Here is a 71,263-nt window from a genome sequence, read left to right as displayed (position 1 = left end):
TATGGAAAGTAAAAGAATAAAAGCAATAAAAACAAAAGAGAGAAGATCCTTCGTCAATTTTGTTTCCCTCCCAGCGCACTTCCTCCTTCTTCCGAAATCTCTTCCGAAGGCTCCCCAAATCTCTTCCTCTAGGCGCGACGACGAGAGTGATGTGAAGTAAGTGTACAAGAACACATTTATTTATTTATTTATTCTATTTTTGCAACTAAAATTTTTAAGAGGGAAAAATGTGAACCATCTTAATGTACAAAAAGAAGCATGCTTTAGTGTTAAAACCCCTGTAAGAAGGGGTTAAATATCAGCCATGAGGAGTGAAAAAGAGAGGAGCTTTTGCTCTAAAAAAGTTGCCCACTTTCTAGGATTAATTAGGATTTTCACATTTTTTTTTCTCTTTTTCTGATGAAGGCAGTGGACTTTATTCTCTGTTCTTGCTTTTGAGGAAAAAATTAGTTTTAAGTTCAGCTTTGGTCCTCTTCATAATCTGTGTCAAATATGTGTTTTATGCCCAGCACTGTTTCAATTGTAATTGGTTACTGTAACATTTGTACAACCCTGGCTCTCTTGAAGCAATATCCCTGTAAGCAATATGGATTTCAAAGTTATCCTTTTTAAGTGTATTTTATGTGAACTGCTAGCAGTACTTGCATATAGGATCAGAACTGGTGTCACGTATTGATGCTACATAGACTTAGGACCATAAGAGATTTGATTGCTTGAGGTTGTTTCCCTCGTGATGGAAGCCTGATGCTTCTCCTTGTGTATTTTTTTTATTTAACCTTTTGCTATACGTATTTTTTTTTTCTCCTAGGAAGTGGCTTATTTTTTGGCAACGGGTTTAAATCCTGTTTGTTTCAAATGGGATTTGGAATGTATAGATTCCCAGCAATTGTAAATTGGATGGTGTTAGTTTAGTATTTTGTGATTGACATAGCCTAGACGGAGATGTACATGCTCAGTGGCCTGACTGACTGCTTTGTCCTGTATCGTATTATTCTGGCTAGAAAGAAATCTTGTAACAAATAAATCATTTCTTCATTGTTAGGTGTTCAGATTTGATCCTTACTTCCATTTAGTGATTATATTTGATTAATTTTCAGTTTACTTATTCTTGTGCAGGACATTCAAGCACTGATCAATAAAATTAATATATAGTGGCTCCTCTTCCAACAAAGTGTTCTGATGGAAAAAGGGAAAGAACATGCATCTCCTATCACACCTCCTACTGCAAATGCATCAACAAATCCATCAAATCAAATGATACCAAGACCATTTTATACATATAATCCAACAACTCTTGTTTATATGTAATTTTATTGAAAGTCATATCTAGAGATCAAGTTACTCATGAGTTGTTGGATTATACGATGTCATACTAGACAAATACTACAATTTGATGTTTAATTAAATTGATAGTTAAGTTCACTTAGGAATAGAATATTGATCTCACTTTAACCTGTATAATTTTTTTACTATTAACTTAATTTTCTACTATTTGTATTGAGTCAATTATATATTCTTCCTCTTTTATAAGATACATGGTGGAGAGTGAATGTTTGGCCAGTATATTTATAATCAATAGTTTTTTCTCTTCACCTCTTTCTTGCTTGTTTGCCTAGTATATACTGGTTATAATCACTTCCAAAAATTATTGGAAAGAGCATGCTGAGCACAAGTATGGAGTTAAAGGTATTGGTAGGACATGTTTTATTTTTCTTAGTGGAACTTTAATGGAGAATTAATTAAGTCCCTCACATATGTTTCTCTGTTTTTTCTGTAGAAATAATGATGTATGTTTGTACAAAATGGGATTGGATAGCACTTTGGACACTTGCAGGCTTGAAGATTTATGAAATTACTTTCGAATGATGGTTTTGCCTTTTGTTGGTGTATTTGTTTACACTCAAGTCAGAGATGTACAATACATTGGAAACTGAACTAGTATATTTCATTCTATGGTTGTACGTTGAGTTGTAAGTGTTAATTAATACTTGTGAAGTAAGGAGTATGTTATTTATATGCAATGGAATGAGGTGCTGCTTGGATAGCCCAAAACTATATTTTGTTAAAGTTAAATCAGATACTTGAATGAGGTTTTGATTACATGAAAAATTCTTCCACTACATGAAATGAGTGGAGGAACTTTTCATGTAATTTCAAGATGGTCTCTTTTTGCCATGCCATTTGCCATGATCAGTCTCTTTTTGCAGTTGAATCTTCCATTTATAAATACCAAGAGTACTGATGCACATGCATCTTCCAAGCTTACTAAAAAGCTTAGCAAGTATATTAATTTTCTCACAAATATCACACTTCCCAAGTTGATACAAAACTTAGCAAACCTGAACATGAAGGCCACAAAAGTCCCACCATGCACAAAGACAGTCACTTACAAGAAAGTTCGCAACTAGTTAAAGGCCACAAAAGTACAATATACAAAACTTCCTCCCGTAATGGGGTTTCACTGTGACCGTATGAAATACAATGAAATTAATATAGAAATAACAAAAAATCTTTACAACCTCCTAACACTCCACACTCTACATTATTTTTAATTTTTATTATTTTTTTCTTTTATTAAATATTTATTATATGAATAATGAATAAAAATTTTGAAATAATTTAAAAAGAATAAACTCAAAAAAAAATTTAAAAAAAATATTAAAAATTTAAAAAATTTAAAAAAGTATGGAGTGTGGAGTGTAATGGAGGTTGTATAGCAATACTCTAGAAATAATTCAATACACACGAAGTAGTGTGCGTTTTGCTAGGATATCTGCTTCTTGCCATTGAATAGCTAGTTGGTTGTTGTGGACCTCGAACTCCTTCTTCAGAAGTTGTTCCTCTCTTTTTCGAAGCTCCTCCTCCATCCTAACAATTCAGTTTCTATCTTGTTCTTCCTCCTCTTTAGAAGTTGTTCCTCTCCTTTTCGATGTCCTCACCACTATCTGTCCATCTGAAATAATTACAGTATGGTAATCCCTAATGACCACAAACAAACAACTAGTACTTAGTATCAAAATTCTATACAAGCCAATGAAACAACAATTAAGTATACGACTCTCAAAATCTCTAAATGATTAAAAATAATTCCAAAGGCAACACCATGAATTTACGATTTGGGCTCTTTTTGGTTGAGTGAAATATTTATGAAGTGCTGAAGTCTTGGCAGAGCTAATTTTGCCACCTAATTTCAGTAGCCACCTTTTTAAATAAAAAACCATAGATCCAACTTTCTTATTTCACTTCACCAAGACCAAAATAACAAGTTGCAGGGAAGCCATCATCTTATCTCACGATTCTAATACTTACCTTGTCCATCCTTTCCGAGCCTTCAATTCAACTTAAAAGGTTTACAAGCACCTCAAGCCTCCCAGTATTTTAGGCTCTAAAATGACTCGATATATTATTTAGCTTCTCAAAATAGCCTAGGCATCAACTCCACCTTTTAACTCTTCCTTTCCAAAAGAATTGAATTTGTATGGGAAAATGACATCCTTCTATTAATTGCATTCAGATGACAAAACATGTCTTACATTGGTGGAAAAATATTTAGTATTAAAATATATCAAAATAAGGCATCTCCCTAAAAATAGGTATAAAAGAGTAAAAAATAGCAGGAACTCAGTCTCAAGACTAAGTTTACTTACAGTTCCATCGATTTGTATCAAAATTGGAGCTAAAGTTAGAAATTACATCATATAGTATCAAAATTGGTTAGCTCCATTTGCATGCAATTCCACAAGTTTCAATCTATGATGTTAATAAGCTTGTAACTTGTACTTGGGTTCCTATCATGCTACTCTGTCTTGCCGTTTCACCTAAAAACCTACGTATAAAAATTATGTGCATGCAGGAATCAGTGTTTTTATTTGTTTTTATATAGTGGGCAGTGAGGGTCACTCGGACCATGGTGTTCTTGTTTCTAATCGAAAAAACAATCTAGTGTTAGGTCTAAAGGGTTGTGTCCTGGTTTCTAATCCAAAAAGCCTCATCCTCCTACCCAAATTAAAAAGTCATCCAACAAATACAAATTAAAAACCTAATATTTTCAACAAATACCCAAATATGCATATCCATAAGACAACCAGCGATTATCAAGCGATACCCTTCAAAAATACGAACAATTGGTTTCAATCAAAATACAACTTTCAGCACATAATAAATAAAAACAATCAAAATTGGTTTAAAAAATCACAAAGAGAGAGAGAGATATATCTCGATGGTGACTGAACTGGCTTGCAGAGTGAGGACAAAGAAAATCACAGCGACAACAAAATCCTAGGAGGAGGCTGAGTCTGTGGCTTGCAGAAGCTTAAGGGGCAACTTGGACGAAGGAGAAGAACTTTTGGGGGAATAGGGAAGGAGGAGAAGGGTGAAACGCACCCTTTCAATAAGGCCTTCTTCCCCCTCTTCAATTTCGTCTCCCGCCAGAGCAATCCGCACCGTTTCATTAACTCAGCCCCATTCCATAAATCCATGTCTATCTTCGGTGCGCATGGGTGCGCAAATTAGCCTTCAAGTAGAATTTTCCTTCTTCTACTGCCTTCTACTACCTCCTCCTTCTTCTTCTTCTTCTTCTGCGTATTACGAAGCCCGTCGCCCCCCTCCGCCGCTCTCTCCCAAGCCCATCTCCCTCTCTGCTACCGCCACCCTCCACGAGCACCGGTGTGAGCCCAGTACAGCACGCCCACTTGACCATCTCTGCTCTGCCTCTCGAGTCCCTGAGTCCCCGCAGCCGTCTCTCACGCTCAGTCCCTCTCTCACGCCCTCAACAGCCCCTCGCCGTCGACACTGTTGGTACGTTCTGTTCTCCTCCGCTTCCAGTCGTTCCCGAGGCTACAGAATCACAGATATTGTTTTCCCCTCTCTCGGCGAGCTAATCGGTATGTGAACATATATATGCTTTTTAATTTTCAAAATCTTACATTTACTTCATGAATCATTACAATATTTCAATTCATTTCTAATTGATTCATTTCATTTAGGGTTTTTTACAGATTTCGAAATCTGATTAGGGTTTATATTTTATAGTTTTTTCTGTATAGCTCCCCATCAAGCTGAATTTGTATTTTATAATTGTGGAAGGTATAATTTTATATTTTAGGATTTAGGGTTTATATATGTTGTATAGCTCCCCATCGAGGATGAATATGTATAGTTCCCCATCCAGCTGAAAATAGTTTGATTTCTTTCCTTTTTGTTTTTGTGGGTAATTTTGTTTGTTTGTTCATATATATATACATATATATATATATATATATATGTTAGTAGATTTGAACCTGATAAATTTTTTTGGTTTGCATGGATGTCAATCAGTGATTCTACTGTTTTGTTTTCTTGTGTGTTCTGTGTTTTTTTGAATCATTACAATGTTTTCTTGCATTGTGTGTATTCTCTATTTGAATTTCTTTATGTGTGTATTCTAAGTTTATTCTTTTTGTGTGTATTCTTTATGATCTTTCTTGCATTGTCTGTATTCTCTATTTGAATTTTCTGCTATTGCATTGATGATTTTTCTTTCTTTATTAATCTTTATTTTGTGTGTATTGATATAAGGAACCCATAAGTTTTTTCTCTTGTGCTATGCAACGAGAGGCAGGGTACTTTGCCCTTTTGGCTTGTTGTTGCAATTCATGTACTTGAGATTCCTTTACATCAATTTATTTGGTGTCCATGGAACACTTATATAAAAAGTCAGTTCTGGTTGATCCTTCTTTTTTTTTTTGTGTATTTTTTGTGAACTGGCATCAATATGTGCATAACTGCATATTGTAAAAACTTTAATGAGCTTCTGATTTAGGGTTTATTTTGTTGTTACAATTTTTTTTTTTTTCAGATTTTATATTTTATAGCAGATTTTTCTATAGCAGTTTTTTTGTTATAGCCTGAACTACCGGTTTAGGGGGGTAACCGGTGCGTAATCGGTTTTTGAAAATGCAAAACCGGTACATACCGGTTCGGTCCTAAATTTTGTCTAAAACCGGACCGGACCAGTTACACCCCTACTTCTTCTCCACTTAGCTCTCTCACAGCCACTCTTTCTCTCCTCTGCTAGGGTTTCCAACGTCGGCTTCATAACAATGGCCGTTGAAGCTTCGCCTCTCTCTTCTCGACCTTCGACGAAAAAGCACAGGAGAAAACGACCCCAGTTAGAACCAGAGCTCGAACGACTCGACTCTCTTCCGTGGAACCCTGCTCTCCCCGATGACGACTCCTTCTCTCTCGTCGTTGGTACTAACGAACTCGAAGGAGGTTTGTTCCTGTTATTCGATTTAATTAATTGTCCTGTTTTGATTGGGAGAAGACAACTTTATTCTCCAAAATGTGTGGTTTCTTAGTTTGGTTGGCGCGTACCGAGGAAAGGGAAAGAAATTAAAATAAAAGTACGAAGGCTTTCAATTTTTTTAAATTTCTTGATTTTTGAAGCTTTTGGACAATTAAATACTGAAACGATAATTCTAGTTCAAGAATGATATGCTCTGCTAAATATCCCGAGGAAGCAAAAGGAACATTAGGGTTTTAGTTTGTTCATGCCTCATGATTTTTGTATTGGCTTGTATAGAAATATCTGAACCTTGATTTAGTTGGTTTTAGGATTAGTTGGTATTAAAAAATCTTCCTTTGGAATTGTATTCTTAATTTTTCTTGGGGAGCAAGCTGAGGATTAGGATTTTTAGGGATTTCTGGTTGATAATAATCTTGAATGTTGAATGAATGTAGGATTTCTTTCACTGGAAGAGATTGGCGAAGCCGAGTATGGTTTAGACATTCCTCAACCTGAGGTAGGAAATAGGAAGGAGAAAAAAGCCAATCAGAGTACAAAATTGAAGAAACGCAAACGTGGCGGTGATAACAGCAGCTCTGGTGAGTCTAAAGCTGAAGAGGAAATGGTGGAGGAGGCTAAAGTTGGAGAGAGAATGGAGAAGGATGTGAATGTGAAGACTAAAAAGAAAAAGAAGAAAAAGAAGGCAAACGACAAGGAAAATGAAATGCAAACAAATGAGGAACTCCCAGCTGGTTAGTTTCTGGCTCAATGTTGAACCCATTGGATACACATTTAAACTTAATATGATGCCTTATGACAGTAGGTTTGTCAATTGTATCATTTTCCAGGTCAGTATTGAACTTGCATATACATTTTGAATTCTTAATGTGGTACTAATTTGAAGCTTTGCTTGAGATATCTTTGATATATATATACTTTTTTGGGTAAATTGCATTTCCCACCCTAAGCCCCCAAAATTTGTGTATATATGATATCATTCACTTGATTCTTTGTTTATTTCTCTTTTATTTTTTTTCTTCCACCATGTGATAAACATGTCCAGACTACGGTAAAAAATGGTATAAATTGGAGAATTTTTTTTTTTTTTTTTTTATTGGCGCTGGGTGTCCAGGAACAACATCCCGACTAATCCCAGGGGTGATAAATTGGAGAAATTTTAATTTAGCTGTTGTTCTTTTCTTTTCTATCGCACAGCGCCCCCCGGGCGGGGGGGGTGTTAACATAGATTACGAGATTTATTGCTCAAATTTTTAGTTTGGGGGAGACATTGCAAAATTCCCTATAGTTTAGGGTGGGAAAGTGCAATTTATTCCCCTTTTTATTTAATTTCCTGAATGGTCTCTTTTAAATCGAGTTGTTGATGATTAGGGTTGATTAGAGTTGAACCAATTTTAATTAGAGGCATAGCTGATTTAGATTCATCTCCACCATTGTACACGCTAATCACTTGGTGAATGCTAAACTTCTTTCTTGTGATTAGAAATGTAGTTGATATAAATAACTGTCGTGTTAATAATTTAGTAATTTGGAAATTGACAAAGCGAATTTGGAAATACTTTTATTGGCATAGTATAGGGTTTGGCACCTATCTTTATACGATACCACCCACATCTGACAAGACCCATCAGTTTCTGTTTAGCCATAACCCCCCTTTGGGTATGCTTTAGTTTCTATGAAGTCAATTTGTTTTGTGTGGTAGGTGTTATCAAGCTGTGTAAGATGTGTATCATACGGCATAGTATATGTAGCCAAACTGTTGAAGGTATTTACCATAGAGCATAATATTTGTAGTACTGTACTAAATATTTATGCAAAACTAAAAGAGACATTTCCCGCAAACTGTGCTACTTTATTGTAGTTAGCAATAGCATGGATGATGTTGAAGAAGAGTTGGTTGATGGAGCTGATTATTATGCATGGAATGAGTTGAGGCTTCATCCCCTGCTCATGGGATCAATACACAGGCTTGGCTTCAAGGAACCAACTCCAATACAGAAAGCTTGTATTCCTGCTGCTGCTCATCAAGGGAAGGTCGGTTAAGGTTATTGCCTAAGGCAGTGCGTGGGTAATAATGAGACTAAGTGGATATTTTTTTATGATTTGTTTATGTGACAGGATGTTGTTGGTGCTGCGGAGACGGGATCTGGGAAAACACTTGCTTTTGGTTTGCCCATTTTGCAACGTCTCCTAGAGGAACAAGACAAGACTGCAAAGATGCCCGAGGAAAAGGAGGAGGAAGCAGAAAAATTTTCTCCAGAGGGCCTTTTACGTGCTCTTATTATTACTCCTACAAGGGAACTTGCACTTCAGGTGTAAAGTCTTTTATATGTTGCTTCTGTTTTATGTCATCTCTAGGTTGCATAAATGCTTGAATGAAATTAGAGTCTGCTCCTCACTTTTGTAGCATAAATAGCATCTAGTATGGGCTCCTTGCACGTGTTAAACGGAGTCATCACTTGCATATATGTGAATGCATCAATTGTACGTCATCCTACTCTACTTGTTGTGAAAAGGCGAGTGCATGCATGGATGCCTCATACAAATTATCTTAATTACTATATTAGGTACATGCCTTCCTTTATCTCTTTAAGAATGAATTGATCATGAAATTCAAGCCATTTCTTGTTACCTTGTACGGTGGGCAGTGAATGGGATTTATCTGTTGAGTTAGGAACTAACAATTTTTGGAACAAATTTACAAAATTCGATTAAGTGAATTGGAATTTGATCTCATAATCCACTTTTAAAGGAAATGATTTGAATTGATGTTGCAATTTTGTTCATTTGTTTGCAATAGAGATTATGTGGATTCAAGTATATGGGTAAAGTAAGGATATTTTGGGTATTTGGTAAAAAGGATCACTCAAAAAGAATTTGGTTAAGATCAAATCCAACCATGATGAGATGTGGTCCTTTGTAAAGGATTCATATGAACTGTTAATTTTATATAGATTATGTAAGGCTACTTCATACCTTCAATATACCAATAAGATCTAAACTTTTTTTCTCAGGTCACTGATCATCTCAAGGCTGTAGCCACTGGAACTGATATTAGAGTGGTTCCTATTGTTGGGGGAATGTCAACAGAGAAGCAGGAAAGACTCCTAAAGAAAAGGCCTGAGATTGTTGTTGGAACTCCAGGGAGGTTATGGGAACTTATATCAGGAGGAGAAAAGCATCTTGTCGAGGTAGGCACTGATACATTTAGATTGCATGTACGAGAGTTCATTCAACCATTCTATAAGATGGTTGGCTTATTTTTCAATCCCAAGTGAAACAAGTCAGAGTTCATGGTTCAATTCGAGTTACTCTCATGGAACCATATTCTTGTATACTGTCTTCAGTTGCTTTATTCATTGATGTACTGTATCGATCAGAACTGTTTTGTCTGACTCACTCTTCTTACTTTTGCAGTTACATTCTTTGTCTTTTTTTGTGCTGGATGAGGCTGATCGAATGATTGAAAATGGACATTTTCGTGAGTTGCAGTCAATAACTGACATGCTTCCTGTCACCAACGGCCCCATTGAAGATCACTCTCAAAATACACAAAATTGTGTCACAGTTTCAAGTTTCCAAAGAAAGAAAAGACAAACTTTGGTTTTTTCTGCTACCATAGCACTATCTGCTGATTTTCGCAAGAAGCTAAAGCGTGGTTTTGTAAAACCAAAGCAGTCATTAACTGATGGGTTGAATTCTATAGAAGCTCTCTCTGAGCGAGCCGGAATGAGAGCTAATGTTGCCATCATTGATCTGACAAATGCATCAATTTTGGCAGATAAGATTGAGGAATCTTTTATTGAGTACGTAATTTTCATCATTATCTGGTATCTGGAATGTGCAAATCTTTTGTTTGTAAATCCCAATCTTACTAAGTTTGAAGTTTCTGTTTTTCTGCTGAACTTGCAAATGTTAGGTTTTTGACGTACATGCAAATAAGTTGTCCAACTCTTCATATGGAATTTCTGTGTCTGGGTCAAAACTTAGTATGCCTACAATTTATTTATTCTTATTACTATTAATTAGTACTGTTCATTCTGTCTATTAATTAGTACAAGAGCTTGAACTGTGTCATGCTTTGGCAATACATTAATTTGTGCGTTAATAATTTGAATTTTATAACTATTCACAAATTTGAAATCCTCATTCTAAATCTCTGGTGTTCCTATAATCAATACTCGATGGCTTAAAGTAGTGAATGTATTTTTGTTTGTTACATCTTTATATGCTTTGCCCATTATTGATACATATTCTATTCCTTGTGGTTTAGATGTACAAATCAAGTATAATGAAGTCTATAGATGTTTAGAACCTGTTTCTACATTAATTGGAGTGAACTTTGTTGTGAACTTAGGTTACACCTGCACTATAAAGTATTCCAGTAGCCTTCTTTCACATGCCCTAGGACTTAGGTTACCTAAAATGTTAGTACGATGGTTATTTGCAATTCAGATGGCTTCGATGGAATATTATTAATTTTAATAGCTTGCAGATGCAGGGAGGAAGATAAAGATGCCTATTTGTATTATATTTTGAGTGTTCATGGAGAAGGCCGCACAATTGTGTTCTGTACATCAATTGCAGCTTTGCGCCATATCTCTTCTCTTTTGCGTATTCTTGGCATTGATGTTTGGACACTACATGCTCAAATGCAGCAGCGAGCTCGGTTGAAGGTTAGATTTTCCTTAAATTATTAGATATATTCATATCTATTTGCATTCTTCTTTGACGCGAGAAGGTAAAAGGTTGACTTGATGATATTTTTTGCTGCTGCTCTAGCATTTTACGTGTTTCTGATTTGGTCCTCCGAGTCTCTTGTAGCTTATAGTGTAGCACTTCTGCATCTCTATGACAATGAATTCGTGTTTCTTTATTTAAGTTCAATATCAGCTTTTACATCCCAGCAAGTGTTTGTGCAGTGGACATTTGGTTTATTTAACAGATGAGATTGATTATTATGACAAGCGATCCAAGTAGATTATGTAAGCAGTGGTAAGCATGGTTTTTTTAAGCTCGTCTCGAAACTAACAGCACCTTACAGGGCATTAATCGACGGTATAGGTTTGTGTTACTGCTAATCTCATAGCTACGTGTTTTGTAATCTGCTGTTGAATTAATTCTACAGTCGAATTTGAACTTTTTAAATACTATGCATAACAAAATAATGAACAAGTCAGGTCAGACAAATTCTTAATTGCATTAAGCATAAAGAAAGCATGAGTTAGAATGTAGGTGTTTATAACCGTCCTGGAATCAGGAATTGCTAGAATATGCTTTGAAAACAGTGCTTGCATACATGGGCTCTTAAGGCATGCTTAGGTAATGAGATCAGATGAGAAATTGTGATAATTATGTGAATAGTAGTGAAATGGTTTGAGTTAAGGTGTTTTATTGGATTTTGGGAAAGGGAAGAGAAAAATTTGAATAAAAATATTATAAACTTAAAAAATTGTTTAATTATTATTTTTGTTTTGAAATTTGAAAAAGTTGTATTGTTTTTTGTATTTTGTTTGGAAGTGTGGGAAAGTTGTATAGGGTTTTGTGTTTGGATAATGATTAGGTAATGATTAGATGAAAAAATTGAAAATTTGAAATTGAAAAGTATTTTATGTTTGAGTGATGTTTGGGAAGGAAATTGTGAGAAGTTTTGAGATGAGATGAGAAATCTCTGTTGCCAAACAAGGCCTTAGTCAATTGTAATTATTGAGAATGCCAATTGGATCAGATGGTAAATGCATGGTTGGAGTGTGGGGGGTGAAGGGGCCTTATTTTTTAGGGGTTTCAAATGCAAAGGGTTTTGAGACCAGTTAGTAAATGAGCTCATTTAATTTCTGTTTTAGTTCTTTGGATATATAAAAAATCGAATGTTGCATTTTCCCATTCTCCTTTTGGAAGGAAGCATGCTGAGAATTATGTAGCCCATAACTAAATTGACATGATTATCTTACCACTTTTGTCATATTTTGGGCAAAGGTATCCTGTTTTCTTCTTCAATGTCTTACCATCTTGTGTTTAATACAGGCAATTGATCGTTTTCGTGGAAATGAACATGGAATACTTGTTGCCACTGATGTCGCAGCAAGAGGCCTTGATATTCCTGGTGTTCGAACTGTTGTTCATTATCAGCTGCCACATTCTGCTGACGTAAGTTAATAATGTTGGGATGCTCTTCAACATGTTTTCAGTATTATTCTTACCTTCTTTAACCATATGTTAATTATCCTTTTCTTAGGTTTATGTTCATAGGAGTGGAAGAACTGGTAGAGCTTTTGCTGATGGGTGCAGCATTGCACTAATCTCATCAAATGAAACATCAAAATTTGCTTCTTTGTGCAAATCATTTTCCAAGGTACTCCTGAAAAGGAAGCTTTTAGTGCCCCTACAGACTTGAGCGCATGATTCACAAATATTGGCTTGGTTTCTCTCTCATTTGAAATTATAACTGAAATTCAAGTGCTAATTGATGGCTTTTGGGAGGTTCTACAAATTAGAACTTTAAGAGTAGCATTTATTATTCTTAGCTCCTAGTTCTTTTCTTAATATAGCTTTTAATTGCAACTTATGCTCATAGCCTTTTCCCTGTACACAGGAAAGTTTTCAGAGATTTCCTTTAGAGAACTCATACATACCAGAGGTCCTAAAACGATTATCTCTTGCTCGTCAAATAGACAAAATTTCACGGAAGGACTCCCAGGTGTTTACCTTCAACCTACATGGTGATATGCATTTTCAGTTCTTACATGCAATTGTAGCTTGGGGTTTGGGCTCTTCCTGTGCCCTGGTCAACATTGGTTTCTTGAAACTGAGTGTGGGTTGGATTTCGGCATGTGTCAGATTGTTCCCATTGTCAGTGGTTGTGCATCAGTTCTGATGATGCCAAACTCATGTTCATTCATTAACCTTACCTGTTACAACTGAAAATTTTATTACGATTGTATCTACAGGGTTTGCTGGCTGTGTTGAATACTTTATGGTTTCCCTAATTGCTTTACGTGATTGTTTTAGTTGGATCTTTTTCTTTAACGGCAGTTTACACTTTATGTTTTAGTGGCTGTTTTCCTTTTCTGCTTATTCTAAATCCTTAATGTTCTAATGACAATTCACTGCAAGTTTCTTCTTTTGAAACTCTTAATAACTTTCCTTTTTTTTTTGGATTTTTAATTTCTGCCATAATTGCAATACTTTTCATCTTTTATATTTCAATATGTATTTGCTGCATTTCTAAATTTGTGTGTGCGTGCATTCTAGGAGAAAGCCAACAAAAGCTGGCTTGAGCGAAGTGCAGAGTCAGTGGAATTAGTGATGGACAATTATGACAGTGAGGAAGAAAGAGTGAACAATTTCAAGCAAAAGAAAGCCACGTCCATGCAATTAAAGAAGTTGCAGCAGGTTTCACCTTTCCTTGGATATTCTTGTTTTTAACCTGAACTGCCCGGTGCAGTTGGCACCTTCATGTCCTAAAAGAAACTTATCTCATGCGAGCATATATTTTTATTTCTCTTTCAAATTGCAGGAGCTCAATATGCTTTTATCACGTCCATTCCAGCCAAGAACATTTTCACGCCGTTATTTGGCAGGGGTAACCATTTATGATAGCTCATTTTGATTATAACCTATTTTTTTCACCTACTTCTCAAGTTCAATCAGTACCTTTTTTTCTCCCTTTCAGGCTGGTGTTTCACCTCTTCTGCAACATCAGTTTGAAGAATTAGCTAGGCAAAAACTTGGTGATAGCCGGGGTTCAGGAGAAAACAAAAGAAGCAAATTAGTCATTATCGGTCAGAATTGTGTGGAACCACTCCAGGCACTTCGTAGTGCCGGTCATGAGGTAGCATGTTTATCCATTTTTATGTTATATTCCTTAAAAATTCCGATTGAATATCAACTTATCAAAGGGAAAAAAAGGAGAACCCCCATGGAAATTAAATTTATCATTTCACACTCATATGGGTGTGGATACCCAGAAGATGACTTGCCAGGAGATCACATAATTCTTTTTTTAAATCAGTAAATAGAGATTGTATTGATGTGGAATAGGCATAGCCCCAGTGAACGATTCCTAACAGTCTATGTCTATGTAACTATAGTTTGAAAGCAAATCATTTTTTTTTTTATGAGTAGGTTTGAAAGTAAATCTAAACTGTTTTTAAACCATTCTATAGTTCATTTGTTTTTTCAGGAAAAAAAAAAAAAATCTCTAATACCGTTCCATGTGAGGAATGATATAATTGCACATGCATAGGGAGTTATTTATGCCCAGCATGGCAGCATCCATTGTCAGCCATTTTATATTCCAGTATACAGTTTTGAAAAATATATAGATAAAGAGTTTTTGTAGGCCCATCATCAATTATCTTATTGGTACATTCGACAAGCTAGGGTGTAGCCTAAAAAAATTGAGGCATTAGAAAAAATTGATTCAAACTGCCCTTGGATCTCAGGCCCTATGATATGCTGAATTAGAGAATTCCTGAGTCTCCCTTTTTAATTCCTATACTGAGTAGTTACTGTTCCATTCTAAACAGTAAATCATCGGCAACAAGAGGTTATCATTATTATGATGTTAATGCTGCAAAAAGATGATAGAACTGAGTTATTACAATGAACTTAACAGCTATATGAGAACAGTAACAGTAATGAGAGGAGTGTAAACCGTTTCCTTTATAATATACCAGTAGATGCCATATATGTGTATAGGTACTGGGCTAACCGTAGAATATTTTAATTTCTCCTCTTGGTTTTTCATGTGGAAGTCTGTATCTAAGCCGCCGCCAAACCGCCCCCCCTGGTGGGGGGAATCAGTATGTTGGTAATATCTATCTACTTTTTCCCGCCAAGTGGATTTTTATATTTTGATGTCTCTATCTTTACAGGTGCATATGGATATGAAAGGGGTGGCGGAAAAACGAAGAAATATGGATAATCTTAGGAGAAAGAGAAAAGAAGAGAAGAAACGTATGCATGCCCTTTTCTAGTTTACAGCGTTTACTTTTCTTGTTTTTTCATTTTTCATCTTTCCTTTTCTTGTTTTATCTCTTCCAGGTGTGCGGGATCAGCGAAGAAAGCAGAGGAAAAAGTTGAAAATGGGCGGTGAGTAGAGCGGCTCTTCGAAATTGATAGAAATCGAACGTAAAACATGGAACTATTAGACTATGGTCATCCGTTGTGTAGTTTTTACTACTTGCGCACATAAATTTTAAAATTTTGACTCATTAGAAAGTCTACATCAAATTTAGATCTAGCATTACATAGCACACTGGATAAGTCTGCATGGACATGTTACATGTAAAAGTTGCAGAGTTTTCAACAGCTGAATAATTGTGTGAAAGGCATATTGCCGGCAATGTCGTTCTCATGGCAATTTAGAGGGGAAGATGATTTTGGATTTCATGCATTCCTTTTGACTCTACTCAGCCCCTCTCATTTCCTGAATCTGAAAGAAGAGATCACACGTATATGTGACATTGGTTTCCCATGCTGCAGCAAGCAGATTGTAAACGCACTTATTTTATGAACCGTTGACATTAGAGGCAACTTATTATATACGGATGTGATATAATGCATGACCTCCTGTTGTTTTATTTATTTATTTTCCTCTTTTGAAATTTAATAATTAATTATTTTCATGAGTAGTATGATGACATGTCATTGTGTGTGTGGATACCAAAATGATACGATTGTCATTTTTATAATTCCTTGATTAGATGTCGTAACCTATATTTGTTATTTTAGGTGATATCTATTCAAGTTTAACTTTAATTTTAATATTGATTGATAGTCTTACAACTATGATTACAATCAAAGGGTTATCGATGTGAGCTCCTCTAATACAAACAATAGTGCTTATTATATATCATGACATAATATGGTTATTGTTTATCTTAGTTTTTTCCCGAATTCGGGACGTCGTCTTTCCCTTTACTAATGGGGAGAACATATCGACGTTCTGATCGATACTCATCGTTAATACAACAATTTCTTAATGTAAAACTATCAACTTTACAATATGAAATTATATATAATAACTATTAAATTCAAGTTGTTAATACTCTACTCTTTATATTGTGACCCTTGGTTACCCCAAATAACTTGATTTGATTAGGGTTTTAAAATCTAGCTAATGCAGAATTAAATATATCTTCACATTGTGACCCTTGGTTACCCAAAAAATCATGCTTTTGACTTTCATATTTGGAACTTGATATCTATCATGAAGAGAGAGAGAGAGGGGAAATATATATATATATACATGTAGAATTTATTTTGGGGTGGCATAGCTGTCTGAATTTAGAATACGCGTACTTAATGCTGTGAAATTGACTCCACATTATGATGGAGGGAGATTTCTTGCGTGGCCTTGCTCAAAATAATGCATTAAAATAAACGAATCTATTGGTGTCAGCCCCCACACACGTCACTGATTGGGAAATAAACGTTAAAATAGGAGACCAACAAAATAAATAAAAATATTGCCAACTTCTTTACTGCAATCTGGTTTATAAATACAGACGATAACTGATTCAACATAAAAAGATTACACATAAATTTATAAATTAATTTAATTTTATAAAATTTGTTAGATTTATTTTATTATAAAAATAATTTTACAATCTGACGTATTATATTAAATTATATTAATTTATAAATTTATTTTTATATAATTTTTTTATAATTAAAATATTTTTTAATACGATAATATTTAATATAATTTTAAAGTGTATAAATTTAACGTAATTCTTCTTAAAAAAGGGTAGTCTATCAATAAAAATAAAAAAATTTATGGGAATCTTTAATTTATTTAATTTTTCTAAAGAGAGAACGCGATACTCACCGACACTAGAATGGTAAATATCATTTCTATTATAAATATTACATCATTTATTTCCCGCTTGGAGCAATGAAAGAATTCTGTCATTTTACTCGGTTCAATGTACGGAGGGCAATGGTCAATAAAGACGGTCTCCCATTTGATGAATAAAAATTAAACTGGAAGGAACATATATATATATATATATATATATAAATATAATTAAATGCAATGATAAAGAAATAGAATCTTAGGCTGATACGCACGCACATTGTTGCTTAATATTTTATGCACATAACCATCTCGTAAACATAAATGATCAGTAACCATTATTAATGTGTAATAACTTCTAGAGTATGGTGCTTGCTCTCAGAAACATGAGCTGGTTTTGGCTGGGGACGAATCTCCACGGGTTGGCTAGCTCCACAACTCTATAGAATATCATGGATAAATCAGTCGAGATCTAATTGGAGAAATACTTTAATTAGTCACAAATAGATTATATAAAAATAATTATATAAATTAATGTGGTTTGATATTGTTCGTAAGATTATAAAATTATTTTATTATAAAGTAGAATGACGAATCATATCAAGTCATATCAGTTTGAGAGATTATTTTTATAAAATTTATTTCTAGGTGTAGCACTCTTCGTTCCATTTTATCATAACTACTTTTATAGGCAGTAATCAATAATATAGGATCTACTTCTTGTATTTATATCTTGAGTAATTCTACATACAACCGTGAAGTGCGTAACCGCCGCGTAATCGCTTTGAAAAAGAGTGGGATCCACTATTAAAAAATTAATTTTTTTCATATGAATCTTATGTTTTATTCATTTTTTTCAAAATAATTACGCGGCAGTTACGTAATTCACGGTTGTAAGTATCTTTTTTTCTTATATCTTTCTTACTTGAAACCTTAAAGCTCGATCAAGAATTCGAAGAAAAGCTAGCAAAAATGATGTGTTGGAGAGTAGTAACTGGTTGTAGCTCGAAAGGATTGTCACCTCCTGCAATCGTACATATAAAGTTATAAGTATGAAACCTACGTTTAAAAGAACAATGCATGTTGGAAAATTCCATGATGATTCAACCTTTAAACAAGTGGGAACAATACTGAGGTTTCTTGGTCTTATTCTTTTTTTGACCAATAAAAGTTAAAAGTGGAGTCATGGGTTCATTTCTTCTCGTAAAGTGGGGTTGGCTGGCTAATCTTTTGTAGTGTTGTTTTGTTGTACCTTTGAAAGCTATTGCCAAACCATTTTTTCTATCATTTTGGACTGTATTTAGTTGTTGGAGTGAGATCAATTCATTCCAAATTAATTATTGATGGGTCTATTATATTTTTAATTTTTTATAAAAAAAATTAAATTTATCTTAATCTACTTTATTATACATTTAAAGATATATTTCAACATATTTATATTTAAATACATCTAAATGAGACTTATAAAATATTAATATTTACATATCAATTTAAATAATTTAAGATCACCTCAATATCCAAACACGGCCTAAAGAGTATTTAGATAGTACTTATGATAAAATAATAACTCCCATGATTGATTTTGATTTGATTTTCTTTTCTTTTACATCAAGTGATCTGCAGACTTCAGCTACATGGAAATACTTTCCAGAAAACTTGAAATTAATATACAAAGACTTGTGGCTGGCTGGCCTTTTGTTTTCACCAAGTCTTTAGAATCGACTCAAATTTTCAATTATATTTTAAGATAATGTCTCAGTTTAATTTATAGAAATATCGTAGATTCATAATTTTTTTTTCCTAAATCTGATTATTTAATTGAAAGTTAGATGAAGTGTGTCACTGTGTAGTCTGGATTATTGAATACCTTTACTCCAATAAAATGTTAAAACATTTCAAAGTTGTTATATAATGAGAAAAGCAATTAAATTGTAAATCAGAAAAAAAGTCATGCAGATCAAAGTCAAACCAAAAGGAGTGCTTTGTAAAATGTGTATGTAGTATGTACATATAAAAATAAAATATAATATAATTTTTTTATAATTTATATCCAAATTATAATATTTACACTAAGATCAGAGACATAGATACATAAAATAAAATGAATCTTACAATATTTATAATTATTTAAATAATATTTTTTTGAGAAAAAATAAATAATATGAGATTCTCCTTATTTATTAATCTCTCTCGCTCTAATCTTTGGGGCTAGAATTCTGATCCGAATTGAAACATGAAAAAAAAAAAACAAATTTTCTTCATACAGTAGAAAAGTCGACCTTGGATCCTTCTTGAGAGAGGTCACTGAACGGAAAATCTTGGAAATTATTGATTTGTTTTGTACCATATAAATTATAATTATTTATTTAATTATATAAAAAAATGAGTATTTATTTTGAGTGTATTTAATCAATGCAAGGTGTCAAGAGTTTGATGACCTGATGATATATAATCCAGTTTTTCAAATGAAAAACTTAAATTAGACATATAATCAAGAGTATATATACACACTTATATACATATATATCTATATATAAAAGGATATCAATGCAAACATACTTCCCATTTTTGTTTGGGACTATTTGAATGCCCGATCCTATGGTTAAAAATAAAAGAAAACTGCTATATACATAAAAATATATATATATATATATATATATAAATAAACTTACAAATTGAGGTGACTTCTTATGAAATGTTAGATATATTTTTTGTTAAAAGTAATTTTATAATCTGACGTACTGCATCAAATCACGTCAATTTGTGAATTTAATTTTGTGTAATCCTTTTGTAACTAAAGTATTTCTCAAAATAAATTAATTTTAATATAAACATACATTTTACCAAGTTGTGTTTGGATAAAATACTTTTTAAGTTTCGATTTAGATTTAGGATAATATATGTTTGGTTTTGGTGCAAACTTAAATCCAAATTTTAAATAGAGAAATACTTTAGTCATAAATGAGTCATACAAAATGACGATACTTCATGAAATTTGTCAGATTATAAAATTATTTTTATCTTAAAAAATATATATAACGAAATTACACTAAACTAAATATAATCCAAGCAAGAAAAAAGTTGTTAATTACCATTATACAAAAATTAAAGAAAGAAAAATAAATACCTTTAAATTACAAAACACAAAAATGGAGATAACTTCTGATATTTAAAAACCAGACAACCTTAACTAATTTCACCAAACAGAACCTTGATGAACATAAAGTATTGGATGATTTACAGTAAACAGTAAGCCTTTTAGGTTGGAGTAATAATATTATATAGTATGTTAGGTTCTATTATTCGCATGTATTTTATTTTTTTCGATTGAATCATTCCAGGATGCATATGATTCATAACAATCAGGTTAGTTAATTATTTTATAACTTAATATCTAAAAAATTAATATGATATTTGCATATTAAAAATTACTTAAAAAACAATAAAAAATTATTTTGTACACAAAAATAAAAAGTATTAAACTTATATATATATATATAAATAAATTGGCATGCTTTAATATTTAACATTTTTAGGCATTACATTTTAAAATAATAATTTGAAAATTTAATTGTGATGAATTTAAATAACGTTAATTAACCTTCATATAAGTAATTTAATTCAAGAGAGATCCGATAAAATGAGTTGGATCTGGACACGTTGGAATTGAACAAGTTGAAAAGTCTTTTCCCACTGTACACACGCACAAACACAAAAGTCTTTCTTTCGGTCCTCATTTTTTTCTCGTCCCTATATATTTCCCCATGCATCGCCTACCCTTTTTTTATCTCGCTCTCCGGGAGGCTCTCTCTACCTCTCTCTTGCTCTCTCTCTCCTCTCTCTCTATCTCTATCTCTGTCGTTCTGAGTGAGCCATGGCGTCGCTGAGCTGCTCAGCTGACCAACTGGCCCAGCTGTTGGGCCCCAACACCACCAATGCCACGGCCGCCGCAGCCTACCTCTGTGGCCAAATCTCCACCATCTCCGACAAGTTCACCGACACGGCTTACGCCGTGGACACCACCTATCTCCTCTTCTCTGCCTACCTCGTATTCTCCATGCAGCTCGGTTTTGCCATGCTCTGCGCCGGTTCCGTCCGGGCAAAGAATACCATGAACATCATGCTCACGAACGTACTCGACGCTGCTACGGGCGGGCTCTTCTACTACCTGTTCGGGTTTGCCTTTGCCTTTGGCTCCCCCTCCAACGGCTTCATCGGCCGCCACTTCTTCGGACTCAAGGAAATCCCTTCCTCGTCCTTTGACTACAGTAACTTCCTCTACCAGTGGGCCTTCGCTATCGCAGCTGCAGGTATCACCAGCGGCTCCATCGCCGAGCGCACCCAGTTCGTCGCCTACCTCATCTACTCCTCCTTCCTCACTGGCTTCGTTTACCCCGTCGTATCCCACTGGATTTGGTCCCCTGACGGCTGGGCCAGCGCTTTCAACACAGAAAACCTTTTGTTTGGCACTGGCGTCATTGATTTCGCTGGCTCCGGAGTTGTCCACTTGGTCGGAGGTGTTGCCGGTCTCTGGGGTGCCCTAATCGAAGGCCCCAGAATCGGCCGGTTCGACCACTCTGGCCGGTCCGTCGCTCTCCGTGGCCACAGCGCCTCCCTCGTCGTCCTCGGTACTTTTCTCCTCTGGTTCGGTTGGTACGGGTTCAACCCCGGCTCCTTCAACAAGATACTCAGTCCTTACGATTCCGGGAACTACTACGGGCAATGGAGCGCCGTCGGTCGCACCGCAGTGACCACGACCCTGGCCGGTTGCACCGCGGCTCTCACCACTCTCTTCGGCAAGAGAATCCTATCGGGCCACTGGAACGTGACGGACGTGTGCAACGGATTACTCGGTGGATTCGCAGCGATCACCGGTGGTTGCTCCGTGGTGGAGCCCTGGGCGGCAATCATCTGCGGGTTCGTGGCGGCGGTGGTACTGATCTCCTGCAACAAATTGGCGGAGAAGGTGAAATACGACGACCCGTTGGAGGCGGCACAGCTGCACGGAGGGTGCGGCGCGTGGGGAATAATATTCACGGCACTGTTCGCGAGGGAGAAGTACGTGAACGAGGTGTACTCGAACAAACCGGGTAGGCCATACGGGTTGTTTATGGGTGGGGGAGGGAAGCTACTGGGAGCTCACGTGATCCAGATCCTGGTCATAGTCGGATGGGTCAGTGCGACGATGGGTCCCTTGTTTTATGTGCTGCATAAGCTGAAGCTTTTGCGGATATCGGCAGAGGACGAAATGGCTGGTATGGATATGACCCGGCATGGAGGCTTCGCTTACATTTATCACGACGATGATGATTCGCAGAAGCACGGGATTCAGTTGAGAAAAGTCGAACCACGTTCTACTACTCCCACTCCAATCTAGAAACCTTTTTTTTTTTTTTTTTTAACCTCTTTATCTTTTTTTTTTTTTTAAAAAAAAAATGGGCAGTGGGTATTTACTATTATTATAAATATTATATATATATATATATAAAAAAGAAAAAAAAAAGAAAAAAAGAGGAGAGAGCTTGGAGATATAGATAGGGGGTGGGTGGATGGTTGGTGTGGGGGGTACATGTGAAAGAAAGTAAACATGATAGACATTTTGATTGGTTTGTAGGAGATAATGAGGACTTGGTGGACCAGCTGGATTTCCTTCCTCTGCATCATTGCGATAATGCTTGTATTGTATGAATTGGTGGGGAACGGTCAAATGGTGTGGCTGTATGAGAATAGAATACTAGTGTTTGATAGGAGCATTTTGGCAGGCGTGTTAGTTGGGTCTATGTTAGACTTTCATTTTTATTTTATTTTTCTTTATGTAATGTCTTTTGCACCACTTGTAGATGGGAACACACTTGCTTTGGATCCCAAAACGATGCTTTTTGGCTTGCTTTGTGTATCTATCCCTATGATGTTGAACGTGGAGGAGCAGTGTTTCTCATAGGTTTCCTTCCCATCATGTTGAAAGGAGTTTTGTTTTTTACAACACTTTTTTGGTTACCACCACCACCACCACTAAATTATTGGTGCTTATACTCGGCCAATATTAATTTGCTAGAAATATTAAACAATTTTTTTAATCTTCACATACTATATTTTTAAAAATTTTTTAATTTTTTTTTTGAATTTATTCTTTTTAAACTAATTTAATTCTTTTATTCATTATTTATATATTAAATATTTTATAAAAAATAATAATAATAAAAATTTAAAAAAAAATGTGGTCTACGAAAATTGTATAAATAATAAAAAATTGTGTAGATTTTTTCTAATTTGTTAGCTAGCTGATGCAATCAATTTGGACCTTTTAAGCCGTTTGAATAGGGATCGTTTGATTTTTTTTTTTTTATTTTTTTTTTTATACTGCTCGATATTATATTTCATATTTGTCCATTCTGAAAATACACAAAGTTGGCTTCATACTTCAAAGTTTATTTTCTTTGACATGTATACCCATATATGATACAACTATTTTCGTTGCCGTCCAAAACTAATTCGAGAAGGAAAAAGCTGTAGTCACCGAAAATTGAGTATCGATGAATTCTCCTGATATTTTTTTTATTTAGTGATTAATGAATTATTTTTTTAATAATATTATAATTTTTTTAAAATGTTTAAAGGTATAAAAAAAATAAAAAAAAAATATTTAAACTCCGTTTGAATAGTAAAATGAGTTGAGATAATTTTAAATAAAAATAAAATAAAATATTATTATAATATTATTTTTATTTTAAAATTTAAAAAAATTAAATTATATATTTTGTTTTACATGAGAATTTTAAAAAAATATAATTATTTGATGAAATCGTTTTTATTTCTTGACGGGCTTAGCCTTATGGGACCCATTCTGGAGCAAGCACGAGTCATCTGAGAATGCATGGGCATGGCTGGTTTGGAGCTTGCTCAGACCTAATGAAAATTTTCATGGTTGTTTGGACATTTTTGTGAGATTCTCTTACGTAACCTCACGTCACCAAACCGCATTCTGAGAATCTTAAAGACCGAGAAAAAAAAAATGAAAAAATGAGAGAGAAAATACGCATCCAAAATGCCATGAAGAGTGGAAGGACAGCCAGTCGGAAACTTCAGACACGAAAGACAATTTAGGCTAAAGCAACAGCGACTGCTGCAAGATGTACTGTATGCATCAACGCTGAACATTAAACAGAGACGACTTTCAAAGGTGGCTTTCTGGTCGTCCGTCAGATAAAGAAAATTCAAAAAGTCTAATTTGTATAATCCATTAATTCATGATCTGCAAGTATTGCCGCTTGACTTTCCATGTTAGAAAAGTCTAAAGTCTAAACTCATTAATTTCTTTAATCTGCCCACCAACAAATGAGTATCCAAAGTTCGCATTTAATTGCATTTTCAAATATTCAATCCAATCTTTTTATTCTCTAAAATATTTGTCTGAATTTTTTGTAATTAATCCTTAGAAATTTAAAATATTCAATTAACAAATTTAAGAGACCTAAATCTCTAAACAAACGCATAGAATGTTTTCCCATCTTGACATATTAATGACATAAACAAAAAAATATATTAGGCTTAATAATATCATAGTTTAAGTTTACACTTTTTAAGAACTGCTACATATATAAAAAGATTACACAAGGTAAATTTACAAATTGATGTGATTTAATAAAATTTGTTAGATTTAGTTTATAATAAAAGTTAGCGAACACATTTTTTTTTACAGTTTTTTTTCTTAAAAAAAATTTACAGATATAAATAGGCACAATTGCCAATATGCATGCACTGATGCAACTTGCAGAAGAGAAGAAACATACAGAGACCATGTTAGAATGCACAGCGGAAAAATACCTCAAGCTCAGTTTAAAGAATTGCTCCACAAGTTTTTCCAGATTGATAAACTCCAAGCGTTTCCTCTTAGTGGCGAAAGTGTATTACGTAGTATGGAACTAGAGTAACGCTTAATCAATCCACAGCCTAAGTATTTTATCAAGAGAGAACAAAAAGAGAGAGAGTCTTTTTCTATTTTTCAGATGGTGCCAAAAAATACAATTGAGGAGGACTATATATAGTCCTCCTATGTACGGCTGGCCTTAAAAGCCAGCCTTCAATTGCCTTGTGAAACGGCAGTAACGCATGGCTTTAAGCGGAGAAGACCAGCATAGTAACATCCCTAACGTGTCTGGTCATGTCCTAGACTTATTCGATCACATCAAGATCAAGCATTTTCGAACCCTCTTGAGTTTAAAAACTCAGAACAATGCTTGACTACCTCCAAATATTTCAATGTGTTCACAACCTTTAGCCGCTACCGAGATGTAGCGTAATTTGTATGACGTCAGCAAACACTATCGAAGATACGATATTGAATAGTCTTCCCTTTACACTCATATCACTCAATTTTGGTCGAACTGCTTTCCCAACAATGCCTCTTTAAACCGCATCAATCATGGCCATAGACAGCATGCCAAAGTAGCAAACATCACAACCTCCATCTCGTGACATAGTTAAAAGTAAAGGATATTTTTTAAGAAATGAGACTCACACAGTGAGAAAGAGGGAAACATTTTACTCACTTACTCATATGGTCGTATAAGCGCATATAGTATGAAACACATGCTACAGTGGATTTCTCTTTCTCAAAGAGCATATGTCTATATCAACACCGTACAGATCTCAGTCTAGCTGCTCATTAAGCGTCTAACCCGAATTCCTCAATTTGCACGTTTCCAATGCGTCAAAGAGGAACTCGCATCTGTCTTATTACAGGCTACATGGATGGTGGGGTAACCCATGCATAGTCCTATCAATGGACCTCATCTTAGCTCCCACTAAGGCGACATAACTTTGTGTCAACCAACTTATCCATTTGGACAAGTACCTAGGGACACAATGTCTCATCTCTACTCGCTACTTAAGCGCTAGAGGCGATCGCTCGTGTGAGTGAGCCGATCTAAGCCTGTTGACATATCTTGTGTATGTGTATTAAAAACAATACGATAAAGACAAGAACTGAATCATATTGTATTAATATCCCAAAGGAAATGTTACATGTTTATGTCATTTGAAACACAAATTATATTTATAGTCTACGCAGTCCTAGATTCCTAACATGAGCCTCGAAGACATCTCTTGCTATAGGCTTCGTTAAGGGATCAGCAACCATGCGACTCGTAGAAAGATGTTTCAGAACCACTTCCTTTTGCGCTATCATGTCTCTGATGTAGTGATATCTGATATCTATGTGTTTGGTTCTTCCATGATACTTTGAGTACTTAGCATATGCGAGAGCTGCTATGCTATTGCAGAATATTGTCACTGGATCTGATGTATCCGTGCCAATATCTAAATGCTTGAGGAACCTCCGTAACCAAACAGCTTCTTGAACTGCTGCAGAACAAGCTATGTATTCTGCCTCCATGGTGGATAAAGTTATACAGGGTTGTTTCTTGCTTCTCCATGTAATGGCGCCTTGGTTGAGCAGAAAGACATACCCAGTGGTTGATTTGCGCTCATCTAGGTCGCTGCCCCAATCGGCATCACTGTAACCTCTTAGCTGCAAATCTGAACCCTGATAGCACAGCACATAGTCCGCAGTTCCCTTGAGATATCGCATAATCCTTTTGACCGCTTTCCAGTGAGCTAGTCCGGGGTTTGATTGGAATCTACTCACTAAGCCAACTGCATAGCATATGTCAGGCCGAGTACACATCATTGCGTACATCAGACTACCCACAGCATTAGCATAAGGGACACGGGCCATCTTTTCTTTTTCTTTTTGAGTCTTATGACACATCACTTTAGACAAGTTCTCGCTCCTTGCAACAGGGGTGTCAATGGGTTTACATCCATTCATTAGGAAGCACTCGAGGACTTTCTTTATGTAAGTCTGTTGAGACAAACACAAAAGTCTCTTTGAGCGACTCTGTAGATCTTAACTCCCAGAATGTATTCTGCCTCACCCATATCCTTCATCTCAAAATTGAAGGATAACCACTTTTTTGTGGCGACTATCAACCCTTTATCATTTCCAGATAGTAGTATGTCGTCAACATATAATGACAACATAATGAAACTCTTCTTAGACCTTTTGATATAAACACAATGATCCTCTGTGATCATCGTAAACCCATTCGAGAGAATGGCTCGATGGAATCTGAGGTACCATTGTCTAGATGATTGTTTTAGGCCATGTATAGATCGTTTGAGCTTGCACACTTTGCGCTCTTGACCTTTGACCACAAAACCCGTTGGTTGATCCATATAGATCTCCTCATCTAGTTCTCCATTGAGAAATGCTGTCTTAACGTCCATCTGGTAGAGTTCCAAATCCATGTTTGCTACTATAGCTAGAATCAGGCGAATTGAGGCAAACCTCACCACTGGTGAAAAAGTCTCCTCATAGTCTATACCCTCCTGTTGGGTATATCCTTTCGCCACTAAGCGAGCTTTATACTTATCTATTGATCCATCCGACTTGCGTTTGACCTTAAGAACCCATTTGTTCCCAATAGTCTTACGCCCTATTGGTAGATCAACCAGATCCCAGACCTGGTTAGTCTTCATAGAATCAATCTCATCATTAAGAGCTTTCATCCATTCATCTTTAGTAGAAGATGAGAGAGCCTCATAAATTGTCCTAGGCTCGTCATCATCATGCGGAACAACCATCAAAGCTTCCCCTTCAATCTCAAAACGACGACGGGGAACAATTTCACGTGTGCTTCTACGCGGCTGAGGTTGTTGTGATTGATTGACAAGTGATGTGCTCCCACTCGGATTCAAATAATTTGTAGGAGTTTGAAGAATTTCTTCCTCATTCTCAACTAAATTCCTTGGAGCACTTTCCTCTTGTTCCACAATCTCATGAAGTTCTAAACTCCTATCAACCTCACCTCTACTTGTAAACTGATCTTCAATGAAATCCACATCTCGTGACTCAATCTCAGTCACACTTCCATCAGATTGTTCACCTATTAATACATACCCTTTAGAGTGTTCTGAGTACCTTATAAAGATACACTTCTTCCCTCTAAGGCCTAACTTCCCATACTTATGAGAAAGGTTGTGAACAAAACCCGTTGAACCCTATGGCTGCAAGTTACTCAAATTAGATTTCTCGCCGGTCCATAGTTCATATGGGATGGAAGTTACTGATTTGGAGGGCACTCGGTTAAGAATGTAGGCAGCAGTGAAAAGTGCATCCCCCCAAAAAGAAATTGGTAGGTTTGCTTGCGCCATCATTGACCTAACCATCTCAAGCAGTGTTCGATTTCTCCTTTCTGCCATGCCATTTTGCTGCGGCGTACTCGGCATCGTCAACTGTCTTTTGATTCCTTTTTCATCACAGAGCCTTTTAAATTGCTCAGAGAGATATTCTCGTCCTCGGTCAGTTCTTAGAGCTTTTAAACTCTTGTTTAACTGATTCTCAACCATTCTTAGATATCGCCTAAAGCATTCCAATGCTTCAAACTTATGGGAGATTAAGTAGACATGACCATAACGTGAAAAATCATCTATAAATGTGATGAAGTAGACACCTCCGTGTCTTGCCCTCACACTCATTGGACCACAGATGTCTGAGTGGACTAATTGCAGTGGAAAAGATGCCCTTGTGGCTTTTCCAAACGGTTTTCTCTTAGCTTTTCCCATTAGACAATGTTCACATGTGGGCAAGATGACCTTAGCGAGATTGCCTATTAGGTCTTCTCTAGCTAACCTAGTCATTCTATCTTACCCTATATGGCCAAGCCTAGCATGCCATTTATATGAATTCAAATTATCAGAAGTAGAAAGAAAAGTAATAGACTCATTTATATTTGAATACTCCAAATTCAAAATCATAAAACCGTCTTGAAGAAAAGTATTGCCATAAAACACATGGCCCAAATGAAAAGAAACATAATTGTTTTCAAATACAATTTGAAAACCAAGTCTTAATAGAGTGACTACAGAAAGTAAGTTTCGTCGGATCTCGGGAGCGTATAGCACATTGTGAAGGAAAAGAGTGCGGCCACCCCGCAAGTCCAGCTTGTAGGTACCAAGTCCCAGTACCTCCACGCTAGCTCCATTCCCCACCTTGATATCACGACTCTCAGCTGGAATCCGGCGATACTCAACAAATCCGACTCTGTCTTGCGCTATGTGTTCGGTCGCTCCTGAATCAACACTCCACACAGGATAGGAGTGAGCAACCATCACATGGCTAGTTACAAAAACAATGCGAGAAAAGTCAGAGTGTACCTTCTTCGGCTCAGTGCAGTCACGAGCGAAGTGGCCATTCTTTCCACAGTTGAAGCACTCTAATTTCGACTTGTTCTTCCCGCGCTTGCCCCTCTTGCTGCGCTGAGAAGTTCCTGACACCTTCTTAATTTGTCCAGCAGCTACCCCATTCTTGGACTTCTTGCGCTTAGGCCTTGATGCCTTACGCGAACCAGAATCAGCCACATAGGCCGTGTGATTGGGCTTGGCAGCCTCTAGGCGCTCAGCCTCCAATTCCAAGTGACGCGAGACATCATCAAAGTCTTTGATATTCTCGTTATGCGTCAGGTTCTGGCTCATATTCTCCCAAGAATTCGGCAGTGATCTTATCACTGCCTGGACTTGCTGTTCATCAGTCAGGTTGTTTCCTGCCGACTTAAGTTCGCGGATCATGGTTGACATAGCCCTAAGATGCTGCTTCATCGTGTGGTCAGAGCGCATCTTATAGGAGTCAAACCTCATGGTTAACCCACGCAACCTAGTGGCTGAAGTTCCACCAAACTTCAACTTCAAAGCCTCCCACATGCTTTAGGCAGTGTCATAGATCTCGAACTCACACATTAGATCATTGTGCATGCTGCTTAACATTATTATGCGAGCGCACCGACTTTTCTTAACCCATTGAGTATAGGCTAATTGATCTATTTTGTGTTGTTCCGAGGTCCCTTCCCCGGGCTCAGTAAGGGAGTGAGATAAGGCCTCCAAGACCTCTTGCTCATCTAAAACATATTGGATCTTGCGATGCCAAATGTCGTAGTTCTCCCCATCCAATTTCTCCCCTTTGTTTAAATCGGCAACTATACTCTTGGATGCCATTTCACTACAATACGCAAAGAAGGGATATTACACACACACCTAAGAAATCTGCCGCGTCCATCCAAGTTAGAAAAAAAATAATTTAGACATGTCCCAAGATCGAAAAATCGCTAGGCTTCAGAATCATCTCTTGCACCACAATATCCAATTATTAAATTTCTAATCTAATTCCCGCGCAAATTCAAAAAAAAACATATGGGAGAATTAAACATAAATCTCAACCATACTCCCACTATCTTAAGTAGTCATCTAGTCCTAGTCACATGTAAAGACATAATCTACTAAAATCGTAGTAACCTTTTGGGCCAGTCTACAAGGACAGCTACTCCAACCACAGTAACATGTTGGGCCAGTCTACAAAGATGGTTCATATAAGACCATTACAGTCCATTTTTCTTGTTCCATCAGTGCATTTACAGTTCTTACTGGGGTCACTGTGGTCTTTTGGCTATACAGTGCATTTACAGTTCTTACTGGGGTCACTGCAATTTTTTTCAGTCTATCATTTACACTGACAATTCTAACTAAGACTACTTAGTGGGAATTTTTCTATTTTATCAATAAAGACTAATGTATAAACATTTAAGCCTAACATTCATAGATGATAAAATAATCACATATCCACATGTTCAATTCACATATACATGTCATCACATTTAATATAAAAAATTAAATAAAAGATCACATGTAATATAACATAATGGAATAAAAAAAATAGCATGAATATAACTATATATTCACATGTGATCACATTTAATCTAAAACATTAAATAAAAAAAAATCACATGTAATATAACAATATATCTTAGCATATATTAAGTCATGCAAATTTCATCCTCTCTTTTTATTTTCTGTTAAAAAAAAATGGCTTGAAAAAATTAGGCATTTTTTAAAAAAAATGCCCAATTTTTTTTTTTTAAACACTGAAGGGCTGAATGGCCCAAAAACAAATTGGGCCAAGCCCAGCCCGAGTCATCAGGAAAAAAAAAATAAACGTTTGGGCTGGGCCGTGAGGCCCAAGCCCATGGAAGGTAGATGACCTAATGGTCATCTTCTTTCTCCATTCGGCTACTGTTCACGTGAACAGTAGCCGTTGGAAGCAGCACCCCCTGGAGCCTCCCACGCAGCACCACAGGCGGCGGAAGTGATCAGTCCAAGCAGCAGGGTGCTGCCGACCACCTCGCCGGTGCACGCTGCGCCTCTGTGGTGCGCGTAGCACCTCTGTGGTGCGTGCTGCACTACGGTGGTGCGCGCGGCACCGCACCCCACCGCGGTGGTGCGCGCAGCACCTCGCTGGTGCGCGCTGCACCGCGCTGGTGCGAGCAGCACCTTGCGGTGGTGCGCGCAGCACCACCACCTGGTGCATTTTTTTTTTAACAGATAAAAAAAAAAAGAGGATAAAAAAAACACAATACAAATCTCAAGCATATGCGAGAAAATATTATAAACTGGAAGCAATTTAAAAAATAGCTCTGATACCAATGTTAGAATGCACAGCGGAAAAATACCTCAAGCTCAGTTTAAAGAATTGTTCCACAAGTTTTTCCAGATTGATAAACTCCAAGCGTTTCCTCTTAGTGGCGAAAGTGTACTACGTAGTATGGAACTAGAGTAACACTTAATCAATCCACAGCCTAAGTATTTTATCAAGAGAGAACAAAAAGAGAGAGAGTCTTTTTCTATTTTTCAGATGGTGCCAAAAAATACAATTGAGGAGGACTATATATAGTCCTCCTATGTACGGCTGGCCTTAAAGGCCAGCCTTCAATTGCCTTGTGAAACGGCAGTAACGCATGGCTTAAAGCCATGCGTTACAAGCAAATAACGCATGGCTTAAGCCATGCGTTACACTGCAGGAGGGGGTCAGCCCCATGTGGGCGCCCCTCCATCTAATAGACCAACATACAAAGAAAATGCATAAAAATGGTGTACTGACACAAAAATATACCAGCATACACAGACCAGCAATTTCCTTCCCCATAATTAAAATGACAGTGTCAATGCATTAGAAACCCCAATAATATTAGTTAACAAAATAAAAAGCTTATTCTACACAACCGGTAAAACATAAAAGACAAAAATAATAAATCCAAAATATCCTAACACTCAACGGATAAAGATGTGAAAAAATAAAAATTGATTGAAGAACAAGAAAATCATTGTTTCCAAAGCTGCGATAATAATTTAACGCTGATTTGATGAAAAGTTAACGAAAAACAATAATTTTCGTTTAAATCGTTTAATAGCCTCTTACGTAATAGGGATAGATATATTCGCGTGCCAAAAAATTAATTAAAAATAAAAAGTTTATCTCACGTTTTCTCAAGAGGCCCCCTATGCTGCTTTTGTTGTTACCCTTACCTTTTCCCAAGCTTTCTCACCTCCCAAAACTACATCTAATTTGTAAGCATAAATACGTCTGGTAGACATTAAATACGACATTCATGATTCATATGAATGCGATAAGGGATACGGTGTAATCTTAAAGAGGCTAAATTTTTATAAGAAAATATTTAAGAAAAATCTCAAAATTGCGGATTAAATTTTGACACGTAGAGAATGTGTCATCTACACAGGTTTATAAATAGAATGACTATTATAAAAATAAATTAATTAATAGATAACTAAATCCATAACCATGGTTATTTGGACCATTAATTTCTTCTTATTTTAATTGGGAGTAATAATGAATTTTTATTATAAATAGGATAATATCATCATTTTACCCCCACTTAAAACTGGCTGTAAGTTGAAAAAAAAAAGAGAAAAAATATTTACAACCGTGAATTATGTAACTGTCATATAAAACATGAGACTCACATGAAAAAAATTAATTTTTTAATTGTGGATCCCACTATTTTTCAAAGCGATTACGCGACATTTACGCACTTCACAGTTATACGTAAAATTACTAAAAAAAATAATAAAAACGGAGGGAGTTGTCACCATTTAAAGTGCAAAAGCTCTATTTACAATCACTTTTGCGTACTTCACTAATGTAATTGGTTGCATCATTTTTTTTAATATGAAATAACTGTTTTGGTCAATCACATCAATAAAATATGTAAAAAATATGTAAAAATGACTGTATGCACAAAACTCTTTAAAGTGTGGGGGTGTGTTTGAGATTGGGGGCTATAACTAGCATTCACATTGAACTTAATAAATCAAACTCTCTCTCATTTCTTAAAAGTATATATTTTTTTTCACGACTCACTAAAAAATTAATATAAACGTATTAAAATATAATTTTAATAGAGTAAGAAAAATTCAGAGAATAGAACCTACATTAATTTCAATGTAGGAAGTTAGAACAAAACAAAACTTATGTTTAAATTAAAATTTGAATAACACTTAAATATCTAATGCTATCGGAACTAAATCACTTTATAAAGAAATCTTAGCTTAATACCATACAATGAAAAGTATTTTATAATTTAACATATCATATCTCAATGTTGATCAATTTATATTATTTTTAAAAATATTTTTGTAGATCAAATGTTTGTGGATGTCCATCTTAACTTGATACGATACAATAGAAAGAATTTTATAATTTAACGCCTCATACCTGTCAATTTGTAATGTTTTTAAAAATATTTTGGTGGATGAAACGTTTCTGGACGTCCATTTATTTCCAAGAGAGCAGCCTAAAATAAACATTGATCCAACCAATGAGGATTTAAAATTAATTGGGCTCTGAGCTTTACTAAGTTGCCGTCTCGATGGACCCTTTAAAAGCCCAATTGGGAGAGAAGAGAGGAGAGTTTCAAACAGCCAACGGCAACCGATAAGGAACCTTAAAACACAAGAACGAGCAGCTCTGGTTCGTCCTGGGGCTCTCCGAGGCCGCCTATCGATGGAGGTCCTCGCTACCTCTTCCGCTGCTTCTTTATCCCCTCGTCCTTCCTACCAGATAAATATTTGCACCGCCAAGGCCACCATTCTTCAGGTACTCCCTACCACTATTCCTCGATCTTAGTTTCACTGTGGAAATGGAGGCAAGAAGAACGGACTTCATTGCTTTATTTTGTTGCTAGGATTTTGGAGACGTACGTTTCTATGTGGGTAGGGTAGTGCTAATGTATCGTGTACGCAACCTTTGCCTTTGTTTATGGGCTGAGTCTTATGAATTTCAAGCCTGGCTTAGTTGAAGTTGGTTTCAGCTTGAATTAGGCCCAATTTGATTAAATCTAAAGAATTTTGAAACTTCCTATCGTACAGTTTATTAAGAACAATCCAAACGCTGTGAGTTTCCGAATGAATGTTCTTAAAGTCCGAACAGTTGGTTGTGTAAGTCTGATCCAAATGTCTATTTCTCTTGAATGTGGGTACATTATCAGCAAGCCTCCATTATAAAGAATGGTCCTCTCCATTATCTGGTGTCACTAGCTATAGCTTAAAGCCTGGAGAAGGGGGTACAACTAGCATGAAACTACAGTTTTATTGATGACCGTTAGGCCAATTTTGGTACTGGCTACTGTTTTTCGCGAAGATTCGGGCTTTTGATGACAATGATCTCAACCTTGAAAGGCAAATCTTCCCCGCATAAAAAGGGGTGGGGACTGAGTTTTTGAGTTCAGGGCCCATTGTGCACGTGTGTAAACTACTGATAATTATAAAAAAAATGTTAAGAAACAAGCATGTGTCAATGTTTAAGAGTGGAATGCATTTCGACCAACACTGCAGGTGGATTGGCCTAATCAATTTCTTCTTCTTCCTTGTATACACACCCCCAGGAACTAATGTAAAGTATAGTACTTTATGCATTTTTTGTTTTTGGATTAAGTAAATCCATTCAGGCAGGTGGTTGCATCTTCTAATTGCCTTATAATATAAGTTGGTAAAAGGTCTCAGAAACTCTGCTCTGCACAAATGCGTGCAATCAAACTTTTTTAATTTTAGCAAAGAAGCCATTATACATTACATCCAGTTGGGCTCTTTCCAGGTGCTTCCATGGAAATATTTTCCCACAAGGAATGCAGAAGCTCGTTTGCAGAGTCCCATAATGTTTAGAAGGACAAATACCGGTAACATACCAAGATATTGTGGAAATACTGATGGAGCCTCTAAACATAATTTCATTCTTCAGTCAATATGGAGGCTCAACAAAAGTTTATCTTCAAAGTGTGCTCTGTTTTCCGTAAGTGATGGATGCCTTCTCAAATTGAAGAAATACGCTGGCAGTGTTCATAAAGTGATGAACTTTTCAGAAAAAATTAGACAGCAATCTTCTGTTCTTTTTGTTCCTTTAGTCATTGGAGTGATGCTGGTCATGTCAGTTTCTGTATCTGTAAACAAGAGTCCATCCTGTAAGTTTGATCTCTTGTTACATATTTTTTTACTGGTAGTTTACAAAATATTCAAGGATTCAGTCTGTTACTTTATATTTCATCATAATACTTATTTTCACCGTGCAGGGGCCCTCACTGAAGAGAATCTCCTTTTCTTGGAGGCATGGAGAACAATTGACCGTGCATATGTTGACAAGTCCTTTAATGGACAAAGTTGGTTTCGGTATAGAGAAGATGCACTCCGCAATGAACCCATGAATACACGAGAACAGACATGTATGGATAGCAATCTTATAGTAATTTAGTTGTGGTGGTTTGCCGCATTTTTCATAGTAAACTAGTCTTAGAATGTTTCTTGGAGCCATCGTGAAATTCACTTATGTGTATTTTGCGAAATAAATTTCGACTGGGTTTTCCTGGTTAATATTTGGATAAGTTGATCATGCAAGTATTACATGTGAGAAAGGCATGACAGCTGACTAATAAAAGCCTAGTATTACGTGGTAACTTGGGTCAGCAGTAGTTCCACAAGGATAAATCAGTGTTAAAAAAATACTTTTATTGCCTTTCCGCTGGTTGGTGTACAGGCTTAGCCATAAAAGCTATTTGCTCAGGACTTCTGTTGGTTGCTCCCACTTCAAATACACTATTCTCTGGTTCCTATTACAATATTGCCAAAGCTCATTGATTTCATTTGCCCAAAACGCAAGCATTTCAAAATTGGGAGCTTTTTTGTTTATGGATAAATATGGTTTGTTATTTATAAGTTACTCAACTACTTAGCCAATCATTGCGTTTAAGTTTAGCTTTTGGAGTAAATGTGAGTCTAGGGGCTTATCTGATCAGATGAGCTACCATTACACCAATTCAATAATCTAGATGGTTGTTAATTATTATTAAGTTGTCAATAACTTAGGTAATCCGTAATAGACATGCAGTGAATTCTCTTTGTTGTGCTAACATACATATAGTCTTGACATATAAAAGAAATATGTTGTTGGAAAGGGCCTGGTCTCTATTTGAATTTGATGGCATCACTATCTTTTGTGATTAACATTGATCCTGTAACTTCTATATCTATTTTTTTTATAAGTAAAAGATTATATTAATAAGAATAGGCATAGCCCAAATAACTTCTATATCTATTAAATGTATGTAGTGATATTTTCAGTCTCCTGATGCATTCATGATGAGAGATCTCACCGTGGCCTGAAGTTTGGCCTTGAAAATTCATATCCTCCAACTACTTTACCAGGTTACTTGATCCCAGAAAGGAAAGTAGAACAAACAGCAATTTTGCCTTTTGTATGCCTTACCTTTAGCCTTACCTTTAGGCATTGTGAATGCTGAATTCAATTTTTAGTTCTACTTGCAGTATATGATTGTGTTAAATGGAGAAAAGACATAATTCTCTTGAAAAGATGTGATTGATATCATATACATGTTTGCGATGAGGTTGACAGTTTTGTCACAAACCATATCTGGGCACACATTTCAGTCTGGGTACCGTCTAATCATGTTCTATCATTTAATTGACATTAGCTAAAAGAATGTAATTTCTGTATTCTTGATGTACCGTCTCTCAAAATCCTAGTGGCGTATTTACATTCAGATATGGCAATAAGGAAGATGCTTGCCACACTGGATGATCCTTTTACCCGGTTTCTGGAGCCTGAAAAGTTCAAGAGTTTGCGGGTATGATGCTTTTTTCTTCATGCGATCTTGGGATATTGCATTTTTGGCCTGAATGACGCAAACTCTTATATACAAAATTTAGATATAGGATAGTCTACTTCAGTGGGTTTTAGGTACATATTCTGATTCTCCCTGAAATATGTGATATCTTCTTTGAAGGCAGTCTGGAACTCAAGGTGCTCTTACAGGTGTTGGGCTGTCGATCGGCTATCCTACTCAATTTGATGGATCAGCTGCTGGGCTTGTTGTTATTTCAGCTGCTCCAGGAGGTCCTGCAAATAGGGCTGGTGTTTTGGCTGGAGACTTGATTCTGGCAATTGATGATACAAGTACAGAAACCATGGGCATATATGATGCTGCAGAGCGGTTGCAGTGAGTTTCTTACACTCCCAGCCTCTAAACCTGTAAAATCTGTCTTTCCTTTTTGGATAAATAACATATGCTGGAATGCAATTCCATGGTACTGCAACTTATTATCTGAAATCCCATTCTTTGGTTATCACATACTGCCATGTGCAAAAAGAGAAAACAATACACTATTGTAAGATGTTTTCGTATGTCTTCAGTTTGTTTGCTTCTCCTTCTTGTGGTTTGTGAATTGACATGTACCAGGTGGCAGTTTAAAAGATGGCCTAACTTTTATGCCATGGTGCCCACTATGGAAGTGTTGATAAATGGCCATAAGGTGCTTGGATTACTATAATTATTATCAACCTATTTTTTACTTTAAAGCATACTGCTATTACTATTTAGTTAGATGCATAGTGGCTGATAATTCCTATCAGGTAACTGTTCAAGTTCAAAGTATTTTAAAATCCTTCAACATATCTGCTACTTTGGATATTAGGATTACTTAAAATAACATATATAGAATTAGTTTCTGCCTTTGTGATTCCTGTTATCCTTTTTGGTTCTAAAGTTCTCATCGATTATAGGATTCACCAATTACTGAAATTTCATTTATTCTTTGGTTTGCTAAACATTTAAAATAAATTGCAGGGGACCTGAAGGAAGTTTGGTGGAACTGACCATTCGTAGTGGACCCGAAATAAAGCACATGGCTTTGACGTAAGTTCCCCCCCCCCCCTTTCTGTAAAGTTGTGATTCATTGATTATGTTAGACCTTTTTACAATTCTAACTTTGCATATCCCAGAAGATTTTTAAAGACGTATAATATATCGTCTTTACTGCATTAAGCTGATTCACTTGAAATGGATATCTATAGCATCCTTCCATTCTCATAAATGCTGTTGGTCTGAGTTGTCATTTTGTTGGCCTGGCAAGAGCTTTTGGAATCAAACCCAAGTTTTAACCAAACCCTCCCTGCTCCTTGGCCACCTAGTGAGCTTAGTTGTCATTTGAGTTGAACAAAATCTGCATTTTTCTACGTACATTTTTAAGGTTTTTTTTTTCCAAATTTTACAAACAAATGATTTATGAATCCATCAATGTACAACAGCAGAGCTTCAGAACTTTTTCCTACACACCTTATTGCTTTGGTTTTCAGCTATTGTGCTTAATGGAAACAATGTCCATGACTTTCTGGTTTTAATTTATGGCTCTTAGAATGTATTTAGGTGTTCTCTTGTATACTTCCTGTGTACACGGGCTTTGCCTATTTCATTCATATCAATAAAATTTATCTCTTACTTATAAAAAAAACTACTACCTTCCAGGCGAGAGAGAGTTTCACTTAATCCAGTGAAGTCAAGGCTATGCAAACTGCCCGGTTCAGGGAATGACTCCCCTAGAATTGGTTATATCAAACTAACATCATTCAACCAAAATGCATCTGGTAAGTAAAAGTAGTTGTTATTATTCAAAGTTGAACTTCAGTCACTTATTACAGAGAAGTTGGAACAAATATCTTCATGCATAAGAGCTGTTTCTTAAATTCTCATTTACACACTCATGTTATCAATATCTGTTTTTCCTGGGAAAATTTTTCTTGGTTTTGTGTCATTTTTGGGTGGCTACAAAATATTTGTTTGGAAATTGTTCTCAAGCTAGGATTCAGTTTTCTGTCAAATCACTGGTCAAGATAATAGTTTTAATGAGAGAGAGCCCTATGTAGGTCCCTTTTGTATGTCCTGTGTACAGGAGCTATGATTTTTGTTTTCATTAAAATCCTTGTAAATTTTTTTTTTTTGGGGGGGGGAGTTACTATCCAAAGATCATGGTTTTACATTCTTCCATCTTTTTCTTTATTTAATGGGGCTATGCTTTTTATTTATTTCGTTTTGTCTTCATTTTCCTGTTCGACATGTAATGTCCTCAATTGTCTTTCTGGATTTCACGTATAATTTTCTGCAATTTATCCTGAAAGCTTGCATGCCTTGTAGGTGCTGTCAAGGAAGCAATTGATTCTTTAAGGAGTAATAGTGTTAACGCCTTTGTGTTGGACCTTCGAGATAATAGGTGATTAGCTTTCAACATGCTCCAATTTTGGCTTCACCCTTCAGCAGGTTTTCTTAAAGCTTAAATTTGGTGCAGTGGTGGTCTTTTCCCTGAAGGAATTGAGATTGCCAAGATTTGGTAAGCTACACTGGATGTTTAATGGCAAACAATTTCCATTTATATTGCGTTAGTTCTATTTAGCTATCCGGGTGCCATATACCAGTCAATTGGCATTATTTTGCTGATGGGTACAAGAATGACGAAAACTTTGGCTGCACAGTTAATTGAGTCTTGGCTTATAGTTAATGTATTTCATTTTATTTGAGTTTTCTGTTACACCTTTTTGTGGTAAACAAGGCTAATGTTTTCACCTTATAATAGTCATGATGCATAGATTTTACTGCTTTGGGAAGTTATGTTCTCATAGTAATGTCTCAAGCGCTGTACACGGCATCTCATTTGGACAAGCACATGTATTCACATTAATAGTTGACTTGTAATTTATACACTCAAAGACGTGCATCGTCTCCTCAACACTGCATTTCACAGACATCTACATGTATGGTTTCCATAGGGAATCCACAATGGTCCCACATAACCATAGGTTAGTTACAGGTGATTAAATTCAGCACCCTAATATAATCCAATAATTAGTTGATTTGAAGAAGATAATGCTAGTTCTAGATTTGTCTTCTCTACATATTTTAATTGAATTTGGTAATTCTATCGAATATCTTGTAGCTTTCCAATTTTTGTCTTGATACCAGAATCTGTAGTTTCATCATATCAATGGTATCTCTTAAGTTCTTAACGATATTTTACATTGGTTCTTCCTATTCGATCTTAAGCTTGTGAATTTACTGGAATACTTTTGTCACACTGTAGTAGGCCCGGTATCTAGTTCTTATTGGTTATTGTTGATCTGCAATCACGGTAACTAGTTGCATGTTTATTTTTCTCTTTTGGCCAAAAGATAAGACTTCTTGCAAATAGTCAGTGCATCAATACGAGTTTATAGCATGCTTTATTTCTGGGATTCAAACTTCGAGGGATTACTGTACTGCAATTAAATCTTTAGGAGCACCTTTCTGCTATCTGGTGCTTAGTCCTTGGTAAATAAAGCTATTGCTTCATGTTATCTGATCTAATTTATGCAGTACAAGTTCTCATATTAGCCACTACCATTCAGGTTGGACAAAGGTGTGATTGTGTATATTTGTGATAGTCGCGGTGTTCGAGACATATATGACACAGACGGAAGCAGTGCAATAGCAGCATCGGAGCCCCTAGCTGTGCTGGTATACTTTCGTATATTCTGGCTTCTGCAATAAACTTATGTCATGATAATCCCACATATCAGAGGGATATATGGACAAATGCCTGCATATACCATTATATTTGTGGAATTACAGTCATGGTACCGACTATTGCACATTTGGGCTGTTTGTCTCAATATCCATGTACAGTTGAATTATTCATCATTCTTTTGTTTTGGTTTTTTTTGTTTAAACTTCCAGTGTATTGTGTCTTATCGAGATCGAACCCATCCAACAATTGGTTTCCATAACATGCTAGTTAAAAAAAGTTTAGTTATACGTTTTCATGACTGGAGTTAATATCTGGATTTGTTCTAGTCCTTGCCCATTGTCCCTTGTTACTGTTTGTGCGTGTGGGCATGTGGAGTGGAACTTCATCTTTTAAGGATGCAAGTATGAAAAATTGCTGACAATGCCCATTATTGAGCTTCCATTAGGTGAACAAAGGAACTGCCAGTGCAAGCGAAATTTTAGCTGGTGCATTGAAAGACAATAAACGAGCTGTGTTGTTTGGAGAACCCACATATGGGAAAGGGTAATGGTTTTTACTTGAGACATAATTCGTGAGCTAGAATATACATTCCTGACATGAGCTGTCTGTCTCGATCTGCAGCAAGATCCAGTCGGTTTTCCAGCTATCTGATGGGTCTGGCTTGGCTGTTACAGTTGCTCGTTATGAGACACCTGCTCACACGGATATTGATAAGGTCTCTCTCACTCTCTCTCTCTCTCATATGTGTGTGTGTGTTATGTATCATGTCTACTGTTCCTTCACCTTGTCTCTATACAGGTTGGCGTAATTCCTGACCATCCTTTACCCACATCATTTCCCAAGGATGAGGAGGGTTTTTGTAGCTGCCTCCAGGACCCTGCAACTGCTTGCTATGTTAACAGAACCCAGCTATTTGCGAGATGACAGAAACTTGTGGATATTAACATTGCTTCAAGAAAAAAACAGATATTCTTTTGAATTTGAAATGTAGTCTTAACATGGTTTTTTGGGGGTTCATTCAGTTATCAAGTGTAAATTCACATTGAAACATCCGCTTTGAACAGGAGATGCAAAAAAAAGAGTAAAAAAGAAAAAATAACAAGGGAAAATCATTCTTTGATTTGAGTCATCTTTATGTCAGCCATCAAAGGAAAACAATGTCCAATGAGAATGTCTATTCCCATCACTACTTACCTCTAGAAACTCACATGCCTCTCTTTTCAGTTTTATGGAATCGGTCACTCCAAGCAAATTGTTTTTGCTTCGATCGTAACAAAAGATTCCATTTTTATGTGAAAAAAAGTCCGTATCAATAATTATGATTTTACATATGGACAATTTCTCATTATCTTGTTCATTTGCAGTAAAATATTTTCTTTATGTAGCAGTAAAGAAAAAAAAACATATATTTTTGGAGAGATACTATTTCACCAGTCGAGTCACAGTTATATAACATATTCATACCTAATGATTGTCCCATAACGCAAGCTCATTCTTGGCATGATGCTACAAGTACGTGATTGAACTTCAATTTTTATTTTTTGGGCGGATTTTAAAGGAGAAGGTATGGTGATGGAGTCTGAATTGCCTCGAGTAAAGTTGCAGTCCAAGGCAGCTAATATAAACCTAACATAATATACATAAGCAAATATTTAAGAGAAATGATAGTACACATATTTTGTATCAAATTTTTTTAATATTTTTTTTACTTAATGATTAAAGAAATGTTTTTTAATGATTTTCTGATTTTTTTTTTAATTTTTAAAAATGTTTAAAGGAGTTTAAAAAATAATGATTGAAGGAAATAGAAAGAAAAAAGAAAAAAACAATCTTCAAGTACCGGGTGGGAGTAGCCACTCATTATTTAAACGGTGTATTTGTTGCATAGTCCTATTACAAATAGCTTCTGCACCAATAAAATATTAAAAAAAAAAAAAAAAGAAGAACGAAAATAAAAGGTGAAAGACGTGTTCCGATGGGGCATTGCAGGAGAACATGAAGTTGCTGAGATTGTATGCTGTAAAAGGAACTTTCTCTCTATTGAAGGAAATTTCTAATCACGCTGGATGTACCCGAGAGAGACACAGAGAGTAAAAAAGCCCTCACAATATATCAAGTGCTTCTAAGCAGCAGCTCTAATCCTTTATTCTACTGTCGATTTTGGACTATACACAATGACATTGGAAATGAAGCAAACATATCAAAATCCTCAATCTGGGAAAGCCTCTTCATTTCAGAGGAACAAAGAAATTGGGTAGAGCATGTTATAAACCATCATTAAGATCTCAAGCATGCCTGATTTTGCGTCCTCCACCTTGACTTAACTGATTCAACTTGGAAGCAGATTTGGTCAAGTAAGAAGGGCAAGACCATTCAAATCCACGCTCCAAGTTTGAGCTTCCTTGGTAGGGAATCAGTACTCACTATAGCATCTTAGTCCAAGAACCTAAAAATGGAAAAACAGCAATCAGCAATCTCAATAGCAGAGGTGTGTCACTTTTTCTCTCTCTGCGACTCATTTTTCCCTTCCCGGTTGGTGTATTCCGTGACCCAGAAGTTGCTTGAGAAGCTCTTCGTGTGAATCGAGATCTATCTAGATCATCCCAACCACCAAACTTTGGTGCCTCTCGGCCAGCATCATAGACTGGACCTTTATTGCCAGTGACCCATGACTGATATCCCACCTTCCCCTGTCTGGTTTCCTGGCTTTCATCTTGATCTTCTGCCTCCCTTTCAACATTACTTGCAGTGCTCGCAGGTGGTTTCCTCCTCATCCTGGACTTGCGTTTCGGCCTGTTTCGTGTTTTTCCCCACAACTTTTCAAACACCAGAGACAGAGCTGACTGGCCAACGGGAAGTGCTAATGCCATAAGAAAAGCTTTTGGGCCTGTAGCTAGCAGCCAAGACACAATAATGAAGGGGAGAGCCCAACCATAGGATCTGAATACCTGTGCTGACAAAAAAGCAAATGTATTTGGAGGTTTCAGACCTTGAAAAAAGTCAATTCTGAAGCAGAAACGAACTGCTAAAGACTACTGTCTCACAAAAATTATTTTTCAGAAAATACCATTGTAGGGTGCACGTCTGAATTGGACATTTCCAACTAATATTTTTGACATTGAGGTGTTCCTAAGCCAGTGTTATCAAAGGCAAGCAATGCCACCATTAATGCAAAACACAACCTATATCTCGACCATTTCAGATAATCTCTCGTGTTGGTGAAAAAAATGCAGGGCTTTTCAACAGAATCAATAAAAACTGTTCATGAATCCACAAAAACATTTGAATAACTAGTTAACTATATAATACCTAATAATCATATCACATTGTTCAGTAAATCTTCACTTCATTGGAAGAGTTGCCAAATTCCTTCTGCCAATTTGTACAGCTCGTTTGTTTTCACAACTCATCTCAACTTATCTCATATCATCTAATTATTACAACTTTTCCAAATTCTCATACAAAATAAAATAAACAATTCAATTTTTTCAAATCTCAAAATAAAAATAATATTAAAAAAATATATTCCAACAATATTTTATTAAACTTTATACTTTTATTTCAACTCATCTCATCTTATTTCATCTGTGAAAACAAACAAAGCTATATGTAGAAAACATGTTCTACTTAAACAAATTGTGAGCGGTATTGACTAACATAGAATAATTGCAGGAGACATCGAACACACGAATTTTAACAAACATATATACAGACACATATATCTATATCTATATCTAGCGCATTTCAGCAGCCCAATCTTGTTATAGGGATATATCAACTGCACTAGTAACTTCATAAATGTCTGTGATTTACATTTCACATAAAAATATATGTTTTCAGCCCCGAAAAGGGTATTTATGCATTGAGAGAATGAAGGAGAAGCTATTTACTACATACATAGAAAAGGATAAAACAAAACAAAACGCAAAAATGAAAGCTCACGGGAAATTCAACCATTCATTCTCTCAAAATAACAAAAAGCAAGAATCAGCTTATCCTTTATTTTTATTTTTTAAAAGAAAAATCTACTAGAACAATTTTACCTTTAAAATCCAGAGGCTGTCAATGGCTTCCTCGAAGATCCCACCAGACTCTTCCTCCATCTCCGGCGACGAAGAATACTCGTCGGTCCACCACCTCCTCTTCCTATTACTATTCTTCTTCCTTCTGCTTCCTCCGAGGCCAAATTCAGAAGCTTGGTCTTTGTCATCCTCTTCGTCTTCGCCGTCCTGGAAGCCGGATCTCCAGGAAGAGCGAACGGGTTCGGAGTTGGAGTCCCAGGGGCGGTACCTGGTAGAACAGGAGCGGCTAGAATGCGAGGAAAGATTCGGGGTAATGGGTAGCTTGGGATTGCGACGAGGAGATGGAGGGCGAGTGAAGAGGGAGCAGGGTTGCTGTGTGAGAAGGTGGGCTTCCATTTCGCCACGTCCTTCACTTTCTTCTCCTCCATTCAACTTTGATTTCCATTTTCTTTGGAGTTTCCACTATTTAAAATGATAATTCCAAAACCGTATATTCGTTTCCAAAAAAAATGAATAAATATAAAATTTATATAAAAAAAAATTAATATTTTAATAATAAATTTTATTTTTTTAAAAAAAATTATATAATATTTGAATAAATATATATAAAAATTATTATTAAAAGTATTCATTTTATATATATGATGTGGTATCATCTTCAAATAAGTGTTAAGAATAATTAATTAAAAATAATTATACAATAAATATAAAATATATACTATTATAATAACTTCCTTTTAATATTATTTATAATATTTACATATTTTATGATTATATATAATATTATTGTTGTTTGACATTTCATTCACAGAAGCTCATTTTTTTTTTATTTATTTTTTTAATTTGGAAACCGACCTTTCGAACCAACCCAAACAAAGTAAACTCTGATCTTTTACTTTTCACGAGACATGGTTCTAAAGATTATTTATATCAGTAAAGTGTTAAATCTTGAACTTCAAAAGATTAACAAGAGTCAAGATCAAGTCTTCACCGCTTAGACCAACCTAATTAAAAAAAAGTCAATTTCTTAATTTTACCTTCTGATTTGCTTTATTCGTAGCTTTTTTAGTTCTTGTTAATATTTTTGCTACTTCTTTTAGAAAAAACATTTGTCTGCACTTTGAGTTTAAAACATTTAAGGATGGGTTTGGATGTTGAAGTGAGTTGAGTTGAGATAATAAAATATTGTTAGAATATTATTGTTTATTATTATTATTATTTTGAGATTTAAAAAAGTTGAATTGTTTATTATATTTTATATTAGAATTTGAAAAAATTGTAACGATGAGTTGAGATGATCTCAACTTTCAAACGAATTAAGTTTTCATTCCATATTTCTTTCTCCGTAAAATATAAATTTCGATAAAAGTGGTTTAAAATCTAAGAAGTTTAGAATAGATGGAATCATAAAGATCAGAATTTTACTGCATTTCATAATATAAATCATTATTTGTATGAGATCTCTAAACCTTAAAAATTTTTGTAACTTTTTTCAAGAATCTACATTCTAGGACGGTATGACCATATTTTTCTTAAGAATTTTTAAAATGGTAGATTTTTTTTTTTTTTTTTAAGTACCTATAAAAACAAAAACTACATGAATGGTTGGCAAAAACGACTTGTTTTGGACTTGCATATATATATATATATATATATATATATATATATATTTTTTTTTCCCCTTTAGCTAGGTTTTATTTTTGTGTCATTTTGTTAATATCTTACCACCCAAAATACCATAAGATATGATGATGTTTGAAAAGATACTGACAGTATATTTCTTATTGCTCTTGAAAATAATTTTTTTCACACACAAATTACAAAAGTTTGTATTGAAATATATACAAGTGTACAAAATCTATTCTAGGAATGCAAGCTAAAATTAAGCCTAGCTGTTACAAATCTTGGACTCTTAATTTTTCCTAGCTGTTACACGAAATGCCCAGATTTACAGCCTAATAATCAGGTGATATGATCTTGTGCATGATTTGAAGAATCCTCTTTTATACGCCCCCGCAAGATGGAGCTGCCATTGGTTAAGCCAATCTTGTTTTTGAGAAAAACTGTGCGAGTTCTTGACAAGGGCTTTGTGAGTAAATCTGCGAGCTGATCTTGAGTATTGACGTGATGAACATTAAGTATGCCACATTGAACCATATCACGTACAAAATGGAGATCAATCTGAATATGTTTCATCCGAGAGTGCTGTACTGGATTAAAACTAAGATGAGTTGCACCCAGATTATCACATAACACTTTTGGTGAAGCTTTTATGGGTAAACCAAGTTCATTGAATAATGATAACAACCACACAGTTTCTGAAGCCGCATTTGCAAGGGATCTATATTTAGCTTCGGTCGACGATCTTGCTACTGCTTTTTGTTTTTTTGAACTCCAAAATATGGGACTTGATCTAAGAAAGTTGATATATGCGGATGTGGATGTATGATTATCAAAGTTTCTCGCCCAATCAGCATCGGTATATGTTGTGAGATCAAAGCTAGAATGTTTTTTGATATGGATGCCATGAAAGATTGTTTGCTTCAAGTAGCAGAGGAGTCTCTATGCAGCTGCTCAATGAGTTACTGTGGGTTTATGCATAAACTATGAGAGTTTATTTACTAAAAAACAAATGTCTGGACGGGTAAGAGACAAATATTGGAGACCTCCAATGACACTTCGAAACTGAGTACTATCAAAAGATGTTGTCCCATCAACCAACTTTAGAGCTGTGCTTGTGGACAGTGGAGTAGAAACTTCTTTAGCACCCGTCATGTTGGTTTTAGAGAGAAGGTCTCGAATATATTTGTGTTGTGAGAGAAAGAGGCCTGATTTAGTAGGAATGACTTCCATTCCCAAGAAAAAATGAAGTTGGCCCATGTCCTTTAAAGAGAACCGAACTCCAAGTTGTTCAATGATATGAGACACAAAGTTCATGTCACTGCCAGTAATAACTAGATCATCCACATATACTAATAAATAGCACAAAACAGAATTGCGATGATAAATGAACAAAGAGGAGTCCGCTTTCAAATTTTGAAAACCAAGGTTCATGATGGCCATTTTAAGTGCTGAGTGAGTACCAGGCTCTAGGAGCCTGTTTGAGACCATAGATGGCTTTGTTTAACCTGCAAACATGATTAGGTTTCGAGGCAACTTTGAATCCCGGAGGTTGAGCCATATATACGGTTTCAATCAACTGTCCATGCAAAAATGCATTGTTGACATCAAATTGTCTCAAAGGCCATCCCTGCATTACATCAACTGTCAAAATATTCTAATAGTAGCAGGTTTCACAACAGGACTAAAGGTTTTCTTGTAATCCAACCCAGGACATTGATGATAACTTTTAGCGACAAGTCTCGCTTCAAAACGATCAATTGAGCCATCAGCTTTCCGTTTTACACGGAATACCCATTTGCAACCCACTGGTTTACAGTTATTTGGTGGGGAAACTAGTTCCCATGTACCATAGCACATGAGAGCTGTAAGTTCTTTTGACATTGTTGTTCTCCAGTGTGTTTCACAGGGTGCTTGGCCCACACAGCTTGGTTCAATGATATGTGGAATGGGATGTTTGGTTGTTGAATTCAATTGTTTGGGTTTATGGATGTTGTTCATTGACCGAGTGGTCATGGAGTGGGTTTGGGTAATTGGTTGTGCAGAGAGGTCACAGGGATGAGGGACATGATCTATGTGCAAATCGGTACCGTGTGTGACAGGAAGCACATGTGAATTTGAAGAGGATACCTCACTATTATGCGATGAAGAGAAACTAGGGCATAAGGGAATAACGTTTGAATTTCTAGAAATTAAAAGAGGAGAAACAAAGGCGTTACCTGGAGGTGATGCGGAAGTGTTTGCCAATATTTCAAGGATAGGGAAGCATCGTGTAATAGAGTGAGGCCTGTTTCCACTATGTGACGGTGACGACACTCAGAAACACCATTTTGTTATGGTGTATGAGGGGCAGCGGTATAATGGCTTATTCCGTGGATTGAAAAATATTTTTTTGAAGCCATAAATTCTCCACCATTATCCGAATAAATGCTTTTGATTTTTGATTGAAATTTGGTTTCAACAAGATGTTTAAATTGAGGAAATATTGTGCTAACACCAGATTTTGTTTCCATAGGATATAACCAAATGTATTTTGTGAAATGATCTACCAAAATCAAGTAATAGCAAGATCCGTCAATTCCAATGGAATTGGAGGGGCCCCAAACATCAGTATAAATTAAGTCAAGTGGGGCATGACTTTGTAGACTCGTAGGTCTAAATGGTTGTTTGTGTGCTTTATTGACAGAACAAGAAGTACAAAGTTGAGAAACTGGTGATTTTATTATTGGAAGAGAAAAAGATTTGACAAGATGATGAATAATTTTATTTGACGGATGACCAAGGCGTTTGTGCCACCCATCAACGGAAGTCCGTTCATGCACATTTGCAACCATTTTTGGAGAAGATTTCACCATTGACTCTGGTAGAGTGTAAACACTATTTTCACATGCACCTTTGAGTAGAATCGCCCCTGTGGTCTGATCCTTAACAAGGAAAAAAGAAGGATAAAATTCAACAAAAACATGGTTTTGATTTGTAAAGTGATGAATGGAAATGAGATTTTTTTTTTAAATTTTTTATGTTAGGAACACAGAGTATCATTTAAATGAAAGGTGCTTGTGGGTGAGTGAAGAACCAATGAACCAATATGTGAGACATGCAAACCTGAACCATTACCGATTACAACCTCCTTAGTGCCATCATACTCGGAATGAACTGATAAATTAGCCAAATCACCAGTTATGTTGTGGAATGCTGTCGAGTCAATAAGCCATTTTGTCTCCTGAGCTGGGAATGTTGAGGTGCAATTTGCCGTTGCTTCCGAGAGTTGCACACGGGGAGAGTGTTTGGCAATGTGACCCAATTGATCACAGAGTTGGTATTTTGGTGTGTAACGACGCTGACCAGTGAGCTTGTTTTTTTTGTTGTCACGTGGGCCACCATTATTTCCATACTGGGTTGAAGGATTTTGCTGGTGAGAGCCGTGATTATGGCCAGATTCATTTGGCTTTGAGAAACCCTTGGAATTTTGACCTCCAAGAGAAAAACTTGAACCAGGTCTTCGATTAGAATAGTTGGCAGAGTCGACCAACTGTTGAGAAGTGGCTTCAAGTAGGCGCATATAGGCATCGTGACCGACGAAAAGATCGTGTAACTCCTCGAATGCGAGTGGGCATTCCCGTGTGTGAATCGGAGCTACAATTTTGCGGAAGTCAGTGCCCAATCCATTTAGGATGTAAAGAGTGAGATCATCTTCAGAGATAGGATGATCAATGAGGGAAATTTCATCTGCAAGAGATTTAACAGTGTGTAGATATTCTTGAATCGTCTGATTTCCCTACTTTATCAAAGTAAGTTCCTCTTTAAGCTGCATTGCACAAGTGCGAGATTTGCTCGCATACATGGTATGTAATTTTTGCCATGCTTCTTGGGAGGTTTTGGCAATAGAGATGAATGGTGTTATGGTGGTGGTCGTTGAAGCCAAAATGACACCGAGGATAAGCTTATCTTGTCTTATCCAGTGGGTTCTTTGAAGGATGGAAGTGGATGGACATGGTTTATCACCAGTAACGTATTCTAATAGATTGTACCAAATGAGAAGAGCTTCAAACTGAGCACGCCATTGAGGAAAGGTTGAGGGTGTGAGTTTTTCGTTTATCTGGGCAGTGATATTGAGAGCAATAAGAGGGACCTTTGTTGGAGATGGTGGAGTGGTGATCAGGTTATGGGTATTTTCAGTGTTTGGGATCGAGTTCTCGTGGGAGGAAGGCTCTCCTGATACCATGATGAAGTTTGAAAAGATACTGACAATAAATTTCTTATTGCTCTTGAAAGGAATTTTTTTCACACACAAATTACAAAAAGTTTGTATTGAAATATATACAAGCATACAAAATCTATTCTAGGAATGAAAGCTAATATTAAGCCTAGCTGTCTTGGACTCTTAATTTTTCCCAGCTGTTACACGAAATGCCCAGATTTATAGCCTAATAATCAGGTGATATGATCTTGTGCATAATTTGAGGAATCCTCTTTTATAAGATAGAAGTCCATAATTTCACCTTCCAAACAACTTCCCCCTCCAAAGATAAATGAAATTCCAATTTTTCCAGGATGGTACAATTGTATAGAATTTTTAATATTCCAAAAATGTTTCTGCTTGCTTTTTAATACGAGTATTCGAGAAATTATTTAATTCTAAAGAAATATATAAAAAATAAATTTATAAATAAATAATGTTAGATATAAATTAATATAATGAATTATCTAAGAGAATGAAATTTATTATTAAAAAATTAATTTTTTTATATAAATTTTATATTTACTCACTTATTTTAAAACATATATGGGGCACTTACATATTTTATATTGTATACTTTTTATAAATTAAGATAATTTAATATAATATGTGATATTATAAAATTATTTTTATTACAAACTAAATCTAATCCACGTCACTCTTCGAAAAAAGGCCACGCCTCATGACTCTTCGAATAAAAACGACGGCGTCTTATAAATAGTCCTCATATCTATCTATATGGTCCATTGCTTTGCAGTTTGCACTGCAAATTTGCAATTTCTCGAATCCACCAGGCCGATAGAGGAGCAGCTCGCCATTGAGATGAGACCGATGCCGATGGACTTTTTCGCAGAAATGGACGACCAGCCGTCGACAGTGGCGATGGACGTTGACGACGGGGACCCGCTCGAGATCTTCGGCGAAGGCGTCATCTCCATTGACAACAAGCTCGCCGACGCCGACTTCTTCAACAACTTCGAAGACGACTTCGACGACTCCGACATTAATTGAACCATCATCTTTACAATTATCATCACCATGTATGATGCTTATTTTTAGGGTTTGTCTGTGTTAGACTGCTCCTGTGTCAATCAGGGAAAGGGCGTGTCGGGAACGATGTGTGTCGTTGGATCTTTTATTGTATGGTTCAATTGATATAAAGAGACGCAGTTTCGACTATAGTAAATGTTGTACCTCTTCTTCTTCGTCTCTCTCTTTATGGTCTCCGATTATGGTATTTTTGTGGTTTTAGGGTTTCAGATGGTTTTTTAATTCTCAGAAATAATCTCTGTTAAGTTGATGAGAAACACCTCCTTCTTTTAGCCGCACTTTGATGTTGATAAGGTTTCTGTAAATTCGGAGAGAGTTATACCCTTTCGTTCACATTAAGCTATTGAGCTGAAGAGGACTCAAATATTTATTTCCGATTTTAAAGCATTCAATGTGTCATCTTATAAAATTCCATGAATTTACACAATTGATCCTTGTTTTTTATGCTTCCAAGTTAATTGATGCATAATCTTCTCGGCTGTTTGCAGTTCGATTTCAAGTATTATGTAGTAATGGTGGATTTCTATTGTTTGCTGCTCCAATTGGAGAGTGCTTGGTTATGGATTTTCATCTTTTGGATTGATTTGTAACTTTAAAGAGAGATTATTCCGAGAAGAGTCGTAGGCGTTTGCAATGGATTTCCTATAGTTTTTTTTTTAACAGTGTTGGATTCAATCTTGTTTCGATTTTTTCTGGAGTCCTCTCATACTTGTGGCATATGATTGAAACCCATAGATCCAACTTCCACTCTGCCTGCGGGAGTGGTAAATAGAATTCTCTTTGGCAGACAACTGATTTTTTCAAGCTTTCCTTTCGACATTACTTGGAGCAATTTGAAACCTTTTTATTTCTATAACAATCAACAATGTAATCTGATAGCATAGAGCTTTTCCATTTGCTCTTTCAGTTTATTCAGGGATTAGACGAGCCTGAAATTTGGCTGCTTCTGTCTTCTTGTTGTATCTTTGAATAAAGTGGGGTCAAGTCTGCCGTAGATCGCATATGGATCACTGCAAGCCCCTTCATGCGGATTAGACAGCCTATCATTTATCTTTTGAGGAATATTAGATACAAATTCCAAATAAATAAGTTTTGGTCCGTTCACTTTTATAAAGACTCGAAACTTTCCTATTTGGACCCTTGTACATGGGGAAGGAAAACGAGACAGTGAAGCAGGCACTATGGCACATGTGCAAAACGTATTTCCTACATGAGATTACCCACATAACTGTCATATACAATCAATATAAGTGATCATACTTTTAACACCCATACATAAAACTGGCTCCTTACTCGCCAGTACGATTTATCCTCTCCAGGTTCTCAGAAAAATAAACTGGATAAAATAAAATAAAATAAAGAATTAAGGGACAGTAAGAATAATGCTAATCATCAATCTCAATTTCCATCTTCCCCCCGTTATCCTATGATGTGTCATTAGATGATTAGAGACTACTTATTATATTTCACTTGTGAATCTATTATCTAATGCCACATCATGTGATGATGAGAAAATTGATGATGAATAGATTTTTTCGAACAGTAAATATAAATTGAAATCATCAATGATGAATATTTATCTATGCTCTCTAACTGTATGTAAAGGAATATCAATGCTATTTTAAACAAATTTCCCAAACAAATGTTGATTGTGAGATAAGAAAGGGTTCACCACTGCCAACTATTAAAACCCTATCTTTGAAGCATTATTTACCTTCGCTTCAATAGAAGATGGTGTTTTAAAAAGGGGGAAGAGTGGGGGTATGATATTAGTAGACCAGGTTAAATAGTATCTTATACGGTATAATTTTCTATTGCAGGTGCTTGATATCTATATAGCTGATGGGAGGTATATGTACAACCTTGCTGTGGGCCTCTGGACATCACAAGCTTCCTAGGCGCCGGCCCTAGCTGATTCATGAGCTATCTTGTTGATTGGATTGCAAAATGGTGAGAGTCTGGTAATTCGACTTCACATTCTGAAAGGGGGGGAAAAGAAGAAGAAATTGAAACCATTGAATTCAGTACTCAACAATGGTCAATAAACTGAAAACCAGAGAAGGTCAAGAAACTATATTAGAGAGCATATTGTAATTCAAATAGAGGGAGGGACATACCTCTAGCAGTGAGATGTAATAAAAATCCTCCATATGCTGCATAAGTGCACTCCCATCTCTAATTGAACGGAATATATTTATTTCAGTTTGTAAAAGCTTATCAATCAGTTCTTTCTCACCCTTCATCTGTATAAATTGTTCTCAATCAGAATAACTTCAAAAATCAACGTGCTACATCTGGAATGAATGAGAACTGATAAAATAAGGGTTTCAGCTGTGTGGAAATTGTTGACAAAGAAATTAATTTGATGTAATGAATTAGAACCGATAAAATTCGGGTTCTGGAGTTCCTCATCTTAAAAAATAAACCAGGAACGCACTACATTGCAGTCCATCCTCTTTTTTTTTTTTTTGTTGGGGGGGAGTAAGTGCACCAGTCCTTCCTTAATAAGATTTCATGTATTTTTTGTTTGGGTGGTGGTAGTTTTCTCTTCAGTTTCTTTCCATTTTTTAGGAATCTTTAGTATCAACATGTGAAAAACAAGCTAACTGACCTGATAAGTACACTTATTGTGATTAAATAAGTACTGTAAATGTATCAATGAAGTATAACATGGTGTATAAACTCATTAACTTGAAGTATATATTTAGTAATCTCGGTCTTTAAGTACAAGGATTTATTGGGTATGTTGGGAAAAACAATAGAAAAAATAATTTTTTTAAAATAATCAACAGAATTGAGAAAATCAAATGGATTGACTGGTTTATTTGACAAGGCAATCCAACTAAACATGTGAATGGATCCGTTCAATTTGTTTCAAACTGATTCAACCAACATAGCAGTTTTAAGGGGTGAACTGAACCAGAAATGAGACCAGTTCACAGTTCAACCTGTTGAACTGGCCTATCTGGTCCATCTTTAAAACATTGTTTAGTACTCCCATATGCAGTCTAGTTGTGCCTAATTAATCTCATGTTTATGTCAGCAAATATATTGATAGCGCTGTCACTAACATGCCGGAAATATAGTGGCAAATATAACGTCATGTCAGTAGATATATATTGCAAATTGAAAACATCAATTTGTAAATACCCAACATTGCATACCATACCATATATAAATCATTGATGCATATTAAAGAATCAGATTCTCAAAACATGATGAGGGCAGAGGAAAGTAGAATGACTTAACAAGAAACGTACAAATTCACTGACAAGAACATCCGGTGTGGACTCCCCAAGCACATCACCTTGGTAACCGTCTCCTGAAAGCTCCATATTTTCCTGGATACAATGTACCACATTATTAGCTTGTAACCAAGTCAATAATTAGCTAATTAGCTACACTATTTTCCTGTATGGCACATATAACACGAATAGAGAATATTAGCATCTGTTTTATAACATTCAACTATTGAACTGATTATTGAACAAGGGGGAAATCAACTTTTAGCATGTAGAAAGCAGCATTCATTATGCTAAAAGAATTATAGTTGCTGACTACATGTAATTGGATATGAATTTGAATGCTTGAGCTTTTCGTCAGAAAAGACCTTAATGGTGGGGGAGTTGGTTATGAAAACTCATAATACTTATTGGTGGGGTGATGTGGGGCATGTAGCTTTACAAATGCAAATGATAAGAATAACCCAAAGGGCAACAAGAAGGATAAAAGAATATTTTATTTTATTTAAAACAATAAATAATAAACTCAAGATCAGGCTTGATCTGTTAAAAAATAAAATTAACTATTGTTAGCTTGTTTGGATCGAGGAATTTTCCAATCAAATGACATAGCAGTTCTTTGATGAGGTTCCAACCTTTTTTTATCAGTAAACAAAAATTTTATTGATGTAGAGTATAGGCATAGCCCATGTACACAGGAAGTATACAAGACCATGCATGATTAACAGCTATTACAAGGAAATCATTGAGATTCAAACCACTAAAGCCTATTACAGTTGACCAATGGAGTGTAGTATTAATAAAGTAGTTTTTGGCCTCATCATTGACGGCTCTTGATCTTCAAAACTCATTGCATTTCTTTCCTTCCAAAGAAGGTTCTAACCATTTTATTCTTTTCCGGTTCCTAAATTGCTTTGTAAGTGAAGACTCTGCAGAAGGGATGAGGCTGTTTGAAAAGCATGCAGGCGGTAAAGTCACATCCACAATAGCCAATTGACAAGGCCAGTTGAGTTGTTCTCAGAAGTAATATTTCCACAGAATCAAATGAATTAAGTAGTCAAAATTTAAAGAGAATTTATTCCTCTATCCATTTGAATAAAGTTAAACCTAAACAGCATTTACCGAAAACATCCATGAAGATAACAAATTATAAAGCTTGGTGTGTTCTCTATATGTTATTAGTTCTTTCTTTTTGAATAACCAGTACAAGTTTAAAGCAAACCACCCACCAAGGCGTCTCTTAGATCTCCAGCTGCTAGATAAACAGGTTGAGCTACATGGCAATAACCCATCAAGCGAGGGACTGTTGGTATAATATCTCTGTGGTTTACAACTCGCCAGCTATCTTTAACTTTCTGCAAATGTAAGTACAAGTTGTGTAAGCATTCACCAACCTAGGGGGTCCGGTACAAGAGGAGTAGATGCAGAAAAGGGTGCCATAACATACTAGCCAAAAAAACACAAAAAATAGTGTTGTAGCACAAGCTGTGTGTGAATGTGTTGTGTCGCATTCTGTTGCATAAGAAACTAATTGAGCCATTTTACTAGTCAACTCAATGGCTAGCTTGCTTGGTTTCCCTTCTTGCTCTTGTTAAGTTTCTACATGCTTGTGGCCTAACTTCATCACAAAATACAGAGCCATAGTGTAAAAGTAAAGGTATTTATGCAAAATTATATCAAATAAATGGAGATTTCTGAGAATAAAATTGTAGTTGGTGATTTTTATTACCCTGTTATAAACTTCTGCAAACTTTTTGTTACCAACTCTAGGAGACCCAAAGTTATACATAGTCACAGAGATTGCCCTGCACCTGATACACAAAAAAAAAAAAAAAAAAAGGAAAAGGAAAATAGATAGTTAAGTTTCATTGCCATTACTCTCAAAACGCACTACATAGTCTACATTAAAAATTACTACAAAGCCATAAGTACTAATTTTACTACGATCAATTCATCTCTATCAATTCTTAATCATAAAAATATCAAGTTAGCTTTCCACAGTTTCCGAACACAGACCTGAACCGTCAATGGAATTAATTTTCTGAAGTATGCAAGAATGAAGGACTCTATAAGTAGAAAGATAAACAGCGTACTTAGCTAACTGACTAGAGGAAAGCTCGAGAGCAAGAAGGGTAGCCAATGCTCCACCTAAACTATGCCCGGTCACATACACATGCCATTTGAGCAGCGGCTCAGAAAGATCATCTCTGTCACCAAAACAAAAATCACAATAGGGCATGTTAATATAGCCACAATGCATGACAACAGTGTGTCAGTTATTCAACATAGCCTGATCATTCAACTCAAATATCAATATCTTGTAATGCTACATATCAAACCAAACCCTAAAGAAATGAGCTAGGAGCTACATGTTCAAACCACTAAAACAAAGTTTGGAAAATCTGTACACACACATGGTTTGAAACATAATATTCTTCTAATTATTCTAAGAAATCATAGCTTACTTCAGTTCAGTAGCTACTAGAAGCAAAATGAAACACTAAAAATAAACTTCTCACATCAGCATGAAGCTGATTAACTATCAACTATCAAGTTCCTTACGATTTAACCATCTACATGTTTCTCTCACGTGACATTAAGATATTAGCTTCACTTGGAATAAAGTTGAACAAAAGAACAACTTACATATGACCAATTGCAGATTTAATGAGAGAAATTATCCTTGTCCTGACTGAATCATATGCACTTAGAAAACCACTGTGAACCTGAAATAATTGGCGCATGGCTACTTACATTAAACTAGAAAACAGTTTTTGTTATCATTCTGTGTATCTCAAGAATGCTTTTAAATACAATGCAGTCTACCCTTCATAACATACTTGGACTTCTTGCTTGAAATCGCCCCCTATCCTTTCAGGATTTAGCCTGCAAAAGTGATATAAGAATCAGCGACAGAAACCAAATATAATGCGGAACACTTGATTGAAGTATCTCAAAATTATGAAGCTGTCAAATAAATCAATCGAAGCCCCAAGGCTAGGCCCACCCTTTTTTAAAAAATTGCTTACTTGATATGATACCAAAATACAGTTTTTGGTAGAACAATCACGATGTACCAGTGTCCTGAATTCAATAGTATTTTAGCTTACAACTGTGAGATTCATATTTTTGCCTCGAGATTATAAAACCATGTATTGATTTTCTTCATATCCGGATGGTCATCTATAAAAAGAATGTGTTTTTTACACTATGCTATAACAATAGTTAAGTAATTAAAATCACATGATACCAGAGCAGAGAACTTCGGGTCTGACCTCCTAGTTCAACTCTACCATTTAAAGAAAACTTAATGTCCCACATGTTGGATCCCACTCATTTAGAAGGAATTGGAATCATACATGAGGAAGAGTGTTAGACATGGTTAAGTAAACAGAATCACAATTTTTTTCTCAGCTTAAGCTTTAAGGATAACTGGTTATTTAGCTCTCTATGTATAACAACAAAACATTGTACAGCTAATGAAGATATCACAATCCATGGAGCAGATGAGCAGTCTCTCCGCCAAAGGTCACATCCACTAAATTAGGAAGGGTGCTAGTTTCATGAAATACCAACAATAAACCAGACAAAGGTGACTCACCAAAAAAATAAACCAGACAAAAGAGGGAAGTTAAAATGAATAAAATTAAAAAACCACTACACTAGTTGAGCTAGGATGGATATTATATTACCCTGCAGGAACTAGCATCAGATCAGTTCTCAGGTCCTTCCATCGTGCCTGAAAGAAGGAATATATGAGCAATTTGAACTGAGAAAAAAATAACCCAACTCCTCAGTGGGGAAAAATGGTATAACCTACTTGTTCAGTCCCTCTGAAAGCGATAACTAATCTTCTCCTTGCAAAATCACGCCAAATTGCAACCTGCAGCTCCCAATAATTAATTTGATTTACAGAAAAGAGTCCTATGATCAAACTATAGTGTTTCACCCCTTGTCAAGGTTAAGGAAACATTTTCCATTCCATTGAATCCTGAGAAATATGACAAGTGAACTCATTTCTGAGGAAATAAAATCTCACCTGTGTGTCTGTGGATGCATTATCTAAGAAACATATCTTCTCAAATTCAGACTTAATAAAACTAGGATGGCCAAGTGATGTGGCAAGCATAGCCCAAGCTTCCATGGCAGTCTCAGCAGTTGAAAAAAGTGCTTTCATCTCCTCAGCTCTCTTTTCATCCACAACTGGCCCATTCCTAGAGCTGGAAAGCTTCTCACTTGTAGAGTGTCTTACATCAACATCATCTTCCAGTTTGATTGGATTTTCTTCTTTTGCTTCATTCTTTCCTACAGGACGCCCATCCCTTGTTAATTGAGAAACAGTTGCATTCAGAAGCATCAATGCTCCTAAAACAGAATCAGTCTGTCTCATTATATCCTGTGTCACTTTTTTAATATCTGGTATTGATGACCCTATTTTGCTAATGCCAAGTGAGCCACTTGTTTTATCGATCTCATCACCCAGACCTTCTGGAGTTGCAAGCCCTGATTCAATATAACCCTCTTCTGCAATTTTTTGAGATTGCAAGCCAGTTCTATTTAACAAGTCAAATGATTCCCACTTTAAATTCTCAGGAACAGAGAGACCAAGTTTCTGAACAACATTTTGACTGATAACATCTGCAAAGTTCCTCCAAAAAAGTTTATCTGATTGCTCCGAATCACCAACAGGTGTCACTGGTTCAAAGGGATATTCACCCTCCATACCACCATTCTCTGCATAAAAATCCTCTAATTTGCTATCTTTGTTGTAGCCCGTCTCATTAGAAGAGGCTTCTGAATCTCTATCCATTTGTGAAGGCATGTCTGACACAATAGAATCATTTGATTTTCCGAGTCCCATGGTGTCATACTTGTCAATGTTAGAAAACTGACCCTTCCAAAGGTTCGCATCATTGAAAGCCTTTAACTGCCCAAAAGCATATTGTACAAACTGTCGTGCTTGTACAGACTCAGAGCCCACAACCATTTTCAGAGCAGACTCAAAACCCTGTTTCCGAAGAAATTCCAAAACAAGGGGAACCCTCCACCATTTTTTGTCTTCATCAATTTCATCAAAAGTTTTGTACTGGACCTAAAACCCCACAATCAGCAAGAATAAGCCAGAGAGATGCTAGTTAAAAAAAAACATATAGGGTTACAAATCACAAAACAGCTGTGATGACTTAAGAGTGAGTTCAATGAAGATCTTCATCACATCATGAGTTTTACAGTACCTAAAACAATAAGACTTTGAAGCTTGAAAAATAGTTCAAGAAATACATAAAGGATCTAATCACTTTTCTTCCCTCTAATAATCAGAAAAGTAGCTTTGTGTTCCAATCCCTCTAACAAGTGGAATTGTCAGAATTCAGAAAAAGATATACAAAAAATAGGAACAATCCACAAAAAGGAAACAAACTACATTTCTGCATGCTTGTTCAAAAATGGGAAAAAAACACATTTTCGCAAGCTTGTTCCTTGAGGATACTGAACTTCAGTAAGTAATCTTTTTTAGGAATGAAGAATGTTTCTATAGGATAAGTATACGACATCCTTTCCATAAATGACAACAGAAAATTCAGAAGATAAATGAAATTCAAGGAGTCACAATGCATACTGCCCAAAGCATGCGGCTAATCAAACAAGGAAAGATGAAAAATATCCTTCATTGAATTTCCATTAACCTCTACATCTTTAAAAGTACAAATGTTCCTCTCCCTCCAAGTTGTCCAGATAATACAATTGAGGAATAGCCACCAAAGGCCACTAAACTCATGAAAACTAAATCTTCCTTTCCAAGTTGAAAACACTTTGAGCACAGTCCAAGGCATCACCCCACAAACACTGTGAACATATGTAATTGATAATTCTTATCTCTTGCACATCATAACTCAGAATTCGCAATGACATCAGCATATAACCTAAATACTTTAGGTTTATAATAGTGTTTTTTTTTCAGCAGTTATCTATCTACACCAGATGGACCCAAATCTTTTTTTTGATTGGCACCGGATGTCTAGGAACACTGTCCCGACTAATCCCAGGGGTGCACAGGCCCTCGGCAAGGAGTTTCGCGCAAGTGCACATCGGGTAATTCAATGGAAAAATCTCCCAGTCCAATGGCCCCTATAGATTGTTTGCACCCAAGGGGATTTGAACCTTATACCTGGGGGGAGCATACCCCCAAGCCCAAAGCCTTTACCACTTGAGCCAACCCCTAAGGGTTACCAGATGGACCCAAATCAAAATAAGTTTTAGAATTTTGACATTAAGAAACATATTTGAAAGTCCTGGTCCCTATAATTATCAATTTAATGTTGACTTTCTTGTGTACCGAGGAGAACTTACCTCCAGCTGTATCTTTCCACCACCACCAATTCCTTCCAACTCCACTACCATTTCATGTGAATATCCTAGCAAAAAAGACATGTTTGTTATTAGATCATATTCAAACAAAACTTGTAGCCTAGCATTGAACTAACCTGCTGAACATTAGTACGCTTGTTACTAAAGAAGTCGAGTAGTGTAGATCTCGTAATAAGACAAATAAAAAGAAAAGATTATATATTTTATATTTTGCCTCTTGACAGTCTGAGTGCCTACACAAGTACAATAAGGAATATAATACAAATGCTAACTATCGGATGCAAAACACCAACCCAATTACTTAACACAATGGTGACATGAGATCATCTCGATTCCAAACATAAACACAATGTCAATGTTTTGTCAGATTCTCACCATCACAGAGGCAATCGAGACTAATGCCTGCATTACCCATTCGCTTATGTGGAGTTACAAGGTTTGCATCCCAAGCTGCAACCTAAAGTTTTAACAACAGAAGTTAACAAATGAGAAGCAAGGTTTTGGAGAAACCATAAACTACACTTTGAAAGTAAAAATGGTTGTAAATATATTCTTTTGACCATTTAATTAAAGAATAAATTAATAACTCATCTAAATGTTGATACAGTTCCCTGTGCATGTATTCAAAAAATTTATGAGGTGCCCCATTGTTATTACCATTTGAAGAAGAAGCACAATATAATGATGAAGATGATGACAGTTCTAGAATTGCTAGCTTTTAACTTACATGACACTCTACCTCCGCCCCAAACAAAGATTGTAAAGTCCAACTTTGAAAGGAACATCATTTGAATTTTCAAAGATAATCAATGATTCAACTAAAATTGAGTCCAGTAAATTTTCACAATGGACAATATTTTGAAGCATTCCAAGGTGGAATAGTGGATAAATATGAGACAAAGGTAATAGCTGTCAGCAAGTTGAAAAAACAAATAAGATAGATTCTGTTTGCAACAACCAAGGGAAAGCGCATCTGCACTTAAACTCCAAAAGAATAAGTAAAGGTTACAATTAGAGATTTTTGAAGCCATAATAAATTACAATCCCATCCAATAAAGGACCAGTATCAGACTTGGCACTTGTGGAACTTTAATGAGACATAAACCAAACTGAAGCGTTACAGTCTCCCCCACTTAAATCCATAACACCCTAACCCGGGCTCACGTTACATTGCAATGCCCCACCACTACATGGTGTTACTAGGTCAATCTAATTTTATTTGTAACAATCCAAGGGAAAAAAGCGCTAATCACATTTGTGCTAATACTTCAAAAGAATTAGTCAAGATTACAACTGAGACTCTGTGGAATTGTTCTAAAGCCCAATTCCACTTGGTAAAGAACCAGTGTGGGACTTGACAATCATGCCACTTTGTTGGGACTTAACCAACGAACCCAGGGCATTATACTATTCACCCAAATCTTATGTCAGAGGTAATTCTTATATAGGAGATTTCCATTATCACAACAAGAATCACATGAAAACTTCTATTACTAGGCTTCGTATATTAAGAGATCCTAAATCAATCTATGTTTTCTATCACCTTTTTGTAAAGGGATATCTTATAGGATTTTGTAACTATATGACTCATTTAGTAGATTTCTATTTGTTTCAATTATTATTTATGAAGAATCATCTTTGATGATTAGTTAATGTGTAATATTTTTTGGTAATCCTTTTAGGCTTTTTCAGACAACTTCTTGAAAAAGAACTGCACTTCTTCTGATGTGCGGATGTATGATTCATTCCCTTATCACTCATGTTTTCTCAAATGCAACAGCTAAAAAGCATGCAAATGAACCTGGAGAAACTTTGTCGGAGGCTTCTTGATATTAAAAGTGAAGTCCTCATTCCATCTCGGCTCTTTTGTCCTGCCATCACGTAATTGCACATATAATCAAACCTATGAAAGGAGTCCATCCAAAGTAAGCTTCCACAAATTTGCTACATCCACTGAATTTGATAGTTATGTCCAGCTTTTGGCCTATGGAACGTATTACCCACAGCTATATTTGTTCTGTCAACAGTAAAGAATGTATTCCCATCTACAACTTGATTTTACAGAGCTACAAGCGTTCTTAAAATTTTCTGATAAGCAATAGAAAATTAGTAAAATACATAATTATACAAGTTAAATTTTCTCTGGTTCCTGTAATATTTCCCAATGAGAATATATATTTTTTGATAAAGCATTGCACAAAAGATTTTCAGAATTATCAGTTGATATAGTCAGGATTTTCAAATAATTATAAGATATATAGACATATAATACTCAACAAAAAAAAGATTATAAAAAATGAACACATTTAAAAGAGAAAATATAACCGCTAAGTCATGCAATCCCTTTAATTTAAGTACCAAATCCCTGATATAAGGGAATCTAGGCTTAATAAATCTAGAAACGAATAAGCTTTTATAACACTCTGCAGAAAGCAAGTATAGAGCATAAATCATTCTTAATTAATCTAAAAACTCACGTCAGTGGGCTTTTCTAACATTATCTACTTAAAATTCATGCCAACTATGTATCTCTCATTCTTCATTAATATTTAGTTAACTTACATTCATTGAACTCTCGATATTATGTTTCAACAAGCAGCAGTCTTATTAAAATCACAGACAACCAAAAAACATACCAAAAGCACAACATTTCGGCATTACCAAAGTTTGTAAGCAAGGTACAGCCTCGGATCCATGAAGATTTATCTACATATTTAGTTGGCCGAGAATCTAGATGAAACAAAAATAACTTACCCCCATTTGACCTTGCTTTTGACAACTTGTCCATCCAATTGCATGACCACATATGGATCACTTGTTCCCTAAAAGCATACAAAAAGTTGCAAATGTAGGGCAGAAAAGGAAACAAAAGGAAAATATATAGAGTGGAAACACAACTAATGTGATCCTTTTTATTTCTTTCCTTCTTTCTTCTTCTTTTTCTCTCTCTTTTATTTTATTTTATTTTTATTTTTTTTGCAAAAATGAACTATTGTGATAAAAATGGAAAATCAGTACCCATGCAAGTGAAGAAAACAAATATATACTAACTAGTCCTGTTTACATGAAAGATTAAAGAAGATAACCTACCCACGGATCCATGGCTGGCAAATCCAAACCCTTTTTTAACTTTATGAACAATTGGCCGTCATATATCTCACGTACAAATGACCTGTATTTATGAAAGTCAAATTTTATCAGTCCTAAATTGCCCACTTACACTGGGACCCACTTCGATGAATGGGATAAGTATGACTACAATTGGATTAGAGCATTCTCATTGGCTTAGCCAAATGCAAATGCAAATGCAAACACATATTTAGCTAGCTACACCATTAAATCTACTACATTGAATTAGCCAAATGTAAATTTTTTCCTTACTGTGAACAGTGTTACTACATATTTCCAAATGGATTGTTCACCTTTTAAACTTTATTTTATTACTTTTTTCTCTATCCTCCCACTTGCTCTGTCTCTCTCTCTCTCAACACAACGGATTTATTTTTTTCTCTCATCCTCTCTCGAGCCTTCCCTTTTCTCCCTCGACAGAAGCCTTTCTCTGGAAAAAAAAAAAAAAACTCTTGCAGCTCTCTCTCTCAACAGCTCTCGACGGATCTCACGACGGTTCAGGTATGATTTTCTCCCTCTATTCTCTATTTCTTCATTCTCTCTCTCTCTGGCCGAGTGAAGGTTTCCTATTTCTCCCTCCCAAAACTCTTGATCACATGATGATTTCCAGGTTTCGGTCTCCCACAAGGACGCTGCACTTCCTCCATCAACGTCGCTATTCATCACCACTGCCGCTGCACTTGCTTGGTGTTTTCTCTATCGACTTAGCTAGGGTAAATGAAACTTTCTCTCTCTGTTTTGCCTATGGAGTTTTATTACATAGATTTCAGCTTGTTGTAATTGTTGTTTGGATGCTTTGCTTAATCTAGATTAGGGTTTTCATTTCAGGGATGATTTTAGGGATGAATTTAGGGTTTTGGTTTTCTGTTTTTAATGGGTCATCTGATTTTTGTAAACATAATGGAGCAAGAGGATTTTTGTAAACATATTGGAGCAAGAGGGTGGTATTTTATTACTTTGTCCTCTGGTTTGGCTATTTGGATGGGTCCTCTGTTAGAATTTTCTGGAGCAGCATTGGGTCCTCTGATTTTAATGGGTGATTTTGTAATTGTTTTTGACTGTGTGGTGACATATTTTTTGACTTGCTTGTGGGTCGGCTGGTTTTTTTTATTCCTGGTTTTTTATTGTACTGGACTTGTTGGAATTGCTGGTGGAGTTGCTGGTGGAGTTTTATTGTTGCTGGTTAGTTGCTGGTTGGAAGCTGTATTCTTGGAAGCTGGTTGCTGGTTGTTGGACGATGATGGAGTTGGTGGTTGCATGAGCCATGGTTTCTCAAGTAGATGATGAAGTTGTTTGTTGCATGATAATGGATTTTGATACATGGAATTTGTATGGTATACATATGAATATATATATATGTATATATATATTCATGTAATGGAATAATGGCATTGATAAAAAAGGACAGCTTTCTGAAATGGATTGATGGAATTTTCTGTATTACATATATATTCACGTAATGTAATGGAATGGCATTGATTTTGATAAATGAAATTTGTATTGTAGACAATTTTCTCTATGTTCATGTAATTTGAAACAGCTTTCTGAAATTAGTCGATGTTCAATTTTAAGTTGATGAAATTGGTGTTGGCAGCACAGGTTATCATTTTAAGGGGAGGTTTGGATAGTGAGTTGAGATGACATGAGATGAAAGTTGAATAAAATATTGTTAGAATATTATTTTTTAATATTATTATTGTTTGGGATTTGAAAAAGTTGAATTGTTTATTATATTTTGTGTAGAAATTTGGAAAAGTTGGTAATGATGAGTTGTGATGAGTTGGCGGGACTTTTATATCCAAACTGGGCCTAAGTTGATGAAATTGATGTATATAAATTTAGTTGATATTCAATTTTAAGACAGCACAGGTTATCATTATTGGGTTTCTTCATGTAGATGTTGTTGTAGATCTTATGTAGTGGGTTTTAATTGCAAAATATATAAAAATTAATTAATTTTAGGAAAAAAAATTAATAATAAAAAAATATATTTTATTATTGTTTTGGCTAAAAGATGGATAATCCAATGTGGGAGTTTTTCTTGAATGGCAAATGCAAAAGGCAAAACATGTGATTTTGCCTTTTGCATTTGGCTAAGCCAATAAGAATGTTCTTAGTGCATGGACATCATTCAAAACGTTATTCAGTAGAAGTAAAGAACAACTGTTAACAACCAATCAAGCTTATAGCAGTAGGAACAACAAACTTATCAAAACTTTAAGAACAATATAATATCTTAAGTCTTTAACTTCTTTTTTTTCTCCTCAATATCTAAGTAGTAAACTATCAAAACAATAATGCTCACATACTCTGATAGATACACTGTCTTACACCCTGCAGCATCAATCTCACACCGCCCGACCTTTTCCTGAGCAAAATGAAGCCATTTATAAATTATAATTACACATCAACCAAAAATCAACATTTTTTTGTGACTCTCAGCTTTTTCTCTTACGGATGAAAACTTCTCTGCTCTTTCCCATGAAAAAATGAAAACAACCTCCGAGTGGTGTTCTGTTATCCGATAATAGGTAGAAAAATGCTCGAGTTATGCAATTGCACAAGGCTTACCAAGTTAAACTTTATGTTTTTGTATTTGATAACTAAACAATACAAAGTATGGGGCCTCATTTTTACGCTCATCTTCCTTCCCTTTGATTTCCAAGACTAGACACACAACACTAGACATTGATTGGATTTTGGGCGGAGAAAAGAGGGGAAAATGGAAACAATATTCCTTTTCTTGCCTTGCCCTGAAATAAAAAAAAAAAAAAAAAAGGAAAAATTCCTCGCCTTGTTTTGTTCTTGTTTTTAGAGTTATATTTGATTTTAAACACAATTGAATTAGGCTCAACTGCAACAGGATCCTCAGCGAAGATATTTGTAGATTTCTTTTCTATGTCCAAAGCCCAATTGAATTAAAAACCAATATTGAATTTTCCAGTTTGGTTTCATCTTTTCTGTCTTTTCTTTTTTCAATTTTCTGGTTCTTCGTCTTACACTTGAATTACAAGGCAGAAAATAATAGCATCCAATTTCTTTCCCTTCCATCAAACATTATCTCAGCGACCAATAGATCCACACAAAAACTTGAAGATTAAAAAGGGGGGAGAGAAAAGGCAGTTGAAGAATCGTTTACTGAGGGACTTGTGTAGGCTTCAAATGCGAAACCAGCGAGAATGACAGCGAGGTTGATATCGAACGGGGGCCGCTCATTCTCTTCCTCCTGAACCGAAACCCTTTCAATCTCGGAGCCGGTTTTACAGAAACAACAAACAGAGTAAACTCCCTCTCTGCCTCTGAACTTCTCACGCAAAGTGAAGACCCTAACTTTCCGGGGAAACGGTGCAGGGAAGCACCGAAGAAATTTAGGGTTTCGGACAAAGGATAGCTTGGGGGAGAGGGTGGAGACGCAGTGATGGAATTGGAGATGGGTAGCCATGGCCGAGAAAGTGATGCTGTGGGGCAAGAGATGGGTGAGCTCGTGGATTGTTTATAGCGGTAGTGGCATCCATGTAGTTATATGGGTAGATTGAGGGGGACTTATGGAGGGGGTGGCCTATTATTGTTAACGGCCACGTAAGTGGAGACAAGCTCCTAGAAACAAGTATAGACACGTGGCAAACGGTCTTTCTAGATTCGGAGATGTTAGGCTGGATGTTGACAGTTGTACTCAATTAGATCAAGTATCGCTCTTTTTTTTTTGAAAAGAACCTCCTTGTATTCAAGAAACAACTGTTACAATATCACTCTGTAGCCTGTCAATAGCTAATAAATTTTTAATCGACTCAGGTCCCTCCTCTATCCAATATTGATCATTAGTACAATGTAATACAATTTTTGCTAAATGATGCGCCACTTCATTACCCTCTCGATGTGTAAACACTGCCCTCCATGCACTGCTTTGTCTCAAGCTTTGCTTTAAATCTTCTATAACATGGCCGAACCTGGAATCATCATCCTCTTCTCTATTTACTGCATCAATAACTTCCTTTGCATCCCCCTCCAGCCACACTTCCCAAAAACCCAGTTCTTTACATAGTTCCATAGCCTCCAACATAGCTGAACATTCTGCAATGAAATGAGAGCTTCTACATTTTCTGTTTGCACATTTTGCAGCCAACAACTGTCCATTACAGTCTCTGATGACAACTCCCAGTCCCATGGTCTGTTCAACTTCATTGATAGCAGCATCAAAGTTTGCTTTAAAGCTTTCCCCCTCAGGCCTTCGCCATCCCAATCCTCTTCTGGTTATGGAGGTTTGAGGGACCTTGGATGGAAAGGAATAAAGTACACTTGGAGTAATGGACATGGAGATGAGACTTTCATAAAAGAACGACTGGATCGAGCTGTAGCTAACAGAGAGTGGAGGACAGGATTTGATGAGATCCAGGTGGAGACTGTTTTGGCTTGGTGTTCAGATCATCTGCCTATACTCTTAAGCTGTTCAAAGGGTTGGATGGACAATAGAAGATTCAAGAGGTTGTGTTGGGATAAGGATGAGGAATGTGGGGAAGTAATTGAGAGGGCATGGAAGTATCAATCAGGGGGGGTTCAAAACAAACTAATTTCTTGTAGACAAGCTTTGTGCCACTGGTCTAAGGAAGCAGATGAAAAAAGGAGTAGATCTATAAAGGAACTGACTGATAAGCTAAAGATCCTAAAAGAAACTGAGGGTCCTGAGAAGATAACTGAAATAAAGCTGATTAGTGGGAGGCTGAGTTTACTGCTTGATCAAGAGAATGTTTGGTGGAAACAGAGGGCAAAGAGTCACTGGCTGAAACAAGGGGACCGTAATACCAAGTATTTTCATGCTTGTGCAACTCAGAGGAGAAAAAAAAACACCATTGTGGAAATTGAAAATGCCCAGGGGCAAATGCAGAAAGGCAAAACAGATATTGAGGAGGCTTTTATGGGTTATTTTGCTGAGCTCTTTACAACAACACACCCATCCACCCGAGAGATTGAAGAGTGTATTGCTTCCACTAATGTGAGGATTAATGAAGATATGAGAGGGGAATTAGAAAGGGATTTCTCCTTTGAAGAAGTGGAGAGGGCTTTGAAGCAAATGTCAGCATGGAAGTCCCCGGGTCCCGATGGTTTTGGGGCTGGTTTTTTCCAAAAACATTGGAGTCTGGTGGGAAAGGAGGTATGTTTGGCTGTTTTGAATTTCCTAAATGGGGGGGTGATGCCCACAGGTCTTAACCATACTCATATAGCTTTGATTCCAAAGGTTAAGGACCCAAAATCTGTGAAGGATTTTAGACCGATTAGCTTATGCAATGTTTTGTATAAGTTAATCTCGAAGGTGTTAGCTAATAGGATTAAAAAGGTGCTGAATGTGGTTATATCACAGAACCAAAGTGCTTTTATTCCCGGTAGGCTTATAACAGACAATATTATGGTGGCTTTTGAACTACTTCATACAATGCAGACCAAACAAAAGGGCAAATCAGGTCATATGGCCATAAAGCTTGATATGTCAAAAGCCTATGATAGAGTGGAATGGCCCTTTTTACAATCTATGCTCAAAAGATTGGGTTTTGGTGAAAAACTATCCAAGCTACTTATGAATTGTGTGTCTTCTGTTAGTTACTCAGTTGTGGTTAATGGAAAGCCGGGAAAGATCATTGTTCCCTCGAGGGGTTTGAGACAATGGGACCCTCTTTCCCCTTATCTCTTCTTGGTCTGTGTTGAAGGTCTGAGCCAATTGTTTAATAAAGCTGAAAATGAGGGTGTGATAAGGGGAACAGCAGCCGTGAGAGGAGGCATTAGGGTAAATCATCTTTTATTTGCGGATGACTGTCTGATTTTTGGAAGGGCTAGAAAAGATGAATGGGATAGCATCTATGCAATTCTTGAATGCTATGAAAAAGCCTCGGGACAGATGTTAAATAAGCAGAAGACTTCTATTCTGTTCAGCTCTAATACAAATAAGGAGGTCAGGGAGGAAATATTTAGAGTGGCTGGATCTGTGCTTTGTGACAGGTATGAGAAATATCTGGGCTTGCCGGCAGTGGTTGGTAGGTCAAAATATAATGCCTTAAGAAGCATCAAGGAGAAAGTTTGGCATAAACTCCAAAACTGGAAGAATAGCTTTCTCTCTAAGGCAGGAAAGGAGGTATTGATCAAAGCTGTTCTTCAAGCAATTCCTACTTATTCTATGAGTGTGTTTAAATTACCTCAGCGTTTGTGTCATGAGATTGAAGCTTTGTTTGCAAAATTTTGGTGGGCACATCATAAAAATGGAAAAGGGGTGCATTGGTGGAGGTGGGACAGATTGGGGCAATGCAAGGGAAGAGGGGGGTTGGGATTTAGAATGTTGGAAGATTTTAATAAGGCCTTACTTGCAAAGTAGGGTTGGAGACTGTTAAAAGAGCCTGAGTCTTTAGTTGGAAGAATTTTTAAGGATAAATATTTTAAGAATCTTCATTTGCTTGAGGCCCCTTTGGGTAAATCTCCATCATTTGTATGGAGAAGTATATGGTCTGCTATGGATGTGCTGAAGAGAGGAATGATATGGAGAGTTGGAAATGGAGAAGATATCAAAATATGGGGCCAAAAATGGTTGCCTAAACTTGGCTCTGGTTGTGTCCAATCCCAAGTGAGGATTTTGCAAAATGAAGCTTATGTAAATGAGCTTATTGATACGGTTGGTCAGAGGTGGAAGGAAGAGTTGGTTAGGTTGGTTTTTGAAGAGGAAGAGGCAAATTTGATACTGTCCATTCCTATCAGTCGTGGGGGGGCAGTGGATAAAGTAATTTG

General features: G+C 36.0%; 6 protein-coding genes across 8 annotated transcripts; 4 read left to right on the top strand and 2 right to left on the bottom strand.

Moving 5' to 3' along the window:
* Positions 1 to 3,648: 3,648 nt before the first annotated feature.
* On the top strand, positions 3,649 to 15,873 carry LOC109010429 (DEAD-box ATP-dependent RNA helicase 13). Of its 3 annotated transcripts, none has more exons than XM_018991266.2 (17): positions 3,649 to 4,883; positions 6,033 to 6,252; positions 6,721 to 7,017; positions 7,986 to 8,048; positions 8,145 to 8,317; positions 8,402 to 8,596; positions 9,298 to 9,474; positions 9,701 to 10,089; positions 10,779 to 10,959; positions 12,308 to 12,430; positions 12,519 to 12,635; positions 12,876 to 12,980; positions 13,535 to 13,675; positions 13,800 to 13,865; positions 13,956 to 14,114; positions 15,160 to 15,241; positions 15,329 to 15,873. In XM_018991266.2, the coding sequence occupies exons 2-17, from the start codon at positions 6,081 to 6,083 to the stop codon at positions 15,382 to 15,384; spliced, it is 2,496 nt and encodes an 831-aa protein (XP_018846811.2). In that variant the 5' UTR covers positions 3,649 to 4,883; positions 6,033 to 6,080; the 3' UTR covers positions 15,385 to 15,873. The 3 variants fall into 3 exon arrangements, with proteins under 3 accessions (XP_018846811.2, XP_018846810.2, XP_018846813.2); XM_018991265.2 differs by having other exon boundaries at positions 3,650 to 4,883; positions 6,056 to 6,252; XM_018991268.2 differs by lacking the exon at positions 7,986 to 8,048 and having other exon boundaries at positions 3,660 to 4,883; positions 6,056 to 6,252.
* Positions 15,874 to 20,823: 4,950 nt separating this feature from the next.
* On the top strand, positions 20,824 to 22,513 carry LOC109010430 (ammonium transporter 1 member 1-like). The gene has a single exon (XM_018991269.2). It carries the CDS (start codon positions 20,959 to 20,961, stop codon positions 22,459 to 22,461), a length of 1,503 nt encoding a protein of 500 aa, XP_018846814.1. The 5' UTR covers positions 20,824 to 20,958; the 3' UTR covers positions 22,462 to 22,513.
* An 11,408-nt stretch (positions 22,514 to 33,921) lies between these two features.
* Positions 33,922 to 41,958, top strand: LOC109004104 (carboxyl-terminal-processing peptidase 2, chloroplastic-like). The gene is made up of 13 exons (XM_018982527.2): positions 33,922 to 34,086; positions 35,083 to 35,446; positions 35,555 to 35,704; positions 37,041 to 37,123; positions 37,287 to 37,495; positions 38,123 to 38,191; positions 38,801 to 38,919; positions 39,467 to 39,542; positions 39,618 to 39,659; positions 40,711 to 40,819; positions 41,275 to 41,372; positions 41,451 to 41,544; positions 41,628 to 41,958. Exons 1-13 carry the CDS (start codon positions 33,994 to 33,996, stop codon positions 41,751 to 41,753), a joined length of 1,632 nt encoding a protein of 543 aa, XP_018838072.1. The 5' UTR covers positions 33,922 to 33,993; the 3' UTR covers positions 41,754 to 41,958.
* Positions 41,959 to 42,869: 911 nt separating this feature from the next.
* On the bottom strand, positions 42,870 to 45,289 carry LOC109004103. Its single transcript, XM_018982525.2, has 2 exons — positions 44,873 to 45,289; positions 42,870 to 43,777 (listed from the first exon to the last, which is right to left on the bottom strand). The coding sequence occupies exons 1-2, from the start codon at positions 45,245 to 45,247 to the stop codon at positions 43,253 to 43,255; spliced, it is 900 nt and encodes a 299-aa protein (XP_018838070.1). The 5' UTR covers positions 45,248 to 45,289; the 3' UTR covers positions 42,870 to 43,252.
* A 6,168-nt stretch (positions 45,290 to 51,457) lies between these two features.
* Positions 51,458 to 51,970, top strand: LOC109004102 (small acidic protein 1). The gene has a single exon (XM_018982524.2). It carries the CDS (start codon positions 51,534 to 51,536, stop codon positions 51,720 to 51,722), a length of 189 nt encoding a protein of 62 aa, XP_018838069.2. The 5' UTR covers positions 51,458 to 51,533; the 3' UTR covers positions 51,723 to 51,970.
* A 1,340-nt stretch (positions 51,971 to 53,310) lies between these two features.
* On the bottom strand, positions 53,311 to 68,032 carry LOC109004101. The gene is made up of 18 exons (XM_018982523.2): positions 67,638 to 68,032; positions 66,808 to 66,866; positions 64,460 to 64,541; positions 64,124 to 64,191; positions 63,171 to 63,240; positions 61,745 to 61,826; positions 61,352 to 61,416; positions 59,043 to 60,095; positions 58,824 to 58,886; positions 58,696 to 58,742; positions 57,844 to 57,889; positions 57,650 to 57,729; positions 57,097 to 57,210; positions 56,733 to 56,814; positions 56,233 to 56,358; positions 55,022 to 55,102; positions 53,879 to 54,004; positions 53,311 to 53,740 (listed from the first exon to the last, which is right to left on the bottom strand). The coding sequence occupies exons 1-18, from the start codon at positions 67,938 to 67,940 to the stop codon at positions 53,678 to 53,680; spliced, it is 2,610 nt and encodes an 869-aa protein (XP_018838068.1). The 5' UTR covers positions 67,941 to 68,032; the 3' UTR covers positions 53,311 to 53,677.
* Between the last annotated feature and the right edge of the window lie 3,231 nt (positions 68,033 to 71,263).

The sequence above is a fragment of the Juglans regia genome, chromosome 7 (genome assembly GCF_001411555.2).
Source record: "Juglans regia cultivar Chandler chromosome 7, Walnut 2.0, whole genome shotgun sequence".
NCBI lineage: Eukaryota > Viridiplantae > Streptophyta > Magnoliopsida > Fagales > Juglandaceae > Juglans > Juglans regia.
Note: the sequence above shows the minus strand (reverse complement) of the source record. Positions and strands in the feature narration are given on the sequence as shown.

Bases quoted from the DNA above. Each gene is read 5' to 3' on its own strand.
- LOC109010429 (XM_018991266.2), top strand. From the start codon at position 6,081: ATGGCCGTTGAAGCTTCGCCTCTCTCTTCTCGACCTTCGACGAAAAAG. The intron at 12,431-12,518 runs GTAAGTTAATAA...TCCTTTTCTTAG, and splicing joins AGCTGCCACATTCTGCTGAC to GTTTATGTTCATAGGAGTGG. The intron at 12,636-12,875 runs GTACTCCTGAAA...CCCTGTACACAG, and splicing joins TGTGCAAATCATTTTCCAAG to GAAAGTTTTCAGAGATTTCC.
- LOC109010430 (XM_018991269.2), top strand. From the start codon at position 20,959: ATGGCGTCGCTGAGCTGCTCAGCTGACCAACTGGCCCAGCTGTTGGGC.
- LOC109004104 (XM_018982527.2), top strand. From the start codon at position 33,994: ATGGAGGTCCTCGCTACCTCTTCCGCTGCTTCTTTATCCCCTCGTCCT. The intron at 34,087-35,082 runs GTACTCCCTACC...GGCTCTTTCCAG, and splicing joins CCAAGGCCACCATTCTTCAG to GTGCTTCCATGGAAATATTT. The intron at 39,543-39,617 runs GTGATTAGCTTT...AATTTGGTGCAG, and splicing joins TTGGACCTTCGAGATAATAG to TGGTGGTCTTTTCCCTGAAG.
- LOC109004103 (XM_018982525.2), bottom strand. From the start codon at position 45,247: ATGGAAGCCCACCTTCTCACACAGCAACCCTGCTCCCTCTTCACTCGC. The intron at 43,778-44,872 runs GTAAAATTGTTC...TTGTCAGCACAG, and splicing joins ACAGCCTCTGGATTTTAAAG to GTATTCAGATCCTATGGTTG.
- LOC109004102 (XM_018982524.2), top strand. From the start codon at position 51,534: ATGAGACCGATGCCGATGGACTTTTTCGCAGAAATGGACGACCAGCCG.
- LOC109004101 (XM_018982523.2), bottom strand. From the start codon at position 67,940: ATGGCTACCCATCTCCAATTCCATCACTGCGTCTCCACCCTCTCCCCC. The intron at 61,827-63,170 runs GTTCATTTGCAT...TTAAAACTTTAG, and splicing joins CTCCGACAAAGTTTCTCCAG to GTTGCAGCTTGGGATGCAAA. The intron at 55,103-56,232 runs GTGGGTGGTTTG...CATTGTATCCAG, and splicing joins GAGATCTAAGAGACGCCTTG to GAAAATATGGAGCTTTCAGG.